Source organism: Phacochoerus africanus, chromosome 8 (genome assembly GCF_016906955.1).
Source record: "Phacochoerus africanus isolate WHEZ1 chromosome 8, ROS_Pafr_v1, whole genome shotgun sequence".
NCBI classification, from domain to species: Eukaryota; Metazoa; Chordata; class Mammalia; order Artiodactyla; family Suidae; genus Phacochoerus; species Phacochoerus africanus.
Genome location: NC_062551.1, coordinates 45,062,332 through 45,130,984, shown reverse-complemented (window position 1 = coordinate 45,130,984; position 68,653 = coordinate 45,062,332). Strand labels below are relative to the sequence as shown.

General features: G+C 49.8%; 5 protein-coding genes across 6 annotated transcripts in view; all 5 read right to left on the bottom strand.

Moving 5' to 3' along the window:
• Positions 1–4,851, bottom strand: part of UPK1A (uroplakin 1A) — a 9,356-nt gene extending 4,505 nt beyond the window's left edge. The window contains exons 1-2 of the mRNA XM_047791031.1: positions 4,624–4,851; positions 2,251–2,451 (exon numbers count right to left, since the gene is read on the bottom strand). Of these exons, the coding sequence (XP_047646987.1) occupies positions 2,251–2,451; positions 4,624–4,704 (282 nt within the window). The 5' untranslated portion in view covers positions 4,705–4,851. The remainder of the gene's footprint in view (positions 1–2,250; positions 2,452–4,623) is intronic.
• A 2,278-nt stretch (positions 4,852–7,129) lies between these two features.
• On the bottom strand, positions 7,130–17,875 carry LOC125133712 (cytochrome c oxidase subunit 6B1). Its single transcript, XM_047792164.1, has 4 exons — positions 17,750–17,875; positions 15,893–16,009; positions 13,992–14,092; positions 7,130–7,320 (listed from the first exon to the last, which is right to left on the bottom strand). The coding sequence occupies exons 2-4, from the start codon at positions 15,996–15,998 to the stop codon at positions 7,267–7,269; spliced, it is 261 nt and encodes an 86-aa protein (XP_047648120.1). The 5' UTR covers positions 15,999–16,009; positions 17,750–17,875; the 3' UTR covers positions 7,130–7,266.
• A 2,242-nt stretch (positions 17,876–20,117) lies between these two features.
• On the bottom strand, positions 20,118–23,681 carry ETV2 (ETS variant transcription factor 2). The gene is made up of 6 exons (XM_047793031.1): positions 22,359–23,681; positions 22,152–22,265; positions 21,819–21,878; positions 21,139–21,597; positions 20,585–20,697; positions 20,118–20,341 (listed from the first exon to the last, which is right to left on the bottom strand). The coding sequence occupies exons 1-6, from the start codon at positions 22,423–22,425 to the stop codon at positions 20,141–20,143; spliced, it is 1,014 nt and encodes a 337-aa protein (XP_047648987.1). The 5' UTR covers positions 22,426–23,681; the 3' UTR covers positions 20,118–20,140.
• Positions 23,682–26,609: 2,928 nt separating this feature from the next.
• RBM42 (RNA binding motif protein 42) lies at positions 26,610–35,205 on the bottom strand. 2 transcript variants are annotated; one of them, XM_047791880.1, is made up of 10 exons: positions 34,961–35,205; positions 34,576–34,720; positions 32,713–32,797; positions 32,541–32,615; positions 30,216–30,281; positions 29,963–30,138; positions 29,126–29,458; positions 28,705–28,822; positions 26,942–27,136; positions 26,610–26,849 (listed from the first exon to the last, which is right to left on the bottom strand). In XM_047791880.1, exons 1-10 carry the CDS (start codon positions 35,086–35,088, stop codon positions 26,737–26,739), a joined length of 1,434 nt encoding a protein of 477 aa, XP_047647836.1. In that variant the 5' UTR covers positions 35,089–35,205; the 3' UTR covers positions 26,610–26,736. The 2 variants fall into 2 exon arrangements, with proteins under 2 accessions (XP_047647836.1, XP_047647837.1); XM_047791881.1 differs by lacking the exon at positions 30,216–30,281 and having other exon boundaries at positions 29,963–30,117; positions 34,961–35,204.
• A 4,479-nt stretch (positions 35,206–39,684) lies between these two features.
• On the bottom strand, positions 39,685–49,614 carry HAUS5 (HAUS augmin like complex subunit 5). The gene is made up of 19 exons (XM_047791173.1): positions 49,461–49,614; positions 48,661–48,723; positions 48,536–48,568; positions 48,362–48,386; positions 47,709–47,814; positions 47,470–47,629; positions 46,396–46,465; positions 46,224–46,306; positions 45,675–45,732; positions 45,408–45,532; positions 45,170–45,233; positions 44,934–45,064; positions 44,543–44,705; positions 44,265–44,345; positions 44,018–44,163; positions 43,635–43,746; positions 43,426–43,558; positions 41,054–41,186; positions 39,685–40,891 (listed from the first exon to the last, which is right to left on the bottom strand). The coding sequence occupies exons 1-19, from the start codon at positions 49,556–49,558 to the stop codon at positions 40,774–40,776; spliced, it is 1,902 nt and encodes a 633-aa protein (XP_047647129.1). The 5' UTR covers positions 49,559–49,614; the 3' UTR covers positions 39,685–40,773.
• Between the last annotated feature and the right edge of the window lie 19,039 nt (positions 49,615–68,653).

Sequence of the window (68,653 nt, the reverse complement as noted above, 5' to 3'; positions counted from 1 at the left end):
TAATAGGCTTGCATGCAGTAACATGAATGTCTACTGCAGAAAAGAAAGAAAGAAGGACATTATCAAGACAACCAGGGACATTTGAACACACACTGGGTATTGGAAATTAGCTACGAGTGGACTAGGGTGAATTTTGCAGGATGTGCCTGGGGTATGGTAGTTGTGCAAACAGCAACAACAACAAAAACCACCTAAAAAAGCTATTTGATTGGTGTTTAATGAAAATGATTTTACTGCTCCTCAGCTGTCCTCACCCTTCACCCTTAAAGCAATGGGTGGGGGGTGGGGGGTGGATTTGCCAACTCCACTGCCAAGACCACACGATGTGGTCCAACACGCCTGGCTGCTTTCAAACAACATCCTTATTGCTCAGAGAAATGCACACTCAAATATTTACAGGTAAGTGACCTGGTGTCTGGAATGTGCTTCAAAATCCCCCCAGGAGAGAAAAATGCGGGCAGGCAGAGGGTGGGGTAGAGGAGGTGGCACTGGCCAGTCCGCGGGTGATATTGTTGAAACCAGGTGATAGGTGCATTCATCCCACTCTAGGCTGTTTGAAATTTCCCATAGTAATTTTTAAAAGATTCTGTGTCTTCGTTAATGACAAAACAAGAGACAGACAACAGACATTTTTCCTTTTATAAGTTGAGTGAACTTTTAAGGTTTTGGTTAAATTGTTATGCCAGATAATTAAATGCATGAAAGGAAAAAAGAAGGAAAGGAAAAGAGCCTTTCCATGACTGCATCTTTTTTTTTCTGCTTTTTTTTAGGGCCACACCTGCAGCATATGCAGGTTCCCAGCCTAGGTCGAATCCATCACAGCTGCAGCAACGTGTCTGCAACCTACACCACAGCTCACAGCAACACCGGTTCCCCAACTCACTGAGCAAGGCCAGGGATAGAACATGCGTCTCCATGGTTACTAGTTGGGTTTATTACCACAGAGCCACTATGGGAACTCAGGAACTTCCATGGCTACATCTTATTCATAGCAAAGCCAAAGTCCTTACCAAGGCTCCCGGTCCCAGCTGATTGTCTCACCTCCCCTCTCCCCGGCTTACTGCCCTGCCCACCCTGCACTGTTCTCCTCCCAGACCGCCCTCAGCTCCTCTCTGTCACCCCCACCCCCACTTGGCTTCAGCCACGCTGTACTCCAGTCCTCTCACCTTTGCTCTTACTGTTCCCTCCACTGGAATGCTTTTCCTGCAGATACGCAGGCTGCTCACTCCCTTCCTCCCCCACTACCACCCAGTCTTCGCTTTCTCTGACTGCCCTTCCCCAGCTCCCTTCCCTGGTCACTGCCTCCCCCTCCCCCTAGGCAAGGGCCTTTATGCTTTGCTCAGTAGATAGCCCAGTGCCTAGCATGGGCTTTGGCACATGGTTCTTGCTCAATAAACTTGTGGATCAAATCAGTAGCTGCTCCTGGGAATCCAAAAGGCCCTCGGCCGTGGAGGAAGCCAAGGGTTGGCTCTGTGTCCGTGGGGCTAGGATTGGAATCCCTGCTCTCCCTCTCAGCTGGGCTCTTGGCCTCTTTGAACCTCAGTTTCCTCGTCTGGTCAATGGGTAGAGAAACACTTAACTTCTGTGAGGATGGAAGGAGCTCATCTTCTAAACAGCCCGGCCTAGTGTCAGGCCCATGAAAGGGACTTGGAGAGTGTGGCCTATTGCCGTGGGCAGAGATTAAGAGCACAGGCCCGAGCGCTGCAGTGCTCAGGTTTAAATCCTAGCTCTGTCACTCACTTGCTATGCCACCCTGGATAAGTGGATTCACTTCTCTGAGCCTCAGTTTCAAGTCTTATCAAATGGGCTCATGATGCTGCTGATGAGGATGATGATGGGTTGTGAGGAACAAACAAACTAATCTACATGGAGTTTGTAGGATGTAATGAGTGCTCATTAAATCGTAGCTGTGTTATTATTATTGTCCAGCTCATCCAGCTCACAAGCACAGACCCCGGAGACCAACCAGCTGTGGTTCAGATCTCAGACCTGCAACTCAAGAGCCATCCTCCTGTGCAGAGCTTCCTCCCCTGCCTCCCAAGCCCTGGTTTTCTCTGTAAGATGAGGGTAAGAGCTGAGCCTCAGTTACTAAGTGCCAGGCAGATGACATGAAATGACTGTCACGAGGCCTGAGTGTGGAGCCGTGCTGACCGTACTCTAGCGGCTGGGGTGTGGTCGTCATTGTGAATCTGTGAAGATGATCTTTGCGCCCAGCGAGCCCCTCCCCATCCCGTCCTCCCAGGGCCTCACCGTGAGGATCATGGAGCGGCGGCGGCAGAGCGCTGCGCCCACCCCAAAGCTGGCCACCACGAAGAAGGAGAAGCCGCAGAAGATGGCGATCCAGGCGCCAGCGAAGACGTCGTCCTTGCCTGAGATGCCCATCAGCGGGTACACGCGGTACTGGTCGGCTGTCACCCATATCGTTTCAGCAAACAGGGCCAGGCCTGACAACTGGACAGGGCAGCTGGTTAGCGAGGCCTGTGCAGGGGCAGCTGCCTCAGCAGCATGAGTCCCCGTGAGCCAGTGCCCTCCCCGTTCTGAGCCCCCTCTGCCACATCGGTAAGAAGGACAAGAAACTGGGTGACAAAGACACCCCTTCCGTGAACAGGCATGAGGCTGGGCAGGAGGCCAGAAGGGAACGGAGGCCCCAGCCAGACCCCTGGCCCCTACCCACTCCCCAGGTGCCAGGGTTTTTGAGGAGATGCTACATGCAAAGCCTGGAGAATGTGATTGGCACCAAGGAGGTGCTGGGTACCCGCCTTTGCTGAAGAGTGTGGCTACCTCCTGAGGAGGGGAATCTGGCCATGGCAGGAATAATTACAAATGTATCAACTCTGTGGTCCAGCAATTCTACCTGCGGGAGTCAATCCTACAGACACAGCTGCCCATGCAGCAGATATCACAAATGCACAGGGTTATTCCCTGCAGCACTGCATGTAAGCAACTGGGATGCCACACAGCGGAGCACTGTGCAGTTGTGGAAAAGGGCAGGGAGGCTGAGGACCCATCTGGAGTGACCCACAGACAACGTAAGCAGGAAGAAATGGGAGGCATGGAACAGGATGCGGAATGAGCTACATTTTGGACAAAAAAAGGGGAGAAAATAGATAACAAGAGTAGAAAATAGGAGTTCCCGTCGTGGCGCAGTGGTTAACAAATCCAACTAGGAACCATGAGGTTGCGGATTCGGTCCTTGGCCTTGCTCATTTGGTTAATGATCCGGCATTGCCGTGAGCTGTGGTTGCAGACGCGGCTCGGATCCAGCATTGCTATGGCTCTGGTGTAAGCTGGTGGCTGCAGCTCCGATTCAACCCCTAGCCTGGGAACCTCCATATGCCGAGGGAGCGGCCCAAGAAATAGCAAAGAAAAAAGACAAAAAAAAAGTAGAAAATAGGTATACATGTTCCTTTTCCTATATTTGCTTAAAGAAATATTGGAGAGGAGTTCCCTGGTGGCTCATCGGGTTGAGGACCTGGTGCTGTCACTGCTGTGGCTCAGGTTCAGTCCCTGGCCCGGGAACTTCTGCATGCCACCAGTGTGGCATATATATATATGAGAAACTAAAAATCTGGCTACCTATAGTGATGGAGAACAAGGTGAGAAGGTGAGAGGAAGACCTCAACGGATACCTTTGCCAAAAATCAGACTACCAGTCATAGAGTACTTACTGTCTGCCAGGCATTGGTCCTTGAAACTGCTTTCTGTGCACTAAGCACTGTTGTTACCAGCTGTCCTGGCTAGTGCTGTGGCCACTGCAGAGAGCAACCATGTGTGCCAAACTCTGGCCAAAGCACAAATCCACTAACTCATTTTCTCCTCTCAGCACACCTACTGTATCTCCATCTTACAGATGAGGACACTGAGGCTCCAGGTCCTACAATAGAAGGTGACAAAGCTGAGATTTGAACCCAGGTTGTCTGGCTCCGGAGCCAGGTACAAGAATCACATACTTGGAGTTCCCGTCATGGCTCAGTGGTTAACGAATCCGACTAGGAACCATGAGGTTGTGGGTTCAGTCCCTGGCCTTGCTCAGTGGGTTAAGGATCCGGCGTTGCCGTGAGCTGTGGTGTAGGTTGCAGACAAGGCTCGGATCCCGAGTTGCTGTGGCTCTGGCATAGGCCGGTGGCTACAGCTCCGATTGGACCCCTAGCCTGGGAACCTCCATATGCTGCGGGAACGGCCCAAAGAAATAGCAAAAAGACAAAAAAAAAAAAAAAGAAAAGAAAAAGACAAAAAGAATCACAAAATTAAAAGGCATTGTTGTTATTCATTACTGTGGGCTCCCTGTGTGCCAAGCAGGCATGTCAGGTCCAGATCACACTCATGATGATATCTGGCACTTGTCAAGCACTTTTTCAGAGCTGAGGGTCATACGTGGACTAATTCACACAACAATGCCCAGAGTGAGTACATGATAGATGGGGAAATAGGCAGAGAGAAGTCAGATCACTTGCTCAAGATCACACCACTGGGGAGAAGAGCTGGGATTTTCTGAGCCAGATGGCATTGGCCATCAGGGGAATCCTGGGCCCCCAGCCACCTGACTCCCAGCCTCAGGACCACCCCCTCCTTCTCACCCTCACACTGGGCTCCTGGCAATGTGGGGGGGGGGGGTTGTCTCACCAGAATAATGATGTTGCCCACGACCAGCAGACCCACCACAACCGGAGACCCCTTCTCCCTCTCTGCTGCCGCAGAAGCCATCGTCCTGCCTGGGACACCGGAGCAGGGGTAAGGCCAGGGAGAGGCCAAGAGGGGAGGGAGGGCCCAGCCGGACCCACTGCTCCCCTTCCGTATCCCAGCTAATAGGGGCTGCTCTCAGCTTTCTGCTGGGCCCAGGCTGGTAGCCAGTGAGCCCAGCCTCCCGCAACGCTGGCAGTGGGCCATTTTACAGAAGAGGAAACGGAGGCTCAGGTGGAGCAGTCACCAGCCAGAGCTCAGGGCTGGCCTTCCCTGAGCCTCAGACCCCCTCAACTCCCCCTGCCCATGCAGAGTGCCAGCACCCCCTCCTCACCTTCTCCGCCGGGAGCCTCTCTGGGTGGCCCCTCCCACAGCGGCTCCCTATATATGCCCAGGCCCCTCCTTGGGCCAGTTTCCTGGAAGCGGGGAGGGTGTCCGGACCAGGGGATGAGAGGGAAGCGGGCTGACCAGTAGAGAACAGCTTTATGAGGCACCCCCTCTCTGCAAGTGATTTATAGACCTGAAATTCCAGATTGTGCTATCTATTTGGCAGGGTGAAGTGCAGTGACCTCTGGTCCCCAGTCTGTCAGGGTGGAGGGGGCGGTGTAGGAGAGTGAATGTCCTGGTCCCCCCCCCCCCCCCGCCAGTGTCTCTCCTTAGGACTAGAGCCTTCCTGGAGGGCGAGGAGAGATCGAAGTCAAACCCGCACTTGACTCCTGAAGCCCAGAACTGCCTCCTTGGCTGGGGGCTCTAGCCTCTCCAAGACCGGGAGGCCAGCAGAGGAGGGCGGCTGGAGGAGGCAGGGATTTGGGGGAGGGAGGCATGTGGGATGGATGCTTGGAATGTTGATGCTCAGGCTCTGGGTTGAGGAGGAGAATGGAAGGAGGGGGCTGTGTGAGAGAATTTTGAGAAGAGAGTTCAATGAGCAAAGGGTGGGGGCGGGGGAGTGTGCTAGAAAAAGGGACTGAATGGGCCTGGTGGGAGAAAAGTGCCCCCCACCACCACACACACGACGCATGGACAAAGCAGGGTCAGAGCGAGGAGCTGTGGGTGGGAGTGTCTTCATTCTGTGGAATCAAAGAGGCCTAGGTTCAAATCCCAGTTCCACCTACTCCGTACAGCGGGACCTGGTGTGTGCATTTGCTCATCTGCAGAATGGGTACCATCAGATCATTTTCCAGGTCAGTGGTGGGAACGGAGCGCAGAGACGTCTGCAAAGTATGTCTTCTGGCCACGGGTGCAGCTCGAGGCTTCACCTCACCAGCTGCGCAGTCGAGAGGCCCAAGGTCCCTCTAATGCTGCCCTCTAGTGGCACAAGGCTGATTCCGCAGGCGAAGACGGTTGGCTTGTTCCCCAGAACTCCTCAGACCCCAGGACTAGGCATTTGCCGCACTTTCTCTCTGGGCCTTGGTTCTCCCAGTGTGTGAGAAATGGGAAAACAAATGAACTTACAATTCTATTGTCAGAGTTCCCACTGTGGGGCAGTGGATTAAGAATCCCAACTGTAGCAGCTTGGGTCACTTTGGAGGCTTGAGTTCAATCCCAGGCCCAGCCAGTGAATTAAAGGATCCTGCATTGGGAGTTCCTTCTGTGGCCCAACCGGATGGGTTCCATCTCAGCCAGGCACAGTGGGTTAAAGATCCAGCAGCATAGGTCGAAACTGGGGCTTGGGTTTGATCCCTGGTGGAGGGAACTCCATGTTACAGGACTGCCTTGCCGTGGCTGCAGACCCCTGGCCCAGAAATTCCATATGCCACAGGATATGGGATAAATAAAGAAATAATAAATACAATGAAATTGCACTGTCCAGATATTGGTTTGTTTATAAGACACATGAAATGTTTTCTAATCAAAACAGATAATTTGATTTTTAGTCAACCTACTTTCCATTTAAAGTTGTTTTTCTTGGAGTTCTCATCATGGCACAGGGGAAACAGATCCAACTAGGATCCACAAAGTCACAGGTTCAATCCTTGGCCTCACTTATTGGGCTAAGGATCTGGCATTGCCGTGAGCTGTGGTATAGCTACGATTCGACCCCTAGCCTGGGAACTTCCATATGCAGCGGGTGTGGCCCTAAAAACAAAAGCAGAAACAAAACAAAACTTGGAGTTCCTGCTGTGGCTCAGCGAGTTAAGAAGCCAACCAGTATCCATGAGGATATAGGATCCTTACTCAGTGGGTTAAGGATTCAGCATTGCCACAAGCTGCAGCATAGGTTGAAGATGGGGCTCGGATCTGGCACTGCTGTGGCTGTGGTGAAGGCCAGAAGCTGCAACTCTGACTGACCCCTAGCCTGGAGTCAAAAGAGACCAAAAAAAAAAAGGAAAGCAAAAATGGGTGATCAATGTTTATTAAAATAAAAATTTAAAGAAAAGAAAAAAGCACCCTGAATTCAGTCCCACCCCAACCTCCACCCCATCATCCAGCTCTTTTACACGTACACAGCTTTACACTTTTCCAGCGAGTATTTATTATTAGTTAAACCATGATTCAGGATCTCAGGGTGGGAATCACCATGAACCCAGGTCCCCCTGCACCACCCTGTGGAGAAGGACGGAGGACAGATGAGGTGGGGGGGCCAGTTCAGATCTTCCCAGGAAACGTGCCTTCCGCCCGGCGGTCATCCCAGGCTGACACCTGTGGAAAGACAGCCAGTGTTACTTCATTCCTCCACGGGGAGAGCGGAAGGGTGGATTTCTCTGTCTTCCTCGTTTTGCAGTCAACAAGGAACCCCAGTACCTGCTATGTGCCACTACTGGTAACTGCTCCAGGAGCTGGGGAGCCAGTAAAGACCCAGAAGGCCAAGAGTCACTGTCCTGAATGAGCTGACCCACTGAGGGGATGGGGTGGAAGGCGGGGGAATAACGGGCAGACTCACGGCAGAGTGTACAGAGCTCCAAGAGGGTGACTCTGCCCTGATTCAGAAACCCCAGAGCTCAACCCTCAATGATGTTTGTCAGAAGAGAAGAAAGAAGGAATACCAGACAGCTGTGGCAAGAAAAAAAAAAGGCTGATCTATGCTCTGGCAGGAATGGATCTCCAACACATGGAATCAAGTGCAAAAAGGTCCAAACCAGATAAAGAGTGGGATGTTACTCTCACTCACAGATGTATATATGCATACTTTTTTTTTTTTTTTTTTAAGGGCCACACCTGTGGCATATGGAGGTTCCCAGGTTAAGGGCTGAATTGAACTACAGCTGCCTGCCTACACCACAGCCACAGCAACACAGGATCCAAGCTTCATATGTGACCTACATCACAGCTCAGGGCAATGCCAGATCCTTAACCCACTGAGCTAGGCCAGGGATCGAACCCACAACCTCATGGTTACTAGTTGGATTCATTTCTGCTGTGCCACAATGGGAACTCCCATGCATCTTTGCATCTTTTTTTTTTTTTTTTTTTAATCTTTTTGCCATTTCTTGGGCCGCTCTGGTGGCATATGGAGTTTCCCAGGCAAGGGGTCGAAAGGGAGCTATAGCCACCGGCCTACACCAGAGCCACAGCAATGCGGGATCCGAGCCGCATCTGCAACCTACACCACAGCTCACGGCAGCGCCAAATCATTAACCCACTGAGCGGGGCAAGGGATCCAACCCTCGACCTCATGGTTCCTAGTCAGATTCATTAACTACTGCGCCAGTATGGGAACTCCATCCATCTTTTTTTTTTTTTAATGCATATGTATTTTTAAAAAATGATGCAAACGCTCCCCAGAGGTTAACACTCAACAACTTGTTGACCTTCCTACAGGTGGCTAGACACATGTTCATTTTTATATATACACACACACACACGCACACATTCACCTTTACAGGTGATATATTAGAGACAGTGGATAAGGAAGACTGAATCTGAATCCCTGATCCATCACTTTCTAGCTGCATGACCTCAGACAAATTGCTCAACCTTTCAGGGCCTCAGTTTCCGATTTTGTAAAATGAGGATACTGATAACAGTACCTGTCTCATCCTGTTTTTCCTATGTCTGTCCTTATGATATAAAGCACTTACAAAGTAGCTGGCCCACAGTAAGTGCCTATTTACACACACATCACAAATGCTCTGTACTGGAGTTCTTGTTGTGGCTCGGCAGGTTAGGAACATGACAGTGTCTGTGAGGATCCAGGTTTGATTCCCGGCCTCACTCAACGGGTTAAGGATTTGGCACTGCCACAAGCTGCAGCAGAGATCACAGATGTGGCTTGGATCTGGCACTGCTGCGGCTGTGGCACAGGCTTGTAGTTGCAGCTCCGATTCCACTCCTAGGCTGGGAACTTCCATATGCCGCAGGTGCAGCCCTAAAAAGAAAAAATAAAAACGCTCCATACTCAAAAGCTGGAGTTCCTCTGTGGTGCAAAGGAATTGGCAGTATCTCTGGAGCACTGGGGCACAGGTTCAATCCCAGCCTGGCACAGTGGGTTGAAGGATGTTGCCACGACTAGGGTGTAGGTTGCAACTGTGGCTCAGACATGATCTGATTCCTGGCCCAGGGAACTTCATGTGCCGCAGAGTGGCCAAAAAAGAAAAAAACAAAATCATAAACATAAAAAATATGTAAACTGGGCCATACTATATAGATTATATTGCAACTTGCTTTTTCCACAGGTCATAGAGCCCCTTCTGTAATCTGTCACACAGATTAAGATAAATATACCATCATTCCCATCTTTCTTCTAACTTGTGTTCTTTCCTCTTTTATTTAAAAGGTATGAATTTTTTTTTTCTTTTCAGGGCCGCTCCTGTGGCACATGGAATTTCCCAGCCCAGGGATCGAATTGGAGCTGCAGCTGCTGGCCAATACCACAGCAACACCAGATGTGAGCTGCATCTGCGACCTATACTGCAGCTCACAGCAATGTTAGATCCTTAACCCACTGAGCGAGGCGGGGGACTGAACCCCCATCCTCATGGACACCATGTCAGATTCTTAATCCACTGAGCCACAACAGAACTCCCTAACTCAGGTTGTTTCTGAATGTTCCCCATTACAAACAACTCTGTACATCTTGTCATTCTTGTACATTAACATTTTTGTAGGACGTGCAGGTGCAAAATTGCCCATATCTAGAGTATGTTTGTGTGTGTTTTTTTTTTTTTTTCCCATTTTGAAAGATCCTGCCTCAGGACTGACCTCAAAAGTGATTGGACCATTTTACAGAACCACCAACCTTTTTTTTTTTTTTTCACTGTGCCCGTGGCATGTGGAGTTCCTGGACTAGGAACGGAAACTGAGCCACAGCAGTGACCAGAGCTACTACAGTGACAACACCGGGTCCTTAACCCACTGTGCCACAAGACAACTCCCAACACCTTTTGGATAGGCTGGTCTGATCCTTAGGCAAATTAGTCTTTGCCCCAAAATCCCATTTCATGGAAAGGAAACAAAGGAAACATTCATACAGAGGGCAAAACACTTCCTGCAACGGAACTGTACACTGCGGCATCACTTAAAATAGTGAAAAAAGACTGAGTTTAGCTCAAGGGGAAAGGCATTTTCTTTCTTTCTTTCTTTCTTTCTTTCTTTCTTTCTTTATTTATTTTTTGTCTTTTTGCTATTTCTTGGGCCGCTCCTGCAGCATATGGAGGTTCCCAGGCTAGGGGTCTAATCGGAGCTATAGCCACCACCTACACCAGAGCCACAGCAACGTGGGATCCCAGCCGTGTCTGCAACCTACACCGCAGCTCACAGCAACGCCGGATCGTTAACCCACTGAGCAAGGGCAGGGACCGAACCCACAACCTCATGGCTCCTAGTCGGATTTGTTAACCACTGCGCCACGACAGGAACTCCGGAAAGGCATTTTCTTAACCATTAAAGACAATGATTACCCCAAAATTGACAAGGTTGTACTGCCATGAAAATAGGTACACAATGCAAGTAAAAAAGCCAAGAATGGAGTTCCTGCTGTGGCACACTGGGTTAAGGATACAGCACTGCTGCAGCTGTGGTGTGGGTTGCAGCTCTAGCTTGGATTTGACCCCTGGCCTGGTAACTTCCATATGCTGTGGGTGTGGTGGGGGAAGGCAAGAAACAACCAGTATCTGGAGTATGATCCACATCTTTTTTTTTTTTTTGCCTTTTCTAGGGCCGCTCCTGTGGCATATGGAAGTTCCCAGGCTAGGGGTCGAATCAGAGCTGTAGGCGCCGGCCTATGCCAAAGCCACAGCAATGCCAGATTCAAGCCGCATCTGTGGCCTATACCACAGCTCGTGGCAATGCTGGATCCTTAACCCACTGAGCAAGGCCAGGGATCGAACCCACAACGTCATGGTTCCTAGTTGGATTCATTAACCACTGAGCCATGACGTGAACTCCCACATCTGCATTTTTTAAAAGTATATGAACATACACTTATACCTACACACACAGAAAAGTGGAAGATTTAAACCAAATTACTAAGGGAAGTTAACTTTGGACACAGAAGGGGCTTAAACTTAGGAGGTTTTTTCACCTTCTACATTATATAAATCTCTCATTTTGAAGATTTACAAAAAGCCACCTTTTCATGAGGAAACTAAAACTTTTTTAAAACTGGAAAATAAAAGATGATTGGAAAAAATGTTTCAGATGCTCATATAAGGAAAGTGGTGGGGAGTTCCCTGGTGGCCTAGTGCTTATGGCACTGTCACTGCTATGGCTTGGGTTTGATCCCTGGCCTGGGAACTTCTGTGTGCTGAACTCCCAGACCCATCTCTCCCAAACACACATACTGGAACTAAAGACTAATTTTTAAAAACACACAAGAAACACCTAAAAGATGTTATTACCACCTAGGTGAGGAGGATGAGGAATAATTTTCTGCCCCTTCCTCTACTTCTTAAGTTTCTGTGAAATGCTTCTACTGCTTATAAAAAACAAACAACAGCAGTAACAAAAATACTTATTTTTACTTCACCACATCTCTGGAATAAAGCTGCTGGGGCTGCTGGGTATCACGTGCACTCATATCCAGCCCTAAGAAGGCAGACACAGCAGGCACCTGAGGAGAGGACCCGCACAACCTGAAGCTCCCCAGCTAAGGGCAGGCCCAGGTCCCGGAGCCTGGGGCATGGGGCAGCACCAGGACTGGAGGCACACTTCCTAGCGCCCTGTCCAGCACACCCCCGGTGCAGGCGCTGAGGCTGGAGGGGGGGTGGTATGGGATAACAAATGTGAAACCCAAGCTCACGCAAAGCCAAGGAGAAATCCTGGGAGGGGAGAAGGTACTCAAGGCACTTGAGAGAGCGTGGCCAGAGGTGGGAGGAAAACCAACTGGGCTGAGAAGGAGTGCACTGAGGCAATGTGTTCTCGAGAAATAAGCCCCAAAGATGTACATCAAGGATATTTAAAATACTGAAAAATTAGAACAGAATCTCCACAGAAGGGTCAAAGGTAAATAAAAGCATCTGTAAGTTATTAAAACAAATGAGGCAGATCTGTCTACATGCACTGCCATTAAAAAAAAAAGGTTCCAAGACACACTAATAAGTCAATGCAAGTCAGAGAACAAACTATAGAGTATGATCATCCATGCCGAGAGTTCCACAGGCTCATGTATGACAAAAGTATATAGAGGAAAGGAATCGGCTGACAGTAGTTATCTCGGGAGGGAGACTAGGCAGCACAATCCGACTCCTACTTTTTATTTTACTGTATTGCTCACATTTGTAAAGTGAGCACTATTACTTTTGAAATACTATCATATTCTGATTTTAGGACACATGGTTTTTCCACCTTAGCATCTCCAAAATTAGCATGCTTATTACATTCATTTCCTGCATTTAAAAAAAAAAAAGCAAGAAAGAAAAAGAAAGGGAAAAAAAGATCCAAACATCTCTTGCTGCTTCTTGTAGTCAATGGGGTCTTTGATGAAATAGAGTAATTTTTTTTTTTTTTTTTTAAAGGAGGAGTTCCTGTGTGGTGCAGTGGATTAAGGATCTGGCGTATTGACTGCAGTGGCTCAGGTCAATACTGTGGTTCGAATCTGATTCCTGGCTTGGGAACTTCTGCAGGCTGTGGGTGTACCCTGCCCCAAATAAATAAAAATAAAAATTTTTTAAAAAGAGGGTATGACAGAGGATATTAAATAGTAGCAACAAGTTTAAAAGGACTGCCCTATTGCATCCCTATTTTTTAGAGATGTATACTGTAGATAGGTGTGAAATGACACATCTGATATTTGCTTCAGAATACTTCAGCAAAAGGAAGAAGAAAAAGAAAAGGGATATGTGGAGGAAAGGGGAAAAAAAAAAATCTTTAAACTATTCAGTTTGGGAGTTCCCATCATGGCCCAATGGAAATGAATCTGACTAGCATTCATGAGGATGCAGGTTCAATCCCTGGCCTCATTCAGTGGGTTAAGGATCTGGTGTTGCTGTGGCTGTGGCTGCAGCTCCAATTTGACTCCTAGCCTGGGAACGTCCATATGCCATGGGTGCGGCCCTAAAAAGACAAAAAAAAAAAAAAAAAAGTCTAATTGAATGAATTACATTGAATCTATAAAAACTCAAGTCTGTAATCGTAATTCAAAAAAAAAAAAAAAAACAGGAGTTCCCGTCGTGGCACAGTGGTTAACGAATCCGACTAGGAACCATGAGGTTGCGGGTTCGGTCCCTGGCCTTGCTCAGTGGGTTAATGATCCGGCGTTGCCGTGAGCTGTGGTGTAGGTTGCAGACGTGGCTCGGATCCCGCGTTGCTGTGGCTCTAGCGTAGGCCGGTGGCTACAGCTCCCATTCAACCCCTAGCCTGGGAACCTCCATATGCCGTGGGAGCGGCCCAAGAAATAGCAACAACAACAACAACAACAACAAAAAGACAAAAGCCAAAAAAAAAAAAAATTTAAAAAAAGCAAAACAAAAAAGAAACTATTCAGTTTGGATGATGGGTACATTTGGGGGAATCACTGATTTATTCTACTTTGACTTTATTTGGAAATGTCCACATGAAAAAAGGACAGAGTTCTCTTGCGGCTCAGTGGGGGTAAGGATCTATGCTGTCACTGCAGCGACTTGGGTGGGATCCCCCCGCCCCAAAAAAGATTGATTCCAAAAGATAGTGATGCTGAGCTCCACAGGGACAGGGCCGTGTAGAGTGCCAGGGCAAGACACATCTGGTTGTCTTGGCTGAGAGCCTGGCTGGTTGAGCATCAGTGTAAGGAGGAAAGGGAGGCAATTCCAGGAAGAAGACAAGGCCGCCGTGTCCATGGTCAGTGTGATGCCTTGTCCTCTCTCTGCCTCTCATAGATGAACTGCCACCAAGTCACCACACTCCCCTCTGCTAAGACCTCACCCAGTGTCCCAAAGGCCCCAGGAGGAGACACATACCCAGGATATGGGGCAGAGAGACTTGTACACACGCCGGTACCATTCGCACACGGAGACGTCACCCCCTTTAGCAGTCATTGCTTTCTCACAGCGGTGGAAGTCTGTGAAGAAAGGGGATCAGGGTCAGTCTAGACCAAGGCTGGAACACATTTCTGATCAAAACTCAAAGAAATACTTTTTACTTCACAACCAGTTATGCACAATCCTCACCCCACCCCCCAAGTTTCACAAAGAAAGCATACCCTTACAAGTGCAGCTGCTAAAGAACTACTGTTCAATTTGAAAATTCTGGGGTCAGGAATGATAGCCACGTGAAAGGCAGGTGTGGAAATTATGCAAGTCCAGAAGTGGGACAAGGAAAGGGAAAAATAGCTTGATGCTAAGACGCTGGCATCCTAGAGAGGACATGAGGGGGATGGTCTGATTTATTAAAACCAGTAGGAAATTAATCTAAAAATTAATTAATCTAAAAATTACTCCACTTATTACACTCCTAGGCACACTCCCTAGAGAGAAAAGCATTCACGTGGATACCAAATTACATTTATAAGCATGTCTATACAAGCGTGATTCTTGAACCCCAAACTGGATACCATGTGTCTGTGACTAAAATATAAAACTGTACAGCAGTAAAAATGGGCAAAATAGGAGTTCCCGTCGTGGCGCAGTGGTTAATGAATCCGACTAGGAACCATGAGGTTGCGGGTTCGGTCCCTGCCCTTGCTCAGTGGGTTAACGATCTGGTGTTGCCGTGAGCTGTGGTGTAGGTTGCAGACGCGGCTGGGATCCCGCGTTGCTGTGGCTCTGGCGTAGGCTGGTGGCTACAGCTCCAATTCGACCCCTAGCCTGGGAACCTCCATATTATGGGGGAGCGGCCCTAGAAAAGGCAAAAAGACAAAAAAAAAAGGGCGAAATATAGGAGTTCCTGCTGCTATAGCTCAGCAGTAATTAACCTGACTAGTATTCATGAGGATGCAGGTTCGATGCCCTGATCAATGGGTTAAGGATTTGGCATTGCCATGAACTGCAGTGTAGGTCACAGATGCAGCTTGGATCCCATGTTGCTGTGGCTGTGGCTTCAATTCAACCCCTGGCTAAGCTTCCGTATGCCTGTGTGGCCCTTTAAAAAAAAAAAAGAGAGAGAGAGAGTGAGCAAAATACATGCCACAGCATCAATGAATCTTGAAAACTGTTGAATGAAGAAATCCAAACACAAAGGAATACATACAGTATTTATAACATTCACAAAGAGACAAAAGCGGTGATAAAACCAAAATATGATCGCCCTCTCAGTGGGGAGGTAGAGCGCTATTTTCAAGACAGGGAGTGCAGGAGGCAGGGAAGCTCTGAGTGCTGGCAGCATCTAGGTTTCTTCCAAATTACAGTTTCATGGGGGAATTCGAGTTTATCAATTTACTTGTACATTATGTTTTATGTTCCTCCTGTATGTATGTACATTTCATGCATGCGTGCACACACGCGCGCGCGCGCACACACACACACACCATCGAGGGGGAGCTTCCTGGTGGTCTAGTGGTTAGGACTCAGAGCTTCACTGCTGCAACCTGGGTTTAAACCCTGGTCTGGGAACTGCGATCCCATATCCCACGTCAAACTGTTGCATGCCACGGCCAAAAAAAAAAAAAAAAGAAAACCTTTCGTTTTTTACAAAACAAAACACAAAATCATTGTGGGAACCAAAGTTTGTGCCACTGGCCCAGATCTTGAACACACAGCTGGTGAGGAGGGGCGTGGGCCCTGCAAGGTAGGAATGTTCAGAATAAAAGTGGCCTAGGATGCAGAAGGACCCCTAGGAGGAGGCAAGAGGTAGGTGACTTGAGATGTGGGACCAGGGGAAAGTCAACATTGCCCCCGCCCGCTCCAACCCATGTCCTGCTCACCCAGGTAGTTCTGCCAGCAGTTCCTGGTCTGGTTCTGGTTGGGGAAGCGGCTGTCAAAAGGAGCTGTCTGGTAGTTCTTGATTTTGGTCTGGATGTCTTCTGCCATAGTGCTGACTCCTGGGGCCAAAGAGAATGGATGCTGGTAGGGGTCTCAGGGGGCCTTGGCATAGGGCTCTCAGTCCACTCAGGCCCAGTGGAGGCTGGATGCAAAACAGGCTGGGTGTGACCAAGTCAAGCCAGGCCAAGGCCCCCTTCCTTTCAACACGCACACAGAGATGAAAGGCAGGCAAGAACACGCAAAGTGTGGAAGTCACAGCAGGGTAGGGGTGGAGGGCTCAACTCTCTGGTAAAATCAGGCCTTATCTGTCCCAAAATAACACTAGCTGACACTCACCAAGTGCTGACTATTGGCAAGGATGCTTTATTCCTACAGTCACTCTAAAAGGCAGGAACTATTACTATTACTGTTTCACAAAGACACAGGGTGTTTAAGTGACATCCCAAGGTCACAGAGCACACATGCAGTGGAGCTGCACTCCATCACTGACATAACCTACACTGCAGGGGTAGTGTAGGTAGTGCCATGAACTCCCCAGGGATCTAATGAACCCTTTCTCAGAATATGTTTAAATGTATTTAGAAGTTGCAAAGGATCACAAAGAAAACCGTTATATGCAGCTGAGGACTTAACTACACAATTTCGAAATAGTCATGAGTGAGGGAGTTCCTGTGGTGGCTCAGCGGTAACGAACCCCACTAGAATCTATGAGGATGTGGATTTGATTCCTGGCATTGCTCAGCGGGTTAAGGATCCCGAGCTGTTATGGCTGTGGTGTAGGCTGGCAGCTGCAGCTCCGATTCCATCCCCCCAGCTTGGGAACTTCCATATGCCCTGGGGGCAGCCTTAAAAAAAAGGAATGAAAATGATATTTTGTGACATCTACAACTGTAATGGGATATAAGATGACCTGTGGTTTTGATGATGCTAATGGTCACTGCCTCCACTCCTAACTGAAGGAAACGCTACATTTCAATAAAAGATTAGTAAAAATATAGATGTAAAATTTCCCCCATTCAAGAACTAGAACCCCTTGAATTCTATGGATTCTGTGAACCCAGAGTTAAAAACCTATGACAGAATTTTTTATGAGGTGATACAGTTTTCGTCAGGGAAACTGAAAGAAATTGCCTCTATTCCAGATGATTAGAGAAGTCCTGGGATTACATAGAGGTGAGTGGACTGATGTTAAATCCAAGCGACTCAAGGTAGTGGTAGGGATCTGGGCCATCGAAATGGAGTCTTTCCGGGAGCGGGGCTATCTGGAACTCCAGCAGCTGGGACACACACACGATCGGAAGAATTATTTTGGAAGCGAGCTCCACCCGATTTCAGGAGTGCGGTAGACTGGGAGTGCCGCTGTGGCCCCTCCAACGTCTAAGGGGGTGGAGGCGCCAGACACCAAGAAGCCGTGCCACAGCCCAGGCAAACCACAGGGGGTACATCTGATGATTAAAAGCCCTGCAGTGCAAACTACTAGGTCCAAATCCTGACCTATGGCTAAACCGCTTACTGTCTGAACTGCGGTTGCCTCCCTGTCAAAAAGGGATAATCACAGGCCCTACCTCATAGGGCTGGAGGGAGGATTAAATGAATCAATGTAAGTCGCCTGGAATGTTCCAGGCATTGAGGAAAAACGAAATAATCGTTAGCTACGGCTATTAACTGAAGAGACGCCCCCCGGGCCCGGGAGGCCTGCTGCCGTCGGCCGGAAACCTCGTCTCATTCCCTGGGAAGGAAGGGTCGGACTCTTGAGTCCCCAGGCTGGGATTCCAGGCCCCCGAGGCCTCGACACTCACCTAGAGTCGCGCCTGAAACCGCTGGAAGCTCAATGTGACCCTCAGCAAAGACGCCGGCGTCGGACCGGAAGCGGAATAAAGACCGGCCGGAAGCGGGACGAGACGCGGTACAAGGGAGTCTTCCGCGGGGCTGGGCTGGTCCAGAAGCACTTAGGCCACGCCCATGCATGAGAACTCCGACCTTCTATTGGTCCAAATGCCTGTTCGTCCTCACTCCCAGCCCAATCGTGAGCTGAGGCGGTTCCAAGCCGTGGGCGCAGTCTCGTCTCCTCCCCGTCCTTACCAGGAGAGAAGGGCTCAGGGTCCTGGGCTGGATGGAGAGTCGCCCTGTGGGGAAACTATCCCAACGGAAATACTCTTATTCATGCAATAATCATTTATTGAACGTTTACTCTGTGCCAAGTATTTCTATTAAGTGTTGGGACACATAGCTGAAGAAAACACAAAAGTCCCTATTCTCGTTATGATTATTACTGGGTCAATTGGAAAATTGGAATTTCCAGGAGTTCCCGTTATGGCACAGCGGAAAGAAATCCGGCTAGGAACCATGGGGTTGCGGATTCGATCCCTGGCCTTGCTCAGTGGGTTAAGGATGCAGCGTTGCGGTGAGCTGTGGTGTAGGTCACAGACAACGCTTGGATCCTGCGTTACTGTGGCTGTGGCTAGGACGGCGGTTGCAACTCCATTTGGACCTCTAGCCTAGGAATCTCCATATGCCACCAGTGCGGCCCTAAAAAGCAAAAAAGAAAAGAAAATTGGAACTTCCAATTGGAAATTCAATTACTGGGGATTGCAAACAAATCATTCTTAAGTAATTAAAAACAAGCCATTCTTTCTCCCAGGGTCGTTCATCCCTTTATGAGGAATGCCCAGACTCCATCTTCCTGCTTATTATCATGTTTCCCCAAACCTTAGAAGGCACATAATGTTTTGGAGGCTGCGTACCAGGCCTACTCTATCCTGACTGCATGGGGGACAGAGAGCAAGTAGCCACCCAATAAAATACTTGGCAGTGTCCAGGCTTAACTGGATTAGGGGCCTCCTGCATTCTGTGTTCATCAGGATTGTAATTATTTGTTTACATGCCTGCATTCATCCCTTTCAATGAGATCTTCCTAAAGCCCAAATTTCTTTGTTTAACCCCCCCCCCCAATACCCTCTCACAAAGTCCAGGCTCCTTACTATGGTTCACAGATACTTTTTTTTTTTAATTCAATGAATTTTATTATATTTATAGTTGTCCGCAGATCCTTTGTGAACTGACCCATGGTCCTCCCTCCAGCCACGTTGAGATATATATATAAATATATACTTTTTTTTTTTGTCTTCTTGCCATTTCTCGGGCCGCTCCCACAGCATATGGAGGTTCCCAGGCTAGGGGTCTAATCGGAGCTGTAGCCAACAGCCTACACCAGAGCCACAGCAATGTGGGATCAGAGCCGCATCTGTGACCTACACCACAGCTCACAGCAACACCAGATCCTTAATGCACTGAGTGAGGCCAGGGATTGAATCCGCAATCTCATGGTTCCTAGTTGGATTCGTTAACCACTGAGCCATGACGGGACTCCGTCACATTGATATTTTTGGTCATTGAATAGTGATGTGAGGTCTAACTCCAGGCCTTTGATTATGCTGTTTCCTCCCATTGGAACATTCTTTGCCCACCTGACTTCTCATATCAGCTATTTTCTGGTCCAGGAAGTCTTCCCCGAGAACAACCCCCACCCACACCCCCACCCTCTGTGTTTCCCATCCCAGCCCTGACCACGGTAGGCTGTCCCTGCCATCTGGTAATGATTTTGTCTCCCCACTGGACTGTGAACTCTCTAAGGGCAGGGTTCCAGGTTGTCTTGGTCATTACTGAATCCCCAGCATGGCTTACAGTAGGCTCTCTTTAAGCGCTCAGTTGTTCCCAGAACAGGGTAGACTTTCCTTGGGATCTAAGTTCTATGGCCCTTAGCTTGAAGTAGGAAAACAGAATAGGTGACTGGGGGGGCAAGCACCAGGTCTAATTCCCTGATGGCCCCGGGTACACAGTAAGCCCTCTTTGGAATCTTGAGTCCTCTCAAAGGGGGACACAGTGGGTAAACTCGAAAGTTATTGATTGTGTCTGTTTCCTGTACAAGTCCCAGTACAGGGCAGGCACAAAGCAGGCAGGCCCAGTGGCTACTGAATTTGATTCCTCTGCATGGCCCACCACACAGTGAACACACAGTAGGTCCCCTAAGGGTCCTGTGTCTGTTTTGGTCACGGTGTGACTTGGGATCACAGGGGTGGAAGCGGGGAGCGATGTGGGTGTGCTGGTGAGCACAGGTTTCCTGGAGGATCTAGTCGGTACCAGTGGGAAGGATGCAAACAGCACTGGTAACAAGGCCTGACCAGATATTTTTATTGGGTCGCTGCTCCCTGTCCGTCCCCCATGCGGTCGGGATAGACTAGGCCTGGAACTCGGCCTCCGAAGCGGTAGGTGTACTTGCGCCCCCCGCTCTTGAGCACGATGTCGCGGCGGTAGTAGTAGCGCAGGCCTCGGCTCAGCTTCTCATAATTCATGCCGGGCTTCCTCTTGCGTTCGCCCCACAGCCGCGCCACCTAGTTGGAAGGCCCGGCTTAGTCCGAGAGGGCGGGAGGGGCTCGCCTTGACAACAGATGGGCGGGGGTGGGGGTGGGGGGGTGGTCCTGGTAGAGTCTGCACTGGGCTTAGTCCAGGCGGAGCAGAGTTGAGATGAGGACGAGGCGGGGGGCGGGGCCTAGCGCTAGGCAAAGCGAATGGCGAGGCTAAGGGAACACTAGCAGACTGGGACGGGACTTGGCGGGGGTGGGAAGCTGCCCCACCTCTTTGGGGTCGCACAGTTGGAACTCGCGGCTGTTGCCCGTCCAGCGGATGCAGCTGCTACGCGTCCCGTCTTGGAGCAGCTCCAGGAGGAACTGCCACAGCTGAATGGGACCTGCGGGGTGGGGGCACGTGAACACTCAGGTTCCCTGGTCCCAGATCATGTCGTTTCGATGACCCAGGAGTCCGGATCCTCTTCTTCTCGGGACCAACAAGTCAGGATATAAGGGACCCAAGAGTTGGCCTCGGGGACCCAGGCATCCGGGACTCCCATCTCTAAGATTAAGGAGTTTGGCTGCCCCACCTTGAAAATCTAGGCAGCCAGACCCTCATCCCTTTCTTCTCACTTAATCCAGCAGCCTTGGTCCTCGTCCCTTGCTTCCCAGAAGACGGCCAGTGTCTCAGTCCTCTCCTCCCTCAAGACCCAGGAGCGAGGGCACGGTCCCCTCCCCTCTGGAGCCCTGCCAGTTTCCCAGGTCCCTCCCCTACGGCGCCTAGGCCCCGCCTCGTTAGACTCCAGGTCCTCTCCGTGGGGACAAAGTCTCGGGAACCTCACCTCGGTGGTTCGTCTTGGGATAATGAGCTAAGGTTGCACGGTCCGACTGCTGGCTCGGTACGGAGGAGGTGGTGAGATCTGAACCCTGGTACTCCTTTGAAGAGGTGGTGCAATCCGTGTGCAGCCCCCAGTCCCAGGAGGTGGTATAGTCCGAGCCCGAAGGCCCGCCCCACGGAATGGCAGAGTCCGCGTGCGGCTTGCCGCCGAGGCCCTTGTCCCAGTAGGTGGCGCCTTCAGGGCCAATAGAAGAGTCCCAGCTGGTGGAGCTGGCGGCGACCGGGGCGCGCGACCAAGAGTTGGCACCTTCAGCGGAGGTGGCACTGTTTCCGCTGGCTGCCTCTTCGGAGCCAGCCAAGGGGGCGGGGCCCAGGGCCTGGGAGACCCGGCTCCAAGGGACCGAGCCGCTGTACGGCAGGTCTGTCCAATCTCCGGACCACGGAAGAGCCTGAGGGGCGGGTTCTGTGAGGACGAACGGACCCCAAGTGAGAGGAGCCCAGGTGTCCCGATCCCCTGCCCCCTCGGGGGTTCTAGGAGTCAAAGCTCTCAGCCTTGGCGCCTGGGGCCCCACGTTCCCGGATCTAGGACCTGCCACCTTGAGGACACCGGCATCCCCGTCCTAGTCCCGTTCCCCCTCCAAGATCGCGGAATCGAAACCTCCAGTTACTGTGGGAGACACTCACCCGCGCCCCATGGAGCTTCTGGGTTCGGTAATGCGGAGACCCAGTCCGGCTGTGGAAATTCTGTGACAGATAAGGATGAAGCTGAGTTTAGGGAGGGGTGTACACAGTGGCTACAGACTCCCCTCTGCCACTCACCTGTGGTCTTTATTTGTTCGGGAGGAGAGCTGTGACCCCAGCCCCTACTCACTCAAGCCTAGGACTCAGGACCCTGGCCCCCTCCTCCTCCTCCTCCTCCAAGCTCTGGAGTTCAAACCCACATCCCTCTCCCAGTTCAACCCGGGGAATCCAGGCACTCCCCCTTCCTCCCACAGACCTAGGAGCCCAGCCTCTCACCTTCTCCAGCACCCTGAGGTCCCAGCCCACAGCCAGTTTTCCAGTATGTCTCCGCTGTCAGCCTGTCCCCTGGGAGTGCCAGTTCAGGGAAATAGAAGTCGAATTCAGCTCCTTCTGCAAGCAGTAAGGTTAGAGCCCCGTCAGGGTCGGTGGATGCCCCCACCTGGGCAAGCTCCCCACACACATGGCCTCAGCCCAGCAGCCTACCCAGCCCTGACAGTCTGTTCCCCAGGGGCACTTCCTGTGGCGATGCTTCATCCCAGTTCAAGTCCATGGATGCCAGTAGTGAATGTTCTGGGTCAAAAGAAAAAAAAAGCACAGGGTGAGCTGGTGACACTTAGGGACCCTGGAGTCTGGGCCCCATCCCCTGCTTCCCTCAGATGGAGGAATCCAGGCCTCTGCTCCCTCTTTCCCCAGGACCCTGGAATCTTGGCCTCCAGTGTCCTTTTCTCTCTCACCAGGAGGAAGGGCCCCCAGACACCCAGTCTTCCAGTCCCCTGTTCATGGCTCACCTCTGGCAGGTCCCTGTGCCCCCAGCCAGGGGTCTCAGCCCCATTTCATACCACATACCCCCTCCTCTGGGGGCCTGGGCAGGGGGGAATTTTCCAAGACGTCAGAGCAGGGGTCGCAGCCCGGGTCAAGTTGCAGGGGCCGAGGCGGGGCCAAGCTGTGCCACCCCCTCCCCACCCACCTCTGCCCCCTGGGATGGCCTCAAGCCTCCACGGTAGCTTTGGGGTGTCTTGGACTTGAGCAGGAGCTTGGGAAACAATGGGATGGGCGTGACCTGGGGTGCAGAGGGGGTGTTTCTGGGTTGACTGGAATGGGGAGGGGAAAGGGGCTTGGGGACTTGATCCTGTGACATGGGAGGTGATGGGGGAGGAGGGCCTGGGGTCAGCTGGGCTGCACCAGGCTTATCTGAAACAGGAAGGGGGATTTCCGGCCAGACCCCTGGTCAGCAGACGTCACAATCCACAGGGGGCCTGCGGGGGATATGGTGGGGGTTGGTCAGTCGACCTGGGATCTTCCACCAGGCCCAGTTTTCCCCTTCGAGGGCTTTGAGGAGGAAGTTCTGGGGCTGCTTCAGCAGACAGTAACATCAACAATATAAACAATAACAACAGTGACAATAATGGTTAACATTTCTTGGGGGCTCATTGCTTGCTACTAACTGTGCCATGGGCCTTTGTTTAATTCTCTTAGGAAGTGGGTACTAGTCTTACCCTGACTTTATGAAAGGGGAAATTGAGGTGCATTTCCTCCTACTTCATCTCCAGAATCCATCATGCCCTTCCATGCTGTCATAGTTTAGGCACATAAGGAAATTAGAGTATGAACTGAATATGAGGTAGAGAATTAGTCATTTTCTTAGATGTGATAATGGTATTATGATATGAAAGCTATCTTTATAAGGTTATGAAACTGAGATATTTAGGAGTGAGGTGTTATGATGTCTGTATTTGTTTCCAATGACTCAGCCAAAAAAACCCACCCATGTATATTTGTAACATATACTTACATGCATGCAATATTTGGGACACACTTATGCGAATTTTTTTCTTTTTTTTTTTGCTTTTTAGAGCTGCACCCGCTGCGTAAGGAAGTTCCCAGGCTAGGGATCGAATCAGAGTTACAGCTGCCAGCCACAGCCACAGCCATGCAGGATCCGAGCTGCACCTGCGACCTACATCACAGCTCACGGCAACATCGGATCCTTACCCCACTGAACGAGGCCAGGGATCCAACCTGCATCCTCATGGGTCCTAGTTGGCTTCTTAACCCACTGAGCCCCAACGGAACTCCTCTTCTGTCCATGTTACACAAGGGAAACTGGGCCTCAAGAGGAAGAGCCACTTACCAGGTCACATAGTAGGTATTTGAGGGGGTCCTGGGACTGGACCCAGCTTTGGTTGAGCCACAGAGCCCTCTGGGTTCACCGGGCCCTCCATCCATCTAACCTAGGGACCTAACCCAGTTGTGCCCCCACCAGGCCTGGGCCTCCTCTCCCAGAAGCTGCCCTCTCTTATGTGTCTGTCTCTCTGGCCCTGGGTCTCTATTGTACCAGGCCTGACTCCAGTAAGGCCTTGACACCTAGTTCCTCCCCATCTCTGTCTTTAGTGTTCCTGTCTCTCTCCTTCTCTGGGTTTTTTCCCACCTCCCTCCCCGTTGTGTTGTCTCTGACCCATAGTTCTCTTCCTCTGTCTCCCTCCCCATCTCTCTCACTCTGCTCACTACCTCCCCTCCATCTCTGCCCATCTGTCTTTCAGCCCCATGATTGATCTTTCTCTCTCCTCAGGACTTAAAATGCACATCTTTTTTAAGACACTCCTTTCCGGAATTCCCATTGTGGCACAGTGGAAATGAATCTAGCTAGGGACCATGAGGTTGTGGGTTCGATCCCTGGCCTCGCTCAGTGGTTTAAGGATCCGGTATTGCCATCAGCTGTGGCATAGATCACAGAGGTAGCTCGGATCTGGCATTGCTGTGGCTGTGGCACAGGCCGGTGGCTATAGCTCCAATTTGACCCCTAGCCTGGGAACCTCCATATGCCATGGGTGTGGCCCTAAAAAAAGACCAAAAAAGAAAAAAAAAATGCTTCTTTCTGGAATCATTCCTCTTGCCCTCTCCTCCCCTGCCTGCAGTGAATGGAAGGGGATCAGGAGTAGGGGGGCCAGTGATGTGGGGAAGGGGTTTGAGGGTTCTGGGGCTGGGTGGTCCAGCCCAGGTGTGGGGGGAGGGGGCTGAAGGACACTTCCTGCCATTGAAGGGAGGCCCTCATCCCTCTAACCAGACTGGAAAATGTGACGTCAGAGGAGGCAGTCAGGGAGGGAGACAGGAACACAGAAACTTGATACCCCTCCTGGGTGACCTGCTTCCCTGAGAGGGGCCTGGGCATTGTTCTTGGCTCCCTCCCAAGCCCTCTCCCAGGGCGGGTTCTGGCAGCTCTGTCCCTGGGAGACACTCATCCCCTCCCCTGGCCTGAACCATGCCATCTCCCTCCTCTGCCTGGTCGACGCTCCAGCCTCCTTCCAGAATCCCAGCTTTTTCTAAAGTGCAAATCTGTGATGCCAGTCCCCTGCTTGAACTTTAGCTCAGCTTCTCAAGGCTGGCTGCTGCCTTCAGGGTAAAGTCTAAGCTCTCCGTCTGGCATTCAAGGTCCTGTGTCGACACCTCTTCAGTCAGGCAGACAAGCCTGGAGCTGGGGAGACTCAAAGACGCAGAGAGAGAAGAGAGACTCAAAGAGATACAGGCACAAAGAGACAAGAAACAGAGGGGCAGAGTTCCCTCTGTGGCACAATGGGTTAAGAATTGGACTGCAGGAGTTCCCATTGTGGCTCAGTGGTTAATGAACACAACTAGTATCCATGAGGATGTGGGTTCAATCCCTGGCCTTGTTCAGTGGGTTAAGGATCTGGCATTGCCATGAGCTGTGGTGTAAGTTGCAGAGGTGGCTTCAATCTGGCCTTGCCGTGTCTGTGACATAGGCCAGTGGCTACAGCTCCAATTTGATACCTAGCCTGGGAACCTCCATATGCTGCAGGTGCAGCCCTAAAAAAACCAAAAAAAGAAAAGAGAAAAAAAAGAATCAGACTGCAGTGGCTTGGGTCACTGTGGAGATGCAGGTTCAGTTCCCGGGCCAGCACAGTGGCTTAAAAAGACCTGGCGTTGTTGCAGCTGTGGCTTAGATTCAGTTCTGGTCTGGGCAACTTCCATAGGCTGTGGGTGAGGCCGTAAAATTAAAAATGGGGGGGGGGCACTCACAGAGAAACAGAAACACTCAAAGTGGTAAGAGCAGGAGAAGTCAGCTGGGTTTTGGCAGTGTGCAGAAACTGGAAAACAGTCTCAGAGATCTAGAGGATAAGAACTGCAGAGCGGAGGAGAGAGACAGCAAGAGAATGAGACAGTCTCAGATGTAGCCAGTTCCTTCAAGAAGCACCCCCCTGACTCTCAGATCATCACCCTGGGATCCCCCATCCCAACCCTGACAACTCTGGGCAGTCACTGTCTGGCAACGGCCAAACCCATCTTGCACCACTGAGCTCAGAGGGAACAGGGCCGGGGACTCTATTTTAATAAAGTCATCACTGTGTTCCCAGCACTTCCCAGGCTTTCAGTGAGAGTCTGCTGAATGGATGAAAGCCTGGAAGGCTGTGAGCTCCAGAGGGTGGGGCCCAGAAGACCCCTAGCTTGGTGCTGGGAACACACGGTAGAGTCAGGAGGCCATGGGTCTGAGCTTTGGCTTGCCTTTGGCCTTGCCCTAAGCCTCTTCCTTCCTCTTCTGTGGAATGGGCTGCACTGAACATGTACTGAAGAGGTTTCAAGATATAATGACACACAGCAGAGACTGAAAAATGCCCATCTGTGTGTATGTCTGTGTAAACTTTCAAGGCTCCTCACAATTTCTAGGTGGGGGGATGCTCAGTTCTGCTCCCCAAAGTGTGTTTCCAAGCCCACCAGGGATGGAAATGAACGTAAATTTATTGAAACTGGTTTTGGGGAGGATGGATGGGTGGGTAGCCAAGGGTTTTCCGAAGAACTGGGAAGGAGCCAGTGCCTGGCTGGGTGGGAGGGGTGCCGACCACAGACCCTATCTCAGGCCCAATTTCTTCTTCTCCTTCTGCTTCTTGCGTACCACGTCCAGGTTCCGATCCTTCCACATGCTCTTGCGCAGCTTAATGGGGCGTGAGCCCACATACTTCCCTGTAGGAATGGAGGGTTCAAGGTCAGGCTTGGGGTCAGGCTCAGGCCAGATGCCCACCATGCCCACTGACCCTAGGAGAGGCCTCACCCACCATTCATCTCACGCATGGCGCGCACATAGTCACTGGGGTCCTTAAAGCTGACGAAGCCATAGCCCTTGGTCTTGCCCGTGCGTTTGTCGCGGATCACCTTAGCCTTAAGGAAGGACGGGAAGCGGCTGAAGGCTCGTGCCAAGATGTCATCGTTCACCTCATTGCCCAGATCCCCACAGAAGATCCGGAAGTCATCTGGGATTGGAGAGAGGAAGTCAGAGGATGCAACTGTGTGGCCCAGTGTCTGCCTTATCAAATGACTCCACCTTCCCTGGAAGCAGCGCCCAAACCCTCCTCCCTCTGTACCCTCAGTGATCTCTGCCTAGGGCCCTCTCAGTTGAAACAGCCAACGCCTGTAGACTATTTACCTTGTGCTAGGCTCTCTGCTAAGCACCCATGGGGTTTTAACACATGTGGCACTCCCAATAACCCTTTACACTGAGGAACAGAGACGTCTAGTCACCTGCCCAAAGTCAACCAGGAAGCAGCAGAGCTGGGACAAGGGCTCAGGCATCTGGCTCTCGAGTCCTCACTTTGAACTAACTGCACTGCCCTGCCTCTCCCTAGGGCCAGTTCCCCTGCTTCCATGATGAGCCCCTGAATCTTCCTAGCCCTGGCTTGTCATCCAAGCCCCCAGCATCATTTAGTCTCCTAAACACCTCCCTAGGAACATTCCCTGGGCCTCTGACACCTACTGGTCCCATAATGGCACCCCAGTACCACAGACTTCTTTCCTTAGCTCTGCTTCCTCTGCAGAGCCCACTCTAATCTCCCCTCGGGTCCCAGAAACCTGAACACACTGCCTGATTCTTCTCGAAGGTCAACCTCAGCTGCCATTCCTGGACATATCCCCTGGGCTGGGCCAGAGCCTTGACCAAATGTGCTCCAGCCCAAAGAATATCTTCCCCTATGAGCACACATTACTACTATCCCTTTGCTGGAGATGAGGAAAACGAAGCTTGAAGGGCTAAGTGACTTGCCCAAGGTCACAGAACTAGGGTCTACAGCCTGCACTGGCCACATCTGGGCTGATGCCGCCATGGCTCTGACCTGGGGCAGGTAGAAGGTCCAGGAAAAGAGGCAGAAGTCAAGGACTGGGATAGGAGGTAGGACCCCTTCCTTAGCTACCAATGTGGTGGCCCCACAGCTCCTGTGACTAAGGACACTCTTTGAGAACAAAGTAAGTCACCCCAGGCAGAAAAAATCTGACAAACTCAGAGGGTGGGATCATCCATCTACAAATCAACTGAACACTTCAAAAAACTATTACCCACAAGGCAGAGTGGGGGGAGGGAGACAGTTCTCATTGGAAGATAATTCAGTGATATAAAATCACATGCATCCTAGTTCAGGGAAAAACAGCTGCAATGATAGCTTAGGAACAACTGGGAAAATATGAGTACCAATGGAATTGGAGTTACCATAGAATTATTGTTAATTTTCTTAGATGTGTTAATGGTATAATGACATGGAAAGAAAATACCACTTTTCTTAGGAGATGAATACTGAGGTATTTAGAAGTGAAGTGATAACTTCATTTATAATTTGCTTTAAATGACTGAGCAGAAAGCATAAAAAGATACATACACATGGAGAGGTAAAAATATAGCAAAACATTGGCTGCTGAATTTAGACAGTAGACACAGTTGTTCACAGGGCAATTCAGTACCGGAGGTGGGCTAAGCTCATTGTGCCTGCCCCACAGAGGGGTGTGAGTCGCCTGCTTCAATTTTCCTTGCCTGAGCTGCCCCGAGCCCTCTAACCTGCATCCCACTCCAGAAGGCTGGGGTCTTCCCAGCTGCTCCCAGCTGCCGTGCGAATGCAGCGCTTCAATTTCTCTGGCTTTCCTTTCTTTTTGTCCTCACCCAGAGGCTCTGGGACCTGCAAAGGAAAGGGATGGGGTGCAAAGGGCTTGATGCTGGAGTCTTCTGGACTCATCTCCCCCACTTTCCTTTGCCCCCTGGCCCTCTCACTCCCATAGTTAAAGGACTGGATGTGCCTCGGGGGTGTCAGGTATGTGTGTCTGTCCCCCCTCCATCTCCTCCCAACCCCTCCAATTTCCTGGGCTCCTCCTCCCTCTATGGACAGAAGATGACACATGTTTCCGTGGGAGGAAGCCCATGGGCTCTTGCCTGCCCAACCAGCACTTTCTGTCCCCCCGGCACTGCCCCACTCTCAGCTTACCTCAAGAGCCATGAGGCCAGGTGGTGGCTCAGGCCTCGGGGGCCGGGGTCTCGGACGCAGGGACAGGAGCTCAGGAATGCGCAGCGGGGGCAGTAGGCCTCGCACAACTTCCAGCGGGAGGGGCAGGGGCTCGGGCTCAGGCAAAGGCATGGCCAGGGCCAGTGGAAGGCTGGGCCCAATGACTGCAGGGCCAGCTGGGGCACCTCCTGCTCCCACGGCCACTGCTGCACTAGCCTCCTCCAGCCCAGCAGCCGCTGCCACCACAGCCTCCTCTTTCTCTTTCAGGCCCAGCCCCAGGCCTAGGCCCAGCTCTCGGGGTGTTGCTGGCTCTTCCTGCAGGCAAAAGGAAGGCTTGAGGGGGGACCAGATCACAGGCTCAGGCCTCACTCCCACCCCCATCCTGTCCAACAGAGCAAGAGCATGGGGGTCAGAAAGCAAGCAAGAGACACCTAGAAGGGGAAAGGAGTCTCTAGTTAGATGCAAACACAGAGACACAGAAACCCAGGCAGAGAGACAGACAGATACAGGGACAAAAGAAAAACATCAAGGCAGAAAAACAGAGAGGGACAATCAAAGGAAAAATAGAGGGAAAACAGAGATGCAGCGAGAGAAATATACTTCTAACTCATGTTCTCTCTCTACACACTCACAAAGAGGGGAAACAGAAAGATCTGGCCATAGAAAGAAATAGGGAGGGACAGAGACAAAATCAGAGTGTGAGAAGGCAGAGACATGAAGAGCCGGGGAAGGCCAACTCGGTAGGCACAACCCATGAGGCCAGGATGTGGGTATCCTGGCCATCGCACCTCTGACTTGCAGTTCCCTGCCCACACTCACCAGAGGAGGCCTCAAAGCAGCCATGGAGCTCAGGGGGGGCCCTGGGGCCCGAGCCATCGGTGGCAGCATCATAGGTGGTCCAGGGGGCCCAGGCAGAGGGGGGCCCACAAGGGCCTGGTGTGGGGGCCGCAGGGCCATAGGGCGGGGTCCACCTGCTGCAGAAGAAAGAGCAGAATCTGTCAGGGTGTTAGTGGGGGAGTCGGAGGGTTGTGGGGGTGTTACGTGGCAGGGATGATGACCCTGGCTCCCTCACCTGCTCTCTGCAGCACGTGAGGGATGAACGCTGGATGCAGAATAGGGGCCCTCTGGGGGGCCACAGCTGTGGGAGAGAGAGATGGGGGTGTGTGTCATGGGGGCCTGGGACACTTGGGGCAAGGCGTGTGCAAGTTCGGAGTCTCAGCATCCAAGAAATCCTGGAGAAGAAGCCCGGAGAGTCTTCTGGGAGATGCAGAAATTTTTGCATTTGTTCATTAAGCAAAAATTTACCACTAATGATCTCCTCTGGGCCTGGCCCTGTCCTGGGCAATGCTAGGGACACAGTCAAAGATCAAGAGCTCTTGGGAAGCGAGAACAGACTCATCACCAGAGATCAACAGCTGGTAATCAGAGCTGGGACAGGGGAAAGTGCAGGCTGGGTGATGCGGCTTCGGGGGAGGAAGCTCAGGAAGTGGTGGGAGCCCAGAAGAGCCCTATGACCTCGCCCAGTGGGACTAGAGAAGGCTTCCTAGAGAAAGGGACCTGTGAGCTGAGACCCAAAGGATAATGAAGAGCTGGTCAGGCAAAGCTAAGCTTGGAAATATTACTGTACTGGCAAAGAGAACATTTTTTTTCTCTTTTGGCTGCACTTTCAACACATGGGCTGGGGAGCGAATCCAAGCTGCAGCTGTAGCAACACCAGATCAGTAACCCATTGTACTGGACCAGGGATCGAACTGGTGCCTCCACAGGGACAAACCAGATCATTAACCCACTGCGCCACAGTGGGAACTCCAAGAAGAATATTTATAGGTGTTCCTGTCATTGCGCGGCAGAGACGAATCCGACTAGGAATCATGAGGTTGCGTGTTCAATCCCTGGCCTTGTTCAGCGGGTTAAGGAGCAGGTGTTGCCCTGAGCTGTGGTGTAGTTCACAGACATGGCTTGGATCTGGCATTGCTGTGGCTGTGGCATAGGCTAGCAGCTGCAGCTCCGGTTGGACCCCTAGCCTGGGAGCCTCCAATTGCCACGGGTGTGACCCTAAAAAGCAAAAAAAAAGAATTATTTTCAAACCTTTTTTTTTTTTTTTTTTGGCTACACCCACGGCAATATGGAGGCTCCTAGGCTAGGGGGCCAATCGGACATGCAGCTGCTGGTCTATGCCACAGCCACAGCAATGCCAGATCCAAGCAGTGTCTGTGAACTACACCACAGCTCATGGCAATGCTGGATCCTTAGCCCACTGAGTGAGGCCAGGGATCAAACCCGTGTCCTCATGGATGCTAGTCAGATTCATTAACCCACGATGGGAACGCCTATAAACCAAATTTTTTCATTTTTCAGTTTAGTGTATCTGTAATAGAAAGGTCAGGAGGTCAGTAGGCATCCAAGTGCAGTCTTGTTGGCTGAACCATGTATGCCCCCTGGAGGACACCCGGGAGCCACAGCAGGGTTTGAAGCTGTGCAGGGGGACTAGGTCAGATTTGATCAAAACTATTAAAATATAGGAGTTAAACCTTCTCATATCGTCAGATAAAAGAAAAGTGTAACGAGTCGTTCCTATGTGGCTCAGTGGGTTAAGGATCCAGAGTTATCCCTGCAGTGGCTTGGGTCACTGCTGAGGTGCAGGTTTGATCTCTGGCCTGGGAATTTCTGCATGCTACGAGAGTGGCCAAGTGTAACAAGATTTAAAATTAACACAATTAACAAGTTGGATCTAACAGAGATTATACCAGAACTTTATAGAACACAGGTCTTTTTCATCCACATAAGGAAGTGATGTCACAAAAACTGACGTCTCAACGACACAAAGGATGACATGTGGAAAGGAGAGATTTTAGTTGATTTTGGTGAGCTTAATTTTGATTCAGCTGATAAGTTTTAGAAAATTAAAGTTGGGTGACAATGAGCAGGGGAGAGAAGGGACCTTAATAAGAGCCTGCTGGCACATCCCATCAATGTTTGGAGCTCCTTGGGAGGAAATGGAGATCTCCGCAAGGGACCAGGGGATGTAGGGGCTTGACTGGGAGGTGAGGAGGATAAGTCCATGTTTGATGCTTTATTCATCCCAAAGGTGATGACACCAAGACCTCAGCCCTTCAGGGAACTTATATTTTAGAGGAAGCAAAGGAAGATAACTATGGTAAGTAAATCGTGTAACTGGTTATAAAGTATGAAGTGCTATGAAGAAAACCTAGGGATTAAGAGTGACAGTATGGGAGGTGGTTTACAATGATCAAGTGAAGCCTTATTGAGGTCAAACTGAAAGTTCATGATCAGGCTTATGCTTTAGAAAGATGATGATATCACAGGGATGAAATGGTGGGCGAAGTAGTTGAAACTAGAGTACTTGGTTATCATGGGATTCCCTTGCCCGACCTACCTGCTCGCCTCAGGAACATGGCTTCTCGAGCCTCTGGACTGTCCAGGTGACTCCGGTCACCGGGGCCAAAGCCAACTGTTGTGAAGGGAGAGATGAGGATGATGTGAGGAAAGTCCCTTTTCACCACCCTGTCTGATTCCCTGGTTCCCTTGCCCCATCACTCCTTACTTACCTGGGCCCACAAAAGGTGGGCCACCCACCATGGGAGGAACCACTGTGGCTGCTGCAGCTGCTCGGGCCTCCAGAGTCTGTTGGACCTGTGGGGGAGGAGGCTAGGTGAGGGGCTGATTCAGTGCAGTGCCCCCCAAGGGTTTCATTCTCCATGCCATGTGGCTATCTGCCAAACTTTAGGTCTCAGCTAAAACATCACTTTTCAGAGAGCCTTTTGGGATCATACTAGCTAAAGATGTTCTTAACCCCTCCCAACTGCAACTTATTTCTTCATCCTACTGCATCTTCCCCAAAGCACTTAGCACTGTCTGAAATTATGCCCAGCTTGTCCTCCTCATCTCCTGTGCTACCACCCTGGTCTAGGCCAGCGTTATCTCTTGCCTAGAGTATTATGGCAGCCTCTTCCTCAGACTTCTTCTTTTTTTTTTTTGTCTTTTTTGCTATTTCTTTGGGCCGCTCTTGTGGCATATAGAGCTTCCCAGGCTAGGGGTCGAATCGGAGCTGCAGCCCCCGGCCTATGCCAGAGCCACAGCAACGCGGGATCCGAGCCGCGTCTGCAACCTACACCACAGCTCATGGCAACACCGGATCATTAACCCACTGAGCAAGGGCAGGGACCGAACCCGCAACCTCATGGTTCCTAGTCGGACTCGTTAACCACTGCGCCATGACGGGAACTCCCCTCAGACTTCTTGATTCTTCCCAGTCCCCTACAGTCTGTTCTCCAAACAGAGCCAGACAGACCCTGGTCACATCTAAGTTGGACCATATCACACCACTGCTCAAAATCCTTCAACTGCTTCCCATCTCAAAGTAAAAACCACAGTCCTTACAGCGACCCATTACGTTCAACTAGCTCTGTCTCTCTCACCTCTCTGTCTTCATCTCCTCCCACTCTCTTCCTTGCTTACTCCATTCCAGCCTCACTGTTTTTCCCGCTGTCCCGTGAATATGTTGGATATGCACTAGCCTCATGGCCTTTGCACCGGCAGTTCTCTCTGCTGAAAATACTCTTTCCCCAGATATCTGCATGCTTCCCTCCATCGTGCCCTTTATTCTGCTTAAATGTCACCTCCTCAGAAAGGCTTTCCCTGACCACACTGGTTGATAAACCTGTCCTTCTTCCTCTACTTTGACCTTTCTCTCTGTAGTAAAACATAAACTCCAAAACGGCAGTGATTATTTTTCTCTGTTTTGTTCTTTGCTAGAATGGTGTTTGGTGCAGAAAAGGCACCCCAAAATTATTTATTGAGATAACAAACAAGTTTCATTTACCTGTTTTTTTTTTAGAAGTCTTTTAGAAGTCAGATACAGTCGGCTGTGGAGCACTTGAATGTGACTAATGAGACTAAGGAACTATTTAAATTTTTTTTTTTTTTAGGGCTGCACCTGTGGCACATGGAGGTTCCCACGCTAGGGGTGGAATCAGAGCTACAGCTGATGGCCTACGCCATTGCAACTCGGGATCTGAGCTGTGTCTGCGGTCTACACCACAGCCCACAGCAACGCCGGATCCTCAACCCACTAAGTGAGGTCAGGATCAAACCAAATCCTCATGGATACTAGTGAGATTCATTTCCACTGTGGCATAACTGGAACTCCTATTTAACTTTAATATAAATCTTAAATAGATACAGAACATTTCCATCATTGCAGAAAGTTCTACTGACCAGCATGATCTAGAATATAAGCTGCCACAGGGCAGAAATATCATTTGTTTTTGTCATTACTGGGTTCTCAGTGCCAGGCACATAAAATATTTGTCAAGCTAATCAATCAACAAGCCAACATGTCAATAGCTCTCTGTACACAAACACTGTGTTTGAAGTATTGTGGTCTCCTACATGTCTTAGTTCAGCCTTACCTGCTGGTACGTGTTGGTCGCAATGATAGGGCGAATCACAGGAGCTGTTGGGACTTGCATTGCTTCTACTGTGGGGACCGTGGGCACCGCAGGCACAGCAGCTGGGATTCCGGTTACTGGAGCCCCCAAAACTTCTTGTTCAAACCTAGGGGAGCAGGACAAACACCACAGCTCAAGACTTTGCACCAACTCTGGAATTCTGGGTATATCGCGACAGTGCCTTCATCCCGGTCAACTTCTCCATCTTACTCCCGCCCCTACAATCCCGGAAGTCCCATTTCCCCAATATAGAGCCATAATTTGGGCCTATTGTGGCCTAGAGGCTCCAAGGCTCGACAGCTCTGGCTCTGGGACAGCTTTTATCGCGCCCTGTCGCAGGCCTTACAGGGCCATCTCCGCCTCCATCTCCTTCAAGCGTTCCTCGCCGCTCTTGCCCGGGATGCCGGTGCCGGGGCCCGGGACCACAGGTCCTCCTGTACCCGGGAGTCCCGGAGTTGGCCCCGCCCCGGCCATCGCTGCTGCCGTCGGGGTCGCCGCTACTACCGCCTCAGCTCAATTGCCTCTGCCGGTTCCGCTGTGTACTCTCTGGCTTCGTCAGGATGGGCGCCCGTGGATGACGTATCATCGGAAGCGACGGGCGCCGGTACATGACATCATACGCCAACGGGGCTCGCCTTTGGGGGGAAGGCCAATGAGAACCTGGCTAGCGCTAAGGGGCCCGCCCCACGGAGGAAAATAGGTCAATCAGCGTGCCGGAAAAACGAGTCAACGGAAGAACCTGGGTCTACAGAAGAGAGGCGGCCACGGCCACGCCTTCACGGAGGAACAGCGGCTAATGGAATTGCTGTAAAGTCAGTTGACCCCGTCCCTAAATTGGAAACTGGACCTTTGAGAACTCGGGCAAGTTTGGAGGTCCCTCCTGTGCTACTGTGAGGCCTATTGCAGAAGTTTTAAAGCCCACCGACATCCGCATCATCCCAGGGCGAGGCCGTGGGGTCCTAGTCTGGGTAGAACGACACACTGCCAGTGAACCCCAGAAAAACCAGGGACATGATATGGGAAGCTCAGAGGAGGCGCCTGACCCAAGCTTCCTGGAAGAAGTGAAATCTGAAGACTTTTGCTAGATGAAAATAAGGAGGGATGTTCTGGGTAGGAGGAATAGTTTACGAGAGACAGTAGTCAGATTCATCACTGCAGAAGGTCCCGTGTGTAGGTTTGCCTGTGCGCTTCTTGGGACACAGTGACCCCCCCTTTTTTTTTTTTAAGTCCTCGAATGTTTTATTATGAATATTTTAAAAATACACACCATAGGGAGGCTAATATAACAAACATCCATGGACCTCTCAACAATTACTAATATTTTACCCTTCTTGTTTCGTCTTGCTTCGTTTTATCCTTTTGCTGGAGCATATTAAAGCAAATTCCAGACATCTATCAATTCACCCATAATTGCTTCATGATGTCTAACAGATAAGCAGTATTTCAAAGAAAAAACAGCATTTTCTCACATCCAAGAAAACGTTTTAGTATCACTTAACATTCCAGACTCAATTTTCCTTGCCTCAAACTGTCTTTATTTGATAGTATTGTAAAATGAGGGTCCAAATAAGGTCCACACATTTCATTTGGCTGATTGGTCAGACTTGTTTTCCATCTGTCTGTTAAAACTTAATTTTACTGCCTGCCTTGGTTTCTTGAAGTCCCAGTTTGAAGTTCCTATAAATGAGTACATTGTTAAAATCCTGGCTCTTATTTGTTTCTGTACCAGAGATGTGGTAAGAAGAGAATAGGACACCTTAAAAAGTATGAAGTAGAGTCAGTTTCCCTAGTGTTTACCTAATCTCTTTTTTATTCAAGAATTCCACCCAGAATAGAACAGAACATTTAGTTGTCATGTTTCCTTAGAATCTTCTTGCCAGTGACAGTTTCTCAATCTTTTTCATGACTTTGATAGTTTTGAGTCCTGGTCACATATTTTGTAGAATGTTCTTCATTTGGAATCTGTCTGATGTTTTTATCATAAGGCTGAGGTGTCCTCCCCCCCTCCCTTTGGAGTAGGCAGATGATCAGAAGATCACAGAAGTGCAGTTCTCATCATATTGAGGGTACATACTAGCCACATGAATTGTATTAACTTTGATCTCAGGTTTCTCTACTAAAAAGCTTTCTCTTTTTTTTTTGTCTTTTTGTTTTTTTAGGGCTGCACTTGCAGCTTATGGAAGGTCCAAGGCTAGGGGTCAAACTGGAGCTGCAGCTGCCAGGTTTGTTTTTTAAATAGCTTTGTTAGGAACAATTTGAGCAACAAAATAAAAGAAGTACTGCAGTCATTCTAATTGTTACTCAGAATGTCCCACCTTTAGCCAGGGGCAGCACCTTCATATTTGACTTTTGGCTCGACCCTAGTGGTTTTGGAGGACTTCCTTGCTCTCTGGCACAAAACGCCTCATACTCTGCATACTTCCTGCCCCAGACCTAGAATCTGCTGTTTCCCCAAGGATCCCCAGTTCCTTCAAGTCAGAAATGGTAGAGACCACAATCTGAGCACTAGGGTTGCTCATTGTTACCGGATTGTCATATCTATACCTTTTCTATGGAAACTATATATATATATATAAAATAGAAAGAGGAAAACCCGAGTTTATTCTGATTCATTCCTCCCTCCCTTCCTGCATTTGCGGCATACGGAAATTTCTTGGGCTAGGGGTTGAATCGGAGCCGCAGCTGCAGCTGCAGCCACACCCACAGCAATGATGGATCTAAGCCATGTCTGTGACCTACACCACAGCTAATGGTAATGGCGGATCCTTAACCCACTGAATGAGGCCAGGGATGGAACCTGAATCCTAGTCGGGTTTGTTAAGGCTGAGCCACAATGGGAACTTCCTGATTTTATATTTGTATCTCTTTTCACTTGTATTAAAAACTTATTCCTGGAGTTCCCGTCGTGGTTCAGTGGTTAATGCATCTGACTAGGAACGATGAGGTGCGGGTTCGATCCCTGGCCTCCTTCAGTGGGTCAGGCATCCAGCGTTGCCGTGAGCCATGGTGCAGGTCACAAACATGGCTCGATCCTGTGTTGCTGTGGCTGTGGTGTAGGCTGGCAGCTGCAGCTCTAAGTCAGGCCCTAGCCTGGGAACCTCCATATGCCGCAGGTACGGCCCTAGAAAAGACAAACAAACAAACAAAAACAAAAAAAACTTATTCCCCATGGAGTTCCTGCTGTGGCTCAGTGGAAAGGAATCTGGCTGGTATCCACAAGAACACAGGTCAATCCCTGGCCTCGCTCAGTGGGTTAAGGATCCAGCATTGCTGTGGGCTATGGTGTAGGTCGAAGACACGGCTTGGATCTGGCAGTGCTGTGGCTGCGGCTACAGCTTCGATGTAACCCCTAGCCTGGGAACCTCCATATGCCATGGGTGTGGCCCTAAAAAGACCAAAACAAAAACAAAAAAAAACCCAACTTATTCCTCAGTAATATTAGCATAGCTACTTGTTTAGTCTAACATATAATTTCAAAATATGTGATACTGGGCCTCAAAATTTTAAACTCTGTATTTTACCAAAATAAAAATATCAGTATTATTACGAACAAAGACTATTTGAAAGTAAATTGCAGACAACATCCTTAATACTTCAACATTCAAGAACATTTTTCCACCTAACCATAATACCATTATCACACCAAAGAAATTTAATAGACACATATTTTCCAATATACAAATTTCCCATTTCTCATATTCATATTTCCACGGTTGTCTCAAAAATGTATTTATGAACTCAAACTCATTAATCGGTGGCATCTCTATAACTATAGAATGCAGGTTTAATTCCGTCTGGCACAGTGGGTTAAAGCATCCAGCGTTGCCACAGTTGTGGCTCAGATCTGACCCCTGGCCAGGGAACTCCATATGCAGCAGGGTGGCCAAAACAGAAACAAACAGTAAACCCCCCCAAAACATTGTAATTCAATCAAGATCATGCACTGCATTTGTCTTTTTTAATCTAAAAAATCCCCACCCTTGGAGTTCCCATTGGGGTGCAGCTGAAACGAATCTGACTAGGAACCACGAGGTTAAGGATCTGGCATTGCTGTGAACTGTGGTGGGTTAAGGATAGCTCAGTGGGTTAAGGATCTGGTGTTGCCATGAGCTGTGGTGTAGGTTGCAGACACATCTTGGGTCGCATTGCTGTGGCTGTGGTGTAGGTGGCAGCTGCAGGTCCAATTCAACCCCTAGCCTGGGAACCTCCATGTGCCATGGGTTCCACCTAAAAAAAAAATCCCCACCCTAACCCCTCTGACCTTCTGAAAAATATGATCTAGTTGTTTTGTACAACATCCACAACCCTTATTTCACCTAGTACATTTTTGGGATAAATTCCTATAAGTAGCACTGTTTGGGCAGAGTGAGTGTTTATGTAGTTTGCTGGAGAGTATCCCACAGGTGTTCCATACCCCTTGTGCTGTTTTCTCACAGCTTTGCCCACAGAGCGAGCTGCCAAAATTGCAAAAATTTCCTCCTAATCTGTCATTTTTACTTTGCTTTTTTTTCACCATGCAAGTTTATGTTTTTGTCAGTATTTCCCCTTTACTGCATCTGGATTTTAAATCATACTTAGTAAAGTCTGTCCAACTTTTGGTTTATAAAGGACATTGTGTTTGAGGCAGATAATACAGATAAAGTAACACATTACATGTCAGAATGTGCTCTGGAGAAAAACCAAGAAAGGATGGGGGTAAGGACCTCCATGTCCAAATGGGGAGGTGGGGGCTGGGAGCTGAGCTGAAGAGAGGGAACCCTAATGTGGCACATAGGAAGGCAAAGGTGTAAAGACTGGTTAAGAGCAGACAGGAATAGAGGAGAAATGGGAGGGTGAGGGTGCTGTGGAGGCTGAGAGAGGAGTTAGGAGAAAGGAGGTGGGAAATCAGGTGTAAGATCTAAAAGATGTCAAAGCTCCCTAATTTGTAAACTAACTGCAACTCCAATTAAAACTCTCATCCATATTTGTATTTCTTCTGGAACCAGGCAAGTTGAGTATAAAGTTCATTTCAATTGGGAGAAAAAAAGATAGGGAAACGCTGAAAAATGAGAGCCAGGTGGCAATCTGCCATTTTAGGTGCTAAGATGTATGACAAAGGCTTTAATTAATTATAAAATACGGTGGGGATGGCACGCAAGAGTCAGACAGTGGGCTTGGAGAGTACCCAGATGTGGCCCAATTAACCATGGGGATTTGGTGCATGACAGGGTGGCATCTCAAATCACCTAAAGTTTTACTTTACATACTGGACAAGTTTTGCTTTATAAATTGAAGATAATTCACAGTGCAATGCACAGACCTAATGAGTACAGCAAGATGGGGCCTGACAAATTTGTACATCCATGTAACCTCCACCATACTCCAGAAAGTGTATCTCCTTCTTGGTTGATCCCTGTCACCCACTCCTCTTTCAGAGGCAACCACTGCTCTGAATGAGAATTTTAATAAGTGCTATTGAGATATATTTAAAATAAGACAAAACGGAACCCCTTTGGATAAATTCCAAATGACTCCGAGAGTTAAATATAAAAAATGAAACTATAAAAACAGAAGACAATCTCATCTCTTAAACTCTCCCCCTCTTCCACCAGCTACACTGCCTCTTCAGCCCTCACACCAGCATGTTGGAACTCAGGGCCTTTGCAAGTGCCGCGGTCTTTCCCTCTGCAAGCCCTGCAGATCTGTGTGTGCTGCCTCCTCGCCGCCTTCACAGGGTCACCTCTGCTGGACGGCCCTCTGCAATGGCTTTTCCTCCTCAGCAGTCCTCGCACATACTCCATGTTTTGCTTACTTATCTTGTCAGCAGCCCGTTTTCCTGTCCTAGAACAACCTCCTACACACCGGGCTTCCGTTTACTTCAGGGCTGGATCCTCAGTGTTTAGACCAGTGCTTGACTGTTTTTCGCTGGGGGTAAAATTGATGCGGAGAGTTGCAGGTAGGGTGGGAGCCAGAGGACCACCCATTCTCTTGGCTTTGGTGGGTTGACAGGAAGGGGGCAGAGCCGCTGAGAGGAACAACAGAGCCTGTGAAGGGGGATGGCAGGTGTGGGGAGACCCAACAGGCTGATACATCCAACTGATGCTTTACTTCCAAAGTGCTGCGGAGTGATGTGTTGACGTGAACAAACGTGAAGCTCTTGACTTTTTCTGAGCCGCCTCTTCATCCGCACAGCTGCTGCAGAGCGCCTTGGGCCTGGACCCAGCGCAGCTGCCACTGGGGCAGGGTCAGGCCTTGGCAGAGCTCCCCAGAAAGGGTGGCCTGTCCTGGCTGCTCCCACCTGGAGAAGGGGATGGTGTAAGAGGGAAGGTCAGGGCCCCAGGCCTTCACTGGCCTCCCCTTGACACCATGGCCTGCTGGTCATGCCCTCCCCCCGCCCTCTGGCTCTAAGTTCTGCTTGTTCGGCCCAGCTCACCCCCCACCTCATCATGCCCCCTCTCACCAGTCCCCCACAACGCCCTGCAGCTTGGGGATTCGCTCCAGTGTTTGTCTCAGCCGGTTCTCCAGCCGCCTCAGAGCCTGCCCCAGGTTCTCGTTCTGCTCCTTTTCCTGGGATGCCTGGATCTGCAGCAGCTCTGCAGGTTAGAAACCCGGGAGGCGGCACTGAGTCCGCTGGCTTCCGGTGCCTCGAAGCCAATGGGTCACCAAGCCTCTAATCATCTCAGCATTTCTCGCAAACCTCTCGCTCCTCCCAGGTCCTCTTATCAGGTGCAAGCCCCCACCACCCCCTCTCCCGGCCCTCCTTTTGGAAGCCTTCCTTCCTCCCCCAACAGCCCATCAATCTCCACAGCAGTCCCTCAGCATCCTCCCGCTTCCTAACTCGACCCCCAGCCTCCTAGGCGCTAAATCTCAGCCTCCCACTGGTCCAGCCTTCACACGGCAGTCAGTGATCTTCTCACGGCCTAAACCTGATCCTCTCCCTCTCTGGCTCGGAACCCTCCAAGGCTCCCCGGGCTCCAAGACAGAGCCCCATGCTCTCAGCCTAGTACTCTGTTGAGCCTCTGCTCACCACTCCTGAGCAAAACCTCAGCTATGCCCCAGGGCCGGCTGGAGACACTATCTTTCCTGCTGGAGGCCCTTTCCAGCACCCCTCAGCCCCAGGCTTCCCCCTCAGACTGCTGCAGCCCTTCACTCCGATGGTGTCTTCCTCTGAAGACTGTGACTGCTCTAGCCTCTCTCCATAGACCCAGCTCTGAGTAAGTGCAGATCAGCAGTGAGGTCAGACCCCTTGGGCCTGAATCCTCTCCTGGCCTTGTGACCTCAGGAATGACACCTGCCCTTTCTTCAGGGGCTGCTGGGTTCAGGTGGAATTATCTGAGCCACACGCCAGTGGGGCAGGGGGCAGATGTGGGGCATTCTGGAGGGCTTGCCGGCAGGCTGAAGGTGGGGGTTAGAGGACTGGGAAGAATTAAGGATGACGCCTGGGTTTCTGGCTTCAGCACCGGCATGAGGATGGTGGATTCATTTGTTGAGGGAAGGAAATCAGAACTGGAGGGAGCTAAGCTCCAGTTATAGCCATGTGAAAAGCCCAAGATGCCCATGAGGTGGGACGATGATATGCTATGTCTTGGGCTGTTTCTGCTCTTCTTTCACACTGCTCCCTGCCCACTGGAGAGGGGGGGCAACAGGGAGCCCCAAACTCAAAGGCTCCCAGATGGTTTCTTCCTACTTTGCTGATGGCACCTGATTCATTTCTCATCAAGCCACCTCTTCCATCTATCTCTCTTCTGATTCTTAGCTTCTGCTAGTGGGGTAGTCTGGGGCTGGACAGCTCGCATCTCTCTCCCCGTTGAGCTCTCGGGGGCTAGCACATGGTGTGCACCCAGCAAGTGCTTGCTGAATGACCCAGGAATGAATGATGTTGCTGAGTTTCACTGTCCTCTCTGTGAACTGTGGTCTTATACGCCCTTTCCTCGAGGTTTGGGCTGGGAAAGACGGCACCATGTGTGCTAACGGTGACAGTAGTCACACCAGAGACAGCACACACTGCACCCAGGCACGGCTCCAGGGCCTGCTTGGGTCCCCTGACTGAGTCTTCCCAGCAACTCTGTAAGGTACTGTGATTATGCTCATTCCACTGAGGAGGAAACTGAGGCACAGGGAGATCACACAGCAAGGAAGAGGTAGGGCTGAGAAGAGAATCCAAGTGGTTTAACTTAGCCCAGTTTTTTTTTTTTTTTTGGTCTTTTTGCTATTTCTTTGGGCTACTCCTGCGGCATATGGAGGTTCCCAGGCTAGGGGTGGAATCGGAGCTGTAGCCACCGGCCTACACCAGAGCCACAGCAACGCAGGATCTGAGCCGTGTCTGCAACCTACACCACAGCTGACGGCAACGCCGGATCGTTAACCCACTGAGCAAGGGCAGGGACCGAACCCGTAACCTCATGGTTCCTAGTCGGATTCATTAACCACTGCGCCACGACAGGAACTCCCTTAGCCCAGTTTTTAACACTCAAGTACACAACTGTTTGATGATGGATGAGTACCTGGCAATTTGATGGGCAGTGTTGCCTAGTGGTTAGAATCACAGACTACCCCCCGCCCCCCAGTTAGCTGGCCTGGATTCAAACCCAGCTTGGCCGTCTGGGCAGTGATGAGCCCTCTCTCTGCTTCTCAGTTTCCTCCTCTGTAAAATGGGGAGCACAGCAGCACTAACCCCGTGGGGCTGCTGTGCAGATGAAGCTAGTAAGCACGTTCAAAGCACTCAGCACATAGTAGGCGCTGTGTAAGTAGTGGATGTTTGTGATTTCTTCTGGAGGCTGAGGGACCTGGGAAGGGGCTGGGATTCTGGATAAGGATGCAGGACAGGCCTACCCTGGGTGGATGGTCCTGGCGGCAGGCTGGTCTTCATGTGGAGCAGATACCAGCACCGGAGACTTCGCTGGTCTTGGAGGAACAGAAGGTCCTGGCGAAGAGAGGCTGCCTTCGGGAGGAGCAGCTCTGGAGCCTAAGGAAGGGGTAAGAACAGTCACCTGGGGCCAGGGTAGAGGTGGGAAGACAGGTCCTATGGGACAGGCACTCACCTTCCCTGTGGGCAGCCCCAGCATGTGGCTCAGCACTATGAGGCTGGAGCCCTTCGGGGATGCAGGATGCAGCTGGTAGATGGATGGCAGGACCGTAGGCAGGGGCTGTAACCTAGGGGGGAAAGTCCAGGTCATGCGGGCACTGAGGGGGGGCCTTGGGTTCCAGAGGCTCTGGGAACTGAGAGGTGGGCTCAGGAGGCCCAGGAACTTGGGAGGTGGTCTGAGGACTAGGATTCCAGAGTGAGGATGAGAACCTAAGGGTGAAGTCTGGCGGCCTGAAAATATGGGGCTGGGCGGGGTGGGGGGCACTGGGGTTATCTTTTTGGAGTGGGCCCAGGGAGTGACGTTCATCCCCGGAGGGGATGTGGGATGCCCAGTCTTACCCTCCGGGGCTGTGCCGCAGCAGGGGCCCTAGCAGAAGATGGGGCAGATGCCGGGCTTCCTCCTCCAGACACCGAAGCAGCTCCTGGCTCTGTGGTGCCACTGCCTCAGATGTGGGGACCACTTTCCGCTGAACCAAAGCAAGCACCTGTGGGGAAGGAGAGGGATGGGAAGGGCAGCGTGAGGCCGCTCAGCCCCCTCCCTAGGAGACCCAGCCCCACCCAGACTTTGCCCCAATGCCCATCTCACCTCCCCAGGGCTCCGGCACAGGCGCGTCTTGCTGGCTGAGTTGCCCTTGATGAGCAGGCGGACCTGTTCCTGTGTCTCCTCCTAGGCGAGCGGGAGGCCCCAGAGATGGGCTGCCTTCCTTCTCGTCTGCCAACCTCTGGCCCTGTCCACCCTTTTGCTGAGGCCCTGCTTCCTCCATGGGAGTCTCACCGCGGTCCCCTCTCCTCCCTGGGAGGCCCAGTGCTGGATCTGAAGTCTCCTAGCCTCACTCAGGCCCTCTGCCAGGTCCTGCCACTCACCACCAGCTGGCGCCAGTGCAGGATCCGTTGTTGTTTGGCCTGTAGCTCCTGGAGCAGAAGCTGCCGCCGCCCAGCTGCCTCCTCTAGCTCCTGGCTCATAGCACGCAGGGCCTTGAGTTCTGCCCACAGGGCACAGCCCCGGAGCCCCAGCACTAATGCCTGCCTGGGGCACAAGTAGAAAGGGCAAAGGAGAAGGAAGGTGATTAAGGCTCACAGTGGAGGAGGGAGATAAGATCCATAAGGAAGCACAAGGAGCCACAAACACAGGGCAACAAACCAGGAGAGCAAGCGGGGAGGCAGATGTAGGAGCCACAGGGGCAGAAAAAGTCTACTATCCTGAGACCCCCGGAGAGAGATGGCCTAGAGGCCAGTGGCCATGGAGACTCCTCACCTCTCACTGGATCCCAGGGCACATCTCTCCACTTGCTCCATCAGGCCCAGGAGGCGCTGGCTCAGTATTTGATGCTCTTTCAGGAGGGGGCCCCGCTGGGTGACCAGCACACCCACAGACCGCCAGCCCTCCTGGAACGAGGCACAAAGTCAGGGTGGATGTTGGCCCTGGTGGCAGGGGAGGGGGGGGCTTGAGTGGCTCTTGGGTTGGGAAGGGGATGGAGTCCTGGGGGTCACCTGGATGAGATGCACCATGGGCGGCAGGGCCTGGCCGGAGTCTGACTGGTCTGGTGCCTGGGGCCTGAGAATAGGGGCTGAGTTGCAAAGGGAGAAACCCTGTCCCCTTGCTTGGGCCCTTGGGGGTTACTGGGATTCAGTTCCACTCCAACCAGCAGGTCACCCTGCCTGGTCCTGATCTGTCCCAGCTCCCCCAGCCACCCACCCTGTTTTGACTGTGGAAGCATCCACTCCACACCTGGCTATCTCCGTATCTTGGAGCCCATCCAGATTGCACAGGGATCGGATCTCTGCCTCTCGCTCTGCAGCCAGGTGCTCCATGGCAGCCAGGACGTGGCCCGGAGGATGGTTTGTCAGCAGCGTCTGGTGGGGGGAGGGGAGGAGTCAGGGCAGGATGGGGGCTGGGACTCCACGGAGAAGGGGTAGGGATCAAGAGTAAGGTCCCAGCACCCTGAGATTTAATCATGGGCCAGAGGGTGTGGCCTTTCTTGAGAGCCCCCCTCACCTCCACCGAGCTAAGCCACTGCTGGTAGGAAGTTCCAAAGTGGTCATCCTGAGGGGTTCTGTGGAGTTGGGGAAGGGGACAGAGAATTACAAGACACATTGATTCACCCTCTGATGATCACCAGCACCTCGTAAGGGAGGGGCTGTCCTGTCCCCATTTAAGGACTGGAAACCAGGTTCCTCTATGCCTGCTAGATCTGCGTTCCACTTAATATCAACTTGCTGGCCTTGGGCCCTTTCACAGGCGCAGTGCACCTGGAACACCCTGCAGCCTTCCCCCTCCTCTCCAGAGAACCCGTCCTCTCTACCTCCTCAGCTGAGTCAGGTGTCTCCTTGGCACACCCCGAGCCTCTCGGGCTTTCCCACCCCTGAGAGCCCCAACTACCTGGGTTGCCCTTGTCTCTGATGGTCTGTTTCCCCACTTCCCAACCTAGGAGTGCTGTCAGGGCAGGGCTGGAGCTCACACAGCCCAGGGGCTCAGTGTCTGTGAGAAAGAACCACTCCAAAGCCCAGGTTCCATGCAGGCCTCTGGAGGCTGGGGGCCACTCACAGAACGCTGCCTCGCTTGGCCTGAGGAATCAGGAGTTTCTGCAGGAACTGGGTCCGGAGGCTGCAGGCTGTTCGGACATCACCCTGGGAAGAAGAGAGTGTGGCATGGGGGGACCCAGAGGTCCCCTAGTCCCAGACTCCCCAACTTTTCCCCCACAGCCCAGGACTCTTACCAGGACCATAGGCTCCAGGCCCAGGTCTGCTGATGCCAAGGGTCCGAAGTTTATATCCACTCTGGCCTTCCTGGAGAGAGGAGTGTGGTTGGGGCTGGGACCCCTGAGAGGAGGGAGCTGGCACAACAGATGGCTGTGTCCCCTCCTGCTGCCAGCAAAGCTAGTCACAGGGAGCCTGGATCTCCGGGGCCAACCCCCAAATTAGGCCACTGCCATCTCCTGGCTGGATGACTAAATTAACCTCCTCACTGGTCTCCCTGCTCTTGCCCCTGCAGTCTGTTCTCCACTCAGCAGTCAATGATCCTGTTAGAACCTCAGACAGATGATGTCACTTTTACTGGAAATCCTTGAAAACAATGTGATGTGTTCCCATCACACAGAAAAACAACAATAGGTATCAGGAACTCTTCTAATATCCCCATTCTACAGAACTTAGAAACTGAGGCACAAAGTTAAATACTTTGCCCAAGGTCCCGCAGCTGTAAGGGGCTGAGCCTGGGCCTGAACCCAGCCTGAGTAAAATCCCAGGGCCTCCATGGCACTCTGTCCACCTCTGCGACCTGCCTCCTCATGCCTCCCCTCATGCCTAAGCTGAACTGGCCTGTCAGCTGTTCTACCAAATGGCAAGCTCAGGTGTCCCTCCCCACGGAAATTCTCCTCCCAACTCAAATGTTACCTCCTCAGAGAGGCCTTCTCTGACCATCCTACTTAGAGTAGAATCTCCTTCTCCTTTTCCATCATATCACCTCTTCTTCAGAGCACTTATTTCTATCTGTGATTATAGTCTGCTTCCTAGTTTACAGTTTGCTCCTCTGCATCACAGCATGAGCTCCATAAGGGCAGGACTGACCCTTGTTTATTCCTTTTTTCCCCTAGCATGTGTTCCAGATATACAGCTAGCACCGTTCTAGGCACTGGAAATACAGGTGGTTGAGATGACAAAACCTCCTGGCCTCATGGACATTAAATCCTAAGGAGTGGAACTCAGAACTGGAGGGGTCAGGACAGAGCACTGGGTCTCCAAGAATGTCTGCTGAGCCTGGTGAGTGCTGGTCCCCAGCACCTGAGGCCCACCTCTCAATGTCCTGCAAGCGCTTGAGCTGATTCTGTAGCCGCTGTGTCGGATCTTGGAGCACACGCTGCTGCCTTCGTATGACCCCAGCTTGGGCCCGGAGGAGGAGAGCACGACGCTGGGTGTCTTGCATCCTCTGTATAGCCTGCTCCATGGCCATGTCTGTGAGAGGAACAGAGGTGGACTTTAGCACTTTCCCTAACCCCGTTCTGCTGCCCATCTATCTAGCCCCACGGGTCACCCTGAGCTTCAGTCTCTCGCTCCATCAGCTCCAGGCTCTGGTCTAATTCCAGGATCTCTGCCCGCAGGCGGGCAACAGCGGCTTCCAGCTCCAACTTCCGGCGGGCCTGGTGGAATCAGGTATAGGGTCAGATGCGTGGCTTGGCTGCGGCTGAGCCTGGCCAGACTGCCCTTTGTAGAACACCAGTCTATATGCCCAGGTGACTGGCTGAGGGTTTTCTCTAGGCAGTTTCTGAGCCTGGACCTCCAGGCCCAGGAGAGCACCAGAGTACTATCCTGTTCCCCTCCTTCCTCTTGGGATTACCTCATCTACTCTCCCAACCTGCTTCCTGTCTCTGTCCCAGTCCTCATCTCGTGTCGAGCCCTACATGTGGGAGTCCTGAGGTCTCCTGGGCACCAGGCACATGCTGGGTCCCGTACTGGCCTCAGCATCTCTCTCAAATTAGTCCTTTCTCCCATCTCCCACACCAGCTTTGCTGCCTCATATCCATGGCTCCCCACCCCCAGCTCAAGTCTTCTCCCTGTGAGCACTGGGATCAGGGCTGTCTTGTGACAGTGTCCCTAGCATCACCCACACAAGGCTGGGCCTAGAGCAGAAAGCCTACAAGTCCTCTTTTTGGATGAAATAAAATTCTTGCAGCACATGCTTCTCACCTCTGGACTGTCCTGGAGGCCATACCTGAGGAAATGAGGAAATGAGGAAATGAGGCCAGAGTTAGAGGATGACAAGGACTTCAAGGGGGAGACGGGAGATGTGAGGCTATGGGTAAGGACACGGCTGGATAGGACTGGGGAAGACAGAAAGGGGCAGCTTTGAGGACCAGTTACCAGAGCAGGTTTCCCCGGATCTTCTTGACACTCCTACAGTGGAGAGGTAGGAGGGAGGGGAGTTACTGGGGGACTCGCCTGGGTCCCCTCCCCTGCCACAGGTTCCCTCATGCAGCCAGGCTCACCTCTGGCTGTGCACATGCCTCAAGACGTAGGCCCAGATGTCAGCCCCCTGGCCCAGACACAGCCTGTGGGAACAGCAATGTGTGCCTGGGACATCACACAGGGTGGAGGATCCTCATTCACAGCACTGTGCGGGGGGGCGGGGGGCTTTCTAGGGAATGCTCACCTGTGGGGGCAGGGAAGGTCCACACTTTCCAGGGTAAGCTATTCCCTCCTAGGGAATTCTCAGTTACTAAGACGGTGGACTTCTCACTGGGTGTAGGGGGATTTGCATTCCTTGGTGGGTTGCTCCCCTTCTCCTGGGAAAGGGTCATCTCCAGTTACTTCTAGAGGTGGGGGTGAGGGCTATACTGCCAGGAAGGGCTCTCTCATTACTATACGTGCGTCATCACTCCTAAAGATTCAATTTCCTAGTGGAGTGGTCTTTGCTGACTCCAGTGTCCTCACTGCCTGGACTAGGGTGGGGTAATGAAGTGCTGCAGGGACAGCCCCGCCCTGGAGATCCAATTTCCACACGAGAAGGGGGGCTTCATTATTATTAACTCATGGAGGGTCCCCACGGGTGCAAGGTACCTCTCTGGGCGGCCTCACTGGATGAGGGTGGGAGTGTGGGCATCACCGCCAGAACGTCCTCACTCAATTCAGGATCCTTTGCCTGGGGGGTCAGGGTTACCCTCAAGGGTTATCTCACTGGGGCAGAGGGGGAGGAGGGGGGCGGCACGTCTTCGACCAAGATGTGGTTCTCGCTCCCAGAGACTCTATCTTCAGGGTGGGGAGTTCTCGCTTCCAGAACGGCCCTCACCTGCGCAGCGTCGACTCCGGGGCCCGGGCCGCCAGGGGCGCCTCCATTTCTTCCGCCGCCCAGCTACCCAATTCCCGCGCTTCCTGCGCTAACTCCATGACAGCGCCGCGGCCGCCGCCTCCTGCCTCGTATTCAAGTGTGGCGGTCGCCTCTGACGTCACGAGTGCGCCGGAAGTGACGCTATCGGTCGCCAGGCAAGCAGGGGCTTTCCCGCCCTGCAGGGTCTCAGAGCCCACCGACATCGCTCACTCCTCCCGGCTTGGTTCGTTTGAGCAAAGATGAAAGAGGTGTGGAGAAACGATGGGGCCGTTTGCTTTCTGCGTCCTCATTCCTACCGCTAGCTGTTCCCTAAGACGCAAAAGGTCCCTAATACCTCCCTTCATTTTCTTGACAAAATGGGACTTTAATCCTAGGAGGATGAGAATCAGGCGAAGAGATGTCAAACTTAATGCTCTTTGATTTCCACAACAGGGTGTCCCAGCTTCGAGTGAGGGATAGAAGGCAGATTGCATGTCTCCCTGGCATGCTTTCTTTTAGGTATTCGTTCGTCCTTACCATTCCGTAACATTCGTGAGCTGACCCTGTGCTGGGGATGCCCCGGTGGCTGAGACAGCCCCAGTCTCCATGCCACGGAGCTCACAGTTCAGTGAGGGATATAGACGCATCACCAGGTAGGGATGGTAGATCATAAGCAGCAGGGGTGGGTCAATTTGGGACACAAGGAGTGTGAGAGGTCTGTGGAGTGTCCCAGAAAGCATTGGATACTAAGGCTGGAGTCCTGGAGAGCCCACTCAGCCTTAGACATGGCTCTGAGAAATGGTAACATTTAGGGACTTTTCATTCAATATGCTTGCCTCGTTCATCATTCTGTTCTTGTTGAATAAACACGTGGGGAGAAAGACAGTGCGGAGAAACTAAAGCTGAGAACCCAGGGAGGAGGATGGAGCAGGATGAGTAGAGGATGGGGGTGAGGACAGTGCTTGGACCACTGTCAGGCTGAGTAGGTGGGTCATGTGAGGTTGACTGGCAATAGGGGGGGCATCCAGGGTGATGTCCAGGGCTCTAGGTTCAAAATGGAACAGACTTTGAAATGGGGAGATGAGAGAAGGATCAGCTTTGGGAGAGATGCTAATGACATAAGAGACTCTATGGGTGTGAAGAGTCAAGGGGACATCCAAGGGTCTTTGGAGTCTCTGGTCCAGGGACAAGGGGACTCTGAGGTCACCATTAAAGTAGAAAATTTGGGGGAGTTCCCGTCATGGCGCAGTGGTTAACTAGGAACCATGAGGTTGCGGGTTCGGTCCCTGCCCTTGCTCAGTGGGTTAACGATCTGGCGTTGCCGTGAGCTGTGGTGTAGGTTGCAGACGCGATTCAGATCCCCCGTTGCTGTGGCTCTGGCCTGGGAACCTCCATATGCCGCGGGAGCGGCCCAAGAAATAGCAACAACAACAACAACAACAGCAACAACAACCAAAAAAAAAAAAAGTAGAAAATTTGGGGGAAAAGCTGAGTTTGTCTTCAAATGCTTCATAAGGGCTGAGATGCAAAAGAGGCTGCCAGGGACTAATGCGACAAGTGTAGCAGAAGTACCATACTCCTGCAAGACGGTAATAATAGGGGGAAATGTGTATGGAGGGAGGGGATGTCAATGGGAATTTTATTTTTTTGTGTGATTTTCTCTAACTGTAAAAGTGCTCACCAAAATTAAAGTCTATTAAAACAAAAGTACTGGCCGAAAGCTGGAACATTGTTTAATGAACACCTATAATCATAACCTAATGACAGTAAATCAGATGCACCTTGACCCAAGCTATATAATTATATATAAATATAAAAGGATTCTGTATGTTTCAAATACAAAATTAAAGCCAAATAAGAGATAACTACCAGCAATTTCCCCTCCAACTCTAAAAAAGCCACCCAGGGGTTATTAGACACATCTTCTCAAGATACTTAAGAGAGCACAGAGCTGGTCATGTGACCATCTCTCTAACCAACTCCTAACCATTATCTCCCACTCTCCTCCAGTCTCTGTGCTGTGGCTTTGCAATGTGTCAGCTTGACTATGCTGAGTGAACTATATGCTAGAATTACCTTCTGTGTCCAAATGGGATGGGCCAGAAGAGATTCTTGGGCAAGCTTTGGAGGGGAGAGGTGAAGCAGCTGCCATTTTATAGGTTGTCACTGGCTGGCTGCTGGCTCATCATAGAGGGGTTGTCAGTGTTGGGGTGCACCATGCTGTAGTAGCCTTGGTAGGACACAGGAGCTGGAGCAGGCACAGACTGGGAGGGGAGTCCTGGGGGATCAAATGATGATGTTCACTGGAACCTTCAATCCTGGAGAGAGTTCCAGGCATTCCCTACCCATTTGGCAGATACTTAATGTTAGTAATTGGATTTCCTTTCCTTCCTGGATTTCCTTCTTTAAACTGCTGAGTTTTTTTGGAGTTCCTGTCGTGGCTCAGTGGAAGTGAACTGATTAGTATCCGTGAGGAGGCAGGTTCCATCCCTGCACTTGCTCAGTGGGTTAAGGATCCAGTGTTGCTGTGGCTGTGGTATAGGCCAGCGGCTACAGCTCTGATTTGACTCCTAGCTTGGGAACCTCCATATGCCATGGGTGTGGCCCTAAAAAAAGACGGAAAAAAAAAACCAACCTGCTGTTTTTTTGTTTTTTGTTTTTTTCCTGTGTCCCGGGATGGGTGAGTCTGCGCTCAGCTCTTCAAGGATATCCCTTCCTACTGCAGGGTGCCATGTTGCGGGGGGTGAGTTCCCATGGATACCATGTCTCTCTCTTTCCTATCCATTTCTTAGTGGTCCCTCCATGTGCAGAAGCTGTTCAATCAGCCCTCAGATCTTCTTTAGGAGGAATTTTCTATATGTAGGTGTCGATTTGGTGTGTCCAAGGGAGGAGGTGGGTTTACAGTCTTCCTATGCTGCCATCTTGAACCCCTCCCCTTCCTCCTTTAGGGTTTTTTTTTTTTTTGGTCTTTTTAGGGCCCCACCTGTCACAACCTAGCAACTCCAGATCCGAGCCTCATCTGCGACCTACACCGTAACTCTCGGCAATGCCAGATCCTTAACCCAATGAGCAGTGCCAGGGATGGAACCTGCCTCCTCACAGATACTAGTTGGTTTTTTTACTACTGAACCACAGTGGGAACCCACCTCCTTTAGGTTTTAACTTAGATGTGGCCTCCCAGGGAAGTCTTCCCTAACTGCCCCCCCACTCCCAATTGGTTGGATAACCTACTGTGGACTGTCATATCTAAGCCTTTTTTTTTTTTTTTTTGGTCTTTTTAGGGCCACACCCACAGCATATGAAGGTTCCCAGGCTAGGGGTAGAATCGGAGCTGCAGCTGCCAGCCTACAACACAGCCACAGCAATACCAGATCTGAGCTGTGTCTGCGACCTACACCACAGCTCATGGCAACTCTGGATCTGTAACCCACTGAGCAAGGCCAGGGGTTGAACCTGTGTTCTCATGGATGCTAGTCAGATTTGTTCCACTGTGCCACGATGGGAACTCCTAAGCCTCTTTTTGATGACAAATGTCTGAAAACTCAATTCAAAATAGTGCCCCCTCAACAAGAAATATTTTGGCTCACATGATTTTAAAATGAGTACTGGTTCATCCTGATTTAGGTGAGGTATGATCCAGTAGCTCCAACACTGGAAGGCAGTTATGAGCAAAGCTCTGCAATGTGACTGGCTCGGTTTGAGTCCTGACTCCACCACCTACAGGCTACATGATCTTGGACAGGTCCCTCTATCTTCCTGGCCTCAGTTTCCTCATTTATGAATCTGGAGTAATAATACCTACTTTCCAGTGTTGTTGTGGGGTTTGAATGCGATATACCATGCATAAGCTCCTTGAACAGTGATTGATGCAGTTAACAGTTCAGTGGCTCTGATGACGATGATGATCCTAATGAGCAGGACCCAGTTTGCTGCTCCTCCACTTCCTAGTACTTGCTTCTTCTGTGGCTCCTCCTTCATCCTGGCAGCCCCAGGCTCTTTCACGTGGTTGCAGAATGGCTCACCCTGCCCCTGAGAGAAGAGAAAGATGTGGTTTTAGAGGCCAACATGGAAGAGATAGGCTGCTTCCATTAGCTCAATAAACCATTCATTTACGTCTCATTGAACCAATCTCTGAGCCCGAGTATGACTCCCCAGACTTATAATGACCGCTATACTATATACTTCAACTTGTTTCTCATCTCCTTCTCCAGCTCAGACCAGGGCAACTCTGTCCTTCCAGCTCCTGAGGCCAAAAATCTCTCCTTTTCTCTTATACTCATGTTATGCCTCAGCAGTTCTTGTTTGCTGTACCTTTCTAATTCCCTACTAAGGCCTGATGCTCCATCACCTCCCATCTGAACTTTTCCTGCAGTCTCCCTGCCGTCATGTTTCTCCTACCGTCTGCTCACCTCCAGAGTCATGGAGAGCCAAGGTAACACCTGAGGCAGCTCATGTCACTCATCTGTTCAAGGTTTGTTCATGTCACTCAGAGTAAAGTGAGCTCTTTTCCATCTCCCATTCCATTACCTCCCTGATTTCATTTCTAATCATTCCCTGTCTTGCTCGTATCACTTCAGCTACACTGGCCTCTGTACAATATCTCAGAAATACCAGACATGCTCCTCTGTCCAGGCCTTTGACATAGCACTTCCATCTTCCTGGGACAATCCTCGGTTAGATGTTTGCCTAGTTTCCTCACTTAAGTCCTGTAAGACTTAGCTCAAAAATCACATCTGCATTGGAGCAGTACCTGCCTCCCTATTTAAAACTACAGCCCCTCACTCATCTCCAATACTTCCAGGCACCCTCCTTGTTTCTGCAGGACTCTTAATAGTTTACTACTGACTATGTGTATTATCTTTCACACCCCACCAGAACATGAGATCCATGAGGTAGGATTTTTTGGTTGTTCAGTAATGCGTCCCCTGTGCCTGGCACAACAAGAGATGCACAATAAAAATTGTGCTGAGTGAAAGAATAAATGAAAGACCAACTCACAGGCCTGTCTGGTGGTGATTCTGCCTCTCCCAGTGGACTGCAGATTTTGTGAGGGAAGGGGTAGGGTCTGTCTTGATCACTGCTGTGTCCCCAGCATCACCCAGAACAGAGCCAGGCATGGAGGGGGTTGGGAGGTCCTACAGGTGGGTGGCTGTATGTCTGTAAAATATTCCTTTGAGCAGATCTTTGTCAGATGGAAGGTGAAGAACCAGTGCTGGGTTTCCCCTTGAGGAACAGTGGAAATGGGAGACATAAACACCTACAAGGATTCTTACGGGAAGGAGGAGAGAACCCTGCCTATTGTGGAGAGCGGGATATCTGATATTACTTACTGCCACATTGCACTCCTTTTTGTTCCTTGAATTGCCAAGCTCATCCAGCTTATGGACCTTTCTACATGCTATTTTCATTCTGTGGGACCTTTCTCACACTTTGGCTTCTGTGTCTCAGCTCAAGGAACATCCTAGAAAGGTGTCCATTGGCTGCTCAGTCTGGGACTACAGAGGCCCCTGCTTTCAGTTGAGGCCATGAGACTAGTTTGTCCAGTGGACTGAGAGCAAAAGTTATATATGGTAGTTTCAGGCCAAAACTTGATTAAAAAAAAATTTTTTTTTTTACCCTGCTTTATTGAGGTATAATTAACACAAAATTGTAATATATTTAAAGTGTACAGACATAGTGATTTGATATGTGGATCGTGAGGTTATTACCACAATAGAGTTAAATAACATCACCAAACATAGTTACCTTTGTTTTTGTTTTTATGTTTGGTGAGAATGCTTAATATCTATTCTTTTAGCAGTTTTTTTCTGCTTTTTTTTTTATTGTATCTGCAGCATGTGGAAGTTCCTGGGCCAGGGATCAATCCTGAACCACAGCAGTGACCTGAGCCACTGCAGTGATAACACTGGATCCTTCACCCACTGAGCTATAGGAGAACTCTCTTAGCAAATTTTAAGTATACAATACAATACAGTCTTATTAATCACAGTCACGAGGTTGCACACTAGATACTCAGACCTTATGCATCTTATAACTGAAAGTTTTTACCTTTTTATCAGCCTGTCCCTATTTCTCCCACACCCAGTTCTTGGCACCAACCATTCTACTTTCTGTTTGTATGAGTTTGGCCTTTTTAGAGTCCATATATAAGTGATATCATACAGTATTTGTTCTTTTCTGCCTTATTTCACGTAGCATAATGCCATCAGGTTCCCTTCATATTGTTGCAAATGTCAAGATTTGACTTTTCTCATGCTTTAATGATATTCTTTTGTCTCTAGATACCAAATACTCTTTATCTCTTAATCTTTTTCTTTTTTTGGTCTTCTTGTCTTTTTAGGGCCACACCCATGGCATATGGAGGTTCCCAGGCTAGGGGTCGAATCAGAGCCGTAGCCGCCAGCCTACACCACAGCCACAGCAACTCGGGATCTGAGCCATGTCTTCAACCTACACCACAGCTCATGGCAACGCTGGATCCTTAACCCACTGAACAAGGCCAGGGATCGAACCAACAACCGCGTGGCTCCTAGTCAGATTTGTTTCTGCTGCACCGCGACGGGAACTCCTTTATTTTTATTTTTAAAAATTTAATTAAAAAAAATTTTTTTTAATTTTTTGCTTTTTTTTTTTTTAGGGCCACACCCTCGGCATATGGAAGTTTCCAGGCTAGTGGTTGAATCAGAGCTGCAGCTGCCGGCCTATGCCACAGCCACAGCAATGCAGGACCCAGGATGCATCTGCAGCCATAGCTCACGGCAATGCTGGATCCTTAACCCACTAAGCAAGGTCAGGGATCAAACCCGCATCCTCATGGATCCTAGTGGGGTTGGTTAACTGCTGGGCCACGGAGGGAACTTCCTAAGTCTCTTTCAAATACTTGGATGTCGTAACAATGTCAAATTGCTATCAAGTTTTAAAACACCTATTGGCAATTTCTGCACTGATCTTGTTGCAGACTACTGATATTGGTGGGCCAGCATTCGTCCTGCTTTATCTTATTACCCTGTTTTATTTTTCTCCATGGCACTTACCATTTCCTGCAGTTACTTATTTAGAGGTCTATTTGTTTATGGTTTTTTTCCTACTAGAATGTGGGGAAGCTTACCAGATGTAAGCTCTATCAGAAAGGAATCTTATTTATGCTTCTCTGTTGTAATTCTTGTTCCTAGCGCCTGGTACACTGTAAGTGCTCAGAAAATATTTATTGAATGATGAATAAATCTCATTCATCATTCAATAATGAGGGGTGGGCGGAAGGGAGAGGAGGCCATCCTTACCTGTTATAGACGCTCTCTACAATCCAAGTTCCAAATTCCAGCTAGTTCACGGACAGCCGCTGACTCTCTAGTTTTCTGGTTGGCCACAATACCCCAGATTAAGTCTGGCCTCTTACAACCCACTTGCCTAGGTCTCCCTCATTAGAGATTGGACCCCTCTATGGGATCTGTCTGTCTTTCACCCTGGTTTATAAATTCAGAGTGGGTTTAGCTGGTGCTTAAGTGGCGACTGCTATATTCCCAGAGTCAGGCGGTCAAGGCCCTTGTTCAGCATAAATAGATTTATGGCGTGAGTGCACGCATGTGGGCAGGAGGGGAGGCTGCCCTGGGGAAAGAGTGCCCTCCCTTGTCTCCCAGGGCCCAGTCTTGGCGGGGTCCAGAGTTGTTCTTGTGCTCTGGTCCAGTGGCTGCCTGAGCTACCACTTCCCTCCCCTACCAGCCACCTCAAGGTGCTGGCTCAGGTTGGCAGTGCTTAGCACACCAGATATTGAGGGGCAGGTGTCTCATGTGGCCCAAATGGATACTTAGAACCAAGGTAAGTAAACAGTATTAGATATATTTAGTCATTTTTCCTTTTTTTTTCTTTTCTCTTTTCATGAGCTGAAGAGGAGGTTACCGAGAAAATATGTCCAACATGCAGAAAATCAAGAGGCTGAGTATGATGACACTTCCCATAACAATCCCCAGGACCGCAATGTAGAAGGCTTGGTGGGAGGTCTCAGCTGCCAAGGCTTGGTCATTCCATTTGTTGCTGCGCCTTGTCTGATTTGAGGGGAGAGGTAGAACAGGAATAGATGGGCTTAAAAAGGTTGTTGTGATGAGGGAGAGGGTGAGCCATGGGATGTATGAATACAGGGTGGGGACCTAAACCCCAAGCAAGAATCTGAGTCAGCGTTAGGGCCAGGATGGAGAGTGAGGGGTGGCAAGGATTGGCATGACTCAAGACTCTCACCTGGATAGAGAAAATCAATGCTACAATGCCTATGGGAAAACACAGGATGAAGGCCCAAATCGACAGGCACATATAGTCTTTGGGGGGCTTGGAACGCAAAATTTCAAACGCCTGGGAGTGGGAAGTGGGTTATGGGTCAGTATGGCTTCTGGATTCTAACATCCCCTCTGGCCTCTTCCCTTTCACCTTTCTTGGCTCCTGTAAAATCTTCACTGACATCCTTTAAAACTCTCCCTAACTCCCTTTACCACCCACCATGTTCTGTCTAACCTCTCCTTATCCCCTTTAATACCTCTCTGTCCTCTAGAACTTCCAGCCCCCCACTCTGCCTCCATGCTCTGTAATCCCTCTCAGTTCCCTGTAACCATTTCCCTGTCTCCTATAACCTCCTGTCTCCTATAATCTCCTGTCTTCTATAACAGTCTTTAAGATCCCTCAGCATATTCTCACTAGGCCCCTTCCACTGTCATCACAAAAGCCCTTACTGACTCTGGTGACTCTCACTAGGTCTGCCTGAAAACTCAACTGATCCACTGCAGCACTTTGTTCCTATTCAACCCTCATTGTCCCTCAAACAAACGTCTCTTTGTCCCTATAAACTACGCTAAGAAGACCCTCAATAAACACTTAACACTCTGACTTTTCATGTGTAAAACATTCATTGTGCCTGTATAAAATTCTCAACTTACAAAAACTTGTAATGACCTTAGTGGCTCTCTCTTTGTCCCATTTATACTACTTCTCACTTCATTCCTATGAATCTTTCATGGTTCTGCTCTGAGGCTTAGTTTTCACTCATAAACTCCTACCCCCACCCCAGCATAACCTCACTTGGCTTCTCTAAGACCTTCTTTGAACACAACTAGAAACTCTCAAAGTCCTCTTTTTGTCCACTCATAGCCTCTTCTCCCTCCCCTTATAAACACATGCCCTGTCTCCCTTTAACACTTTCTCTTCATTTTGGAAACCAGCTTCTTGACCCTGTGAACTCCCTGTACACTTATGACAGCCTCCCTGTTCTCTGAGACCCATGCTCCCTCTAAACACTTCTCTGCTTATAACGCCCTCTCTTCCCCTTATGAAGCACTCTTTGTCCCCTCATTTCCCTCAAACCCATGCTAGCTGTCTTCCTCCCACCCTGTCCCCCCCAAATTCCCTCCCTGTCCCCTCAAACACCCCCATTAGGGCATCTGGATCTGGCTACACCGAGCTTTCCCCTCGCTCCAACTCGTCAGGGGTTGCCATGGAGACCGCGCAGGCCCCGCCCCTTACCCTGTGTCTTCTCCTATTGGCTGATTGGAAGTTGCGTGTCAGGTCGGGAAGCCTGGCTGCTGATTGGTCTAGAGCATGAGCGAAGGAAGTTATTTTTACTACAGTTTAATTTTGAGGGTTGTTTATATGTATTGGATACAAGCCCTTTGTCAGATATGTGACTTGCAGTTATTATGTTTGGGGGTTTAATTTATACTTTTATTTTCTGTTATTTGCAGAGCAAATGTTTTTTTTTTTTTTTAATATTGATAGAGTAGAATTCTTTTTTCTTCCCTTTTAGAGATCGTATCATATTTATGAACTTTTTGTCTAACCCAGTGTCAGAAATGTTTTCTTCTGTATTTTCTTCTAGGTGCTTGATAGATTTTTGCATTATATAGTTTTTTAATTTTTGAGACACCTCTTATTTTCTCGAGGGGGTACGTTTCCTTCTAAGCACTGCTTTAGCTGCATCCACATATTTTGATATGTTCTAGATTTTTGATCAGTTAAAACATTTTCTAATTTCCCTTGATTCATGAATTATTTTGACTTGCATGGTTTATTTCCTAAGTGTTTGGGTTATCTGTTATTGATTCCTAGATTACTTTTATTATGGTCAGCATATTAGTTTTCTATTTCTGTGTGACAAATCAACATACACATTTTTGTGTTGTGTGGCTTAAAACGACAGCTATATATAGGCTCACAGTTCTGAGGGTGAGAAATCCAGAATAGGGTTGCTGAGTTCTCTGTTCAGGTTCTCACTTGAGATCAATGTGTCTGCGAAATCTGTTCTTAACTGGAGCCCTGGATACGCTTCCAGGTTCATGTGGTTGTGGAATTCAGTTCCTTGTGGTTTTGGGACTGAGGCCGTTATCTTTTCCTTGCTGGCTAGCTGCCAGGATCGAGTCCCAGTTTCTAAAGTACACTTGCATTCCTTGCCGTGTGGTCCTGTTCATCTTCAAAGCCGTAAACACAGAATTCCTTACCATCAAAATCACTCTCATACTGGAGTTTCCGTCATGGTGCAGTGGAAACGAATCTGACTAGGAACCATGAGGTTGCGGGTTTGATTTCTGACCTCACTTAGTGGGTTAAGTATCCAGCATTGCAGTGAGCTGTCGTGTAGGTCGCAGATGCGGCTTGGATCCTGTGTTGCTGTGGCTGTGGTACAGGCTGGCAGCTGTAACTCTGTTTAGACCCCTAGCCTGGGGACCTCCATATGCCTCGGGTTCGGCCCTAAAAAGCAACAACAGCAACAACAACAGCAACAACAAAAATCACTCTCATACTTCGTTTCTGACTTCCTCTGTCTCTAACCTCTAGACCCATGTTTAAAGGCCTCATCATGTGTTTAGGTTAGACCCACCCAGGTAATCGTCCTTTCCTAAGGTCAGCTGTACCATTTAATCACAGGAGTGATATCCCATCATATTCACAATCTTGGCAATTATATAGGATTGTATACCAGGAACAGACTTTTTTTTTCTTCATCAGTTAGAGGGGGGCACATTAGAATTCTGCATACCACCGTCAGATAATATGGCTTTGTATGATTTAAATTCTTTGAATTTTTAGTTATGGTCAAAGATACGGTCTATCTTAAAAAATTTTTTTTTTCTTTTTATGGCCACACCTGAAGCATATGGAAGTTCCCAGGCCAGGGGCTGAATTGGAGCTGCAGCTGCTGGCCTATACCACAGCCCACAGCAACACTAGATCCAAACTGCATCTGTGACCTACACTGCAGCTTGTATCAATGCCTGATCCTTAACCCACTGAGTGTGGCCAGGGATTGAACCCGCCTCCTCATGGACACTATATTGTGTTCTTAACATGCTAAGCCACGATGAGAACTACTTAAGTTTTTTTTTTTTGTCTTTTTGCCTTTTCTGGGGCCGCTCCCGCGGCATATGGAGGTTCCCAGGCTAGGGGTCTAATCGGAGCTGCAGCCACTGGCCTACGCCAGAGCTACAGCAACGCCAGGTCCAAGCTGCATCTGTGACCTACACCACAGCTCATGGCAATGCCAGATCCTTAACCACTGAGTAAGGCCAGGGATTGAACCTGAAACTTCATGGTTCCTAGTCGGATTCGTTAACCACTGCGCCACATGGGAATTCCTAAAGAAAATTTTTATGCAATTTTTTTTTGGTCATGCCCACAGCATGTGGAGGCTTCCTGGGCAGGGATCAGACCTGCATCACAGTAGTGACCCAAGCTCCTGCAGTGACAAGGACATATCCTTAACTTTCTGCATCACAAGAGAACTCCAAAAAAATTTTATACAATTTTATTTTGTTTGTTTGTTTATTTATTTTTAGAGCCTCACCCTCAGCATATGGAAGTTCCCAGGCTGGGGTCGAATCGGAGTTATAGCTGCTAGCCTATGCCACAGCCACAGCCATGCCAGATCCAAGCCCCATCTATGACCTATACCACAGCTCACCGAAACGCCAGATCTTTAACCCACTGAGTGAGGCCAGGGATGGAACCTGCATCCTCATGGATGCTAGTCAGATTTGTTTCCACTGAGCCAAGATGGGAACTCTCATAGTAGTATTTTTTTAAAAGAGGAATAAAAAAGAACAGTAAGATGATTCATCACAACCGTTAGGAATTTTCACCAAGCTTTTTATACCTTATAAAAATTGTACTCTGCAAGAGAGAAGTCAGTCGGCTCTAATTCCACCAATTCAATCTACTTCAAATCATCATCGTTTTGATATAACATTGAGTTTTATTTTATTTTATTTAAAAAATTTCTTTTTTGCTTTTTTTTAGGGCCACACCTGCGGCACATGAAGGTTCCCAGGCTGGGGTCGAATTGGAGCTACAGCTGCTGGCCTACACTGAAGCCACAGCCACTCAGGATCCGAGCTGCATCTGTGACCTACACCACAGCCCTCGGCAATGCCAGATCCCTAACCCATTGAGCCAGGCCAGGAATTGAACCCGAAACCTCATGGTTACTAGTCGGATTTGTTTCTGTTGAGCCATGATGGGAACTCCAACATTGAGTTTTGATAGAACAATTCAGGGAGTTCCCTCTGTGGCCCAATGGATTAATGATCCGGCTCATTTCTCTGGCCGTGTTGCTTCTATTCCTGGCCCAGTGGAGTGAGTTAAGAATCCGGCATAGGTTGCAGCTGTAGCTGGGCTTCGATCCCATGCCTGGAAACTTACGTATGTTGCAGGTGTGCCCCCCAAAAGTAATACTATTAACATTAAAAAAAAAAATTCAGGGAGTTCCTGTCATGGCACAGCGGAAACAAATCCAACTGGTATCCATGAGGATGCAGGTTCAATCCCTGGCCTCGTTCAGTGGGTTGAAGGATCCGGTGTTGCCATGAGCTGTGGTGTAGGTCGAAGATGCAGCTAGAATCCTGCTTGGCTATGGCTGTGGCTGTGGCGTAGGCCGGCGGCTACAGCTCTGATTCAACGCATAGCTGGGGAACTTCCATGGATGAGAAATGAACGTCTATGTTGTGAGCTGCTAGATGGTGGGGTTTATTTGTTACAGCCTTTAGCATGACCCTAAACAATGTACCTTCTAGACCTCATTGCCCACCAGCCCAGTGCATCACAAACTACATTTGTGGTTGTGGAGTAAGACCTGGTTTTAGATCTTTAATCTGTCATGAATGATCCTTTTGGTCTATACCATGTTCAGCAAGACAAGTCTTTTAATCATTTACTCGATGTCATGGCAAAGTGAAATTGCTGTAAGTTTTGAAACACCTACTAGCAATTTCTGAACTTGTCTTGTTGTGACATTAAGAGTTTTTGGATGGAGTTCTCGTTGTGGAGCAGCAGAAATGAATCTGACTACGTTGTGGGTTCGATCCCTGGCCTTGCTCAGTGGGTTAATGATCCAGCATTGCCATGAGCTGTGATGTAGGTCGCAGACATGGCTCGGCTCCTCTGTTGCTGTGGCTGTGGTGTAGGCTGGCAGCTGTAGCTCCGATTGGACCCCTATCCTGGGAACCTCCATATGCTGCAAATGTGGCCCTAAAAAGCAAACAACAAACAAAACAAACAAACAAAAACAAAAAGCAAAACAACAACAAACAAAAACAAAAAAACAAAACAAAAAAGGGAGAGTTTTTGGACTATTCCTGGCACTGTCTGGCACTGCCTTTATTACCTTTATTTTTTCCGTAGCATTTACCATTGCCTGTATTTATCTTATTCATTTAGAGGTCTATTTGTTTTATGGTTTTCTTCCCACTATAATGTAAGTTCCATCAGAAAAGGGTCTTATTTTTCTTTTGGTTCCTAGTTCTTAATACAGTGCCTTGTACAGCATAGGTGTTCAGAAAGCATGTGTTGAATAATACATAAATCACAAGCTTTAGTGGGCGGGAGGTAGGGGAGAGGAGGCAGTGGATACCTGTATAGAAGCTCTCTCTGGTCATACCTGACCTGAATTCTAGCTCCTTCATGGACAGAGGCTTGACTCCCTGGTTTTCTGGTCAACTAAAAATGCCCCAGATTAGATCTGGCCTCTTACACTCTCCCTCTTTAGGTTTTCCCCATTAGAGATTGGATTCCTCTGGACTGTCACTGTTTGATGACGTCTGTCTTCCACTCCAGTTTATAAGAATGTAAGATTCTGAGGGTGTGGAGTTGGATTTCAAGTGATGACTGCTATGTCCCCAGAGTCAGGCAGCACAGTCAAGGCGCTTGGTCACTGTAAATGGACTTACAGCATGAGTTCAGGCAGAGGGGAGGCAGCCCTGGGGAATCAGTGCCCTCCCATGTGTCTCAGGGTCCATATCTTGGCAGCGTCCCAGGGTCGATCTTGTGCTCTGGTCCAGTGCCTTGTCTGAGCTACCGCTTCCTTCCCCATCAACCACCCCCAGGTGCTGGGTCAGGTTGGCAGCACTTGGCACATCAGACATGGAGGGGCAGGTGTCTCATGTGGCCCAAATGGATACTTAGAGCCAAGGTAAGTAACACTTGTTGTATATTTTGGTGGCTTTTTTTGTTCCTGAGTTGGAGAGGAAGTTACCGCTTAAGTAAGATTACTAGGAATGCACTCAAGACGAGGAGTATGGTGATGCATCCTGAAACAATTGCTGAGACAGCCAGCATGTAGACTTTGTGGGAGGTCTTGGCTGCCAAGGCTCGTTCATTCCTACGGTTGTAGCGCCTGGTCTGAGGGTGAGAGGAGAGGCAGAACAGGAATCCAGGGGCTTCAAAGGGTTATTGGGGCACAGGCACTGTAAGGACTTGGATGGGGATCTGAACCAACAGGAGGGAGAACATGGATACAGTTGGGTCAGGGTCAGGGTCAGGGTCAGGATGGAGGGGGAGGGAGAGGGTAGGTATGATGCACATTCCCACCTGGGAGGAGTAGTACAGGGCCACACTGCCTAAGGGACAGCACAGAAAACAGGCCAAGATCGCCAGCAAGAGGTGGTCGCTGGGGGGCTTGTCAGACCTAATTTCAAATGCCTGGGGGAAGTGAGTGGGTTATGACTTAGTATGGCTTCTGGACTCTCTGAGTCCCAATAACCACCTGCCTTTCACCCTGTTTGGCTCCTATAAAATCTTGACTGACACCCTTTAAAAGTCTCACTGACCCCCACGACTCCCAGCACATTCCTTCTAGCCTTACTCTAAGACCTCCCTGCCCTAGAATTCCCTTACACACCCCCATGCCCTATAACCTCTCTCTGTTCTCTCTAACCTCTCTCCTGTCTCCTCTAAGCTCCTCTGTGTCTTCTACAACCGCCTTGCAGATCCTCACAGCATGTCTCACTCGGCCCCTTCCACTGTCCCCACAAAATTTCTCATTCCTATTTTTGTGGCACCTTGCCTGACTTTGAGGGGAGAGGCAGAACGGGCATAGATGAGCTTCTAAGGCTTATTGAATCGGGGTTGGCCGTGGAGGTATATGGACCCAGGATGGGGCTGGAACCCACAGGAGGGAGGACAGGAAGAAGGTGGTTTGGGGTCAGGGCCAGGGTGGAGAGAGAGGCGGGGGCCAGGATTCACATGATGTATATCCTACCTGGGAGGGGTAGCACAAGGCTACAGCACCTAAGGGACAGCATATGAAGCAGGCCACAGATGGCAGCACGTCCTCATCGCTGGGTGACCCCTGAGACATAATTTCCAACACCTGGGGGAGGAGTGGGTTATGGCTCAATATGGATTCTGGACGCCAACATCCTTTCTGACCTCCTTCCCTTTCACGCCAAGACATCTCTCGTTGGTTCCTATAAATTCTTCATTGATCCCCTTGCAAACTCTCATTGACTACCGCTAACTTTTTTTTTTGTTGTTGTTGTTGTTGTTGCTATTTCTTGGGCCGCTCCCGCGGCATATGGAGGTTCCCAGGCTAGGGGTCCAATCGGAGCTGCAGCCACCGGCCTACGCCAGAGCCACAGCAACGCGGGATCCGAGCCGCGTCTGCAAACTGCACCACAGCTCACGGCAACGCCGGATCGTTAACCCACTGAGCAAGGGCAGGGACCGAACCCGCAACCTCATGGTTCCTAGTCGGATTCGTTAACCACTGCGCCACGACGGGAACTCCTGCTAACTTCTATCATGTCCCCTCTAACCTCTCCCTGTTCCCTAGACCTAGAAATCCCCACCTCCCCCTGCGTGCCCTGTAACCCCTCTCTGTTCTCTGTAACCTGTCCCGTCTCCTCTAACTCCTCCCCATCTTCTACAACTGCCTTGCTGATCCCTACACCATGTCTCACGTCCCCTCTTCCAGTGTCCCTGCAAAATCCCTTATGACTCTGATGACTCTGGCTTGGTCTCCTTGTACATCCACTGACACCCGCATCATCCCCCATGCGACCTTCTCTTTGGCCCTCTCAACGAGAGGCAAAGACGACCCTCACTCAACACTTTAACACTCTCACTCTTCATCTGTAAATTCTTCATTGTCCCCTGATGCAATCTTCAACATATAAAAAATTCTAATGTCCTCAGTAGTCCTTTCTTTGTCCCATTTATACTATCACTCACTTTGTCCCTATGAATCTGCCACTGTCCTATTATGACCCTTATTGTTCACCCATGAATGCCTCCCTTCTCCCCCTCCCCCCACGACCTCTCACTTGGCTCCTCTAGGATCTTCTTTGAACAACTATAAACTCTAAGTCCTCTCCTTGTCCATTCATGGCCTCTTCTCTGTCTGCTTATAAAGATCTGCCCTGTCTCCCACTAAAATCTTCTCTCTACATCTGAAACCAGCTTGGTGATCCTCTGAATTCCTTCTCCCTACTCTAAATACAACCTTCCTGTTCTCCTAAACCTGTGCTCCCTCTAAATACATCTTTACTTATAAAATTGTCTCTGCCCCCTTAAGAAACCTTCCTTCCCCCAGATTCCCCCCATCCTCTAATTCTCCTTCTTCAACTGTCACCCCATAAATTCTCTCCCTGCTCCTTCAACCCCCTTCTTTCCAACCCCATGAGTGCATCTGGATCTGGCACTACCAAGGCTACATGAAGCCTCTCCCTCCTTCCAGCCTGCCAGGGATTACCATGGAGACCAGACAGGCCCTGCCTCCTACTCCACCTTTCTATTTCTATTGGGTGATTGGAGGTTGTCTGTTAGGGTTGGGGAAGCCAGTGCTCACCTGGCCGCTGATTGGTCTGAGGGAGTTCAGGTTCCTCCTATTCTCTTTGATGATTGGTCAATTCCAGGAGTGCCTTGGGGAAGACCACCACTTGGTACAAGAGTGATGTGGGCCTAGGAGTCTTGGGTTGCTTCAGGCACCTTGAGAGGGGTCATTTAACAAGTTGGGGTCAGGTTCTTCCGCAGTGGAGTGTGATCTTTGCAAGAATTAACATCTTTTGGAGTTCCTGTCATGGCTCAGTGGTCAACGAATCCGACTAGGAACCATGAGGTTGTAGGTTTGATCCCTGGCCTTGCTCAGTGGGCTAAGGATCCGGCGTTGCTGGGAGCTGTGGTATAGGTTGCAGATGTGGCTCGGATCCGGTGTTGCTGTGGCTGTAGTGTAGATCAGTGGCTATAGCTCTGATTAGATCCCTAGCCTGGGAACTTCCAAATGCCAGGAGTTCGGCCCTAAAAACACAGAAAGACAAAAACAAACATAAAGCTAAATTACACCAAACATCTATAAATTACTAGGGTTGGGGGTTCTTTAAGGGGGGCTATTTCTCTTATTCTTCTTCTATATATAGACTCTGAAATATTTATAATCATTGTTCTGAGAAAGTGCTGCACACTAACATTTATTTCAAATAAAGCTGTTCATCAGTTTACACTGTGTCTTCATAGTAAATATAAAAAATTTAGACTGGCCCCCCTGCTTCTCCCTCTCCTTCTCCCCTTTTTTTCCTTATAACTGGAAGTTTGTACCTTTTACCACCTTCATCCAATTCCTCTTCCTTTAGTCTCTGCCTTTGGCCACCACAATTCTAATCTCTTTTTAATGAGTTTTGTTTGTTTGTTTGTTTGTTTGTTTGTTTTCTTGCTTTTTAGGGCTGCACCTGTGGTATATGGAATTTCCCAGGCTAGGAGTCAAATCAGAGCTGTAGCCACTGGCCTACGCCACAGCCACAACAACTCCGGATCTGAGCAGCATCTCCGACCTACACCAAAGCTTATGGCAACGCCGGAGCCTGACCCACTGAGTGAGGCCAGGGATGGAACCTGCAACCTCACGGATACTAGTTGGATTTGTTTCCATTGAGCCACAACGGGTACTCCCCGAGTTTGTTTATTTTGAAGTGTAATTGACTTATAATACTATGTTAGTTCCTGGTGCACAATATAATGATTTGATATTTCTATACATTACAAAATAATCACCATGATACATCTAGTTATCATCTGTCACCATACAAAGATACGTTATTATTGACTATATTCCCCATGCTGTACATAAATGCTCTTCATTTATTTTGTAACTGGAAGTTATCAGATATATCATTTGCAGATATCTTCTCCCATTCATTAGGCATCCTTTTTGTTTTGTTGATAATTTCTATTGTTCTGGAAAACCTTTTTATTTTGATGTAGTACCACTTGTTTATTTTGCCTTTGTTTCCCCTGCCTGAGGAGATAGATCCAAAAAAATGTTGCTAAGACTAATGTTGAGTGCACTGCCATTTTCTTCCAGAAGTTTTATGATTTTTAGGTCTTAAATTTGTTTTTAATCCACTTTGAGTTTTTGGAAATGGTATGAAAAGTAGTCCATTTAATTCTTTTGCATGTAGCTGGCCAGTCTTCCCAACATCATTTATTGAAAAGGCTGTCTTTTCCTTTTTGTATAATCTTGTCTCTTTTGTTGTGTATTAATTGATTTATTATGGATTTATCTCTGGACTCTTTATTTCTCTTCCATTGGTGTATAATGTATGATGTATGTTTTTGTGTCAGGACCATACTGTTTTGATTGCCATAGTTTTGTAGTATAGTTTGAAGTCAGGGTGCAAAATCAGGTTAATTAACATGTCTATAGCTCACACAGTTACCTCTTTATTTGCGGGGGTGTTGAATACTTAAGATTTACTTTCTTAGTTTAAAATACACGATGCAGTATTGTTAACCATGGTTATGATGTTATATATTTGACCCTCACACCTTATTCATCTTATAGCCGAAACTTTCTATTTCTGTTTTTTAACCAGTTTGTTCCCCCCCCCAACCTTCTAGCCCCTAGTAACCATTGTACTGCTTTCAGTTTCTATGAG

Excerpts from the sequence above, each read along its gene's own strand:
- HAUS5 (XM_047791173.1), bottom strand. The coding sequence starts at position 49,558 with ATGGAGTTAGCGCAGGAAGCGCGGGAATTGGGTAGCTGGGCGGCGGAA. Across the intron at positions 48,724-49,460 it reads CCGGAGTCGACGCTGCGCAG|GCTGTGTCTGGGCCAGGGGG; the intron begins GTGAGGGCCGTT and ends CTGTTCCCACAG. Across the intron at positions 41,187-43,425 it reads GCCAGGACCATCCACCCAGG|AGCTGCTGCAGATCCAGGCA; the intron begins GTAGGCCTGTCC and ends TCTAACCTGCAG.
- RBM42 (XM_047791880.1), bottom strand. The coding sequence starts at position 35,088 with ATGGCCGGGGCGGGGCCAACTCCGGGACTCCCGGGTACAGGAGGACCT. Across the intron at positions 27,137-28,704 it reads CCTTCTGGAGTGGGATGCAG|ATGACTTCCGGATCTTCTGT; the intron begins GTTAGAGGGCTC and ends CTCCAATCCCAG. Across the intron at positions 26,850-26,941 it reads CGCCATGCGTGAGATGAATG|GGAAGTATGTGGGCTCACGC; the intron begins GTGGGTGAGGCC and ends CCATTCCTACAG.
- ETV2 (XM_047793031.1), bottom strand. The coding sequence starts at position 22,425 with ATGGACTTGAACTGGGATGAAGCATCGCCACAGGAAGTGCCCCTGGGG. Across the intron at positions 21,879-22,151 it reads ACCTCAGGGTGCTGGAGAAG|AATTTCCACAGCCGGACTGG; the intron begins GTGAGAGGCTGG and ends TATCTGTCACAG. Across the intron at positions 20,698-21,138 it reads TCCCAAGACGAACCACCGAG|GTCCCATTCAGCTGTGGCAG; the intron begins GTGAGGTTCCCG and ends CCCACCCCGCAG.
- LOC125133712 (XM_047792164.1), bottom strand. The coding sequence starts at position 15,998 with ATGGCAGAAGACATCCAGACCAAAATCAAGAACTACCAGACAGCTCCT. Across the intron at positions 14,093-15,892 it reads CTGCTGGCAGAACTACCTGG|ACTTCCACCGCTGTGAGAAA; the intron begins GTGAGCAGGACA and ends CTTTCTTCACAG. Across the intron at positions 7,321-13,991 it reads CTCTCTGCCCCATATCCTGG|GTGTCAGCCTGGGATGACCG; the intron begins GTATGTGTCTCC and ends GTCTTTCCACAG.